Source organism: Pipistrellus hanaki, assembly GCF_964339955.1.
Source record: "Pipistrellus hanaki genome assembly, chromosome: 18".
Classification (NCBI taxonomy): domain Eukaryota; kingdom Metazoa; phylum Chordata; class Mammalia; order Chiroptera; family Vespertilionidae; genus Pipistrellus; species Pipistrellus hanaki.
The window spans coordinates 33,563,855-33,614,977 of NC_140520.1; the positions used below are offsets into that span (position 1 = coordinate 33,563,855).

General features: G+C 54.6%; 1 protein-coding gene across 3 annotated transcripts; it reads right to left on the minus strand.

Annotated features, from left to right (window-relative positions):
• Positions 1-2,341: 2,341 nt before the first annotated feature.
• PRELP (proline and arginine rich end leucine rich repeat protein) lies at positions 2,342-16,613 on the minus strand. 3 transcript variants are annotated; one of them, XM_084865737.1, is made up of 3 exons: positions 16,452-16,613; positions 7,263-8,242; positions 2,342-4,823 (listed from the first exon to the last, which is right to left on the minus strand). In XM_084865737.1, exons 2-3 carry the CDS (start codon positions 8,224-8,226, stop codon positions 4,651-4,653), a joined length of 1,137 nt encoding a protein of 378 aa, XP_084721863.1. In that variant the 5' UTR covers positions 8,227-8,242; positions 16,452-16,613; the 3' UTR covers positions 2,342-4,650. The 3 variants fall into 3 exon arrangements, with proteins under 3 accessions (XP_084721863.1, XP_084721862.1, XP_084721861.1); XM_084865736.1 differs by having other exon boundaries at positions 16,442-16,613; XM_084865735.1 differs by lacking the exon at positions 16,452-16,613 and adding an exon at positions 12,121-12,229.
• Positions 16,614-51,123: the final 34,510 nt, after the last annotated feature.

Here is a 51,123-nt window from a genome sequence, read left to right on the forward strand (position 1 = left end):
TAACCACGGAAATCACCAGATGGGTCTGAGGGCCGGCGAGTCAAAGGAGAGAGTGGGGATGGGGATGGGGTAGGATTTGGAAGCCAACGTCAAGTTCTCTGGAGATGATGGCGAGAACCGTATGGGACGTTCTCTGGATCTGCTGAGGTTGGGCCCCAGGGGAGACTCCTGATCACAAACACCAGGCGGCATTGTGGGGGGTCCTCGGGGCACTGAGAAGAATTGCCCCAGGATGGAATTATGGGGAGGGACCCTCCTTAGCCTGGTGCCCAGGCTCTGCTGGGCAGTCCTCGGTGAAGGTGGGTGGGCGATGTGTCTCCCAGGACCCTGCCAGCCTTCGAGCTGCCCGGGCTCTTCGGTGATGCCCTCCCCTGAGCAGGCGCTGGGCCCCAGCTGCAGGCCCCGTAGGACCATCTAGTCTGAGCCCCTCATTGCACAGGTGGGGAAGCAAGACCCAGGGCGGGAGGTGACTTGCCCAAGGCTACACAGAGCCTGGGCAAGCGCTCCATTTCCTGACTCCAGCCACACACAGAGTTCCCCTTTGCTCCTATGACCCTCCCTCCTTCCCTCATCCCCGGGAGTCCCGAGACCAGGTGTGCTGGTGCCCTGGTCGCAGATGGCCTTGGCAGAGCTCCTCTCTGCCGGGCACACAGGGTGAAGGGGCAGAGCTGAGTGCCTGGCCCGAAGGGCAGTGCGCGGCCTGCAGGCTGCCGGCCGCCAGCTGTTGTGGAGACGCTGGCCCCTGTCCAAGGACCTGGTCACCAGGGCCAGGCAGATTCCTGTGCCCACCCAAAGGGGCTCGGCTGGGTGCAGGGAGAGGAAGCCCTGGAGCCAGGCCCGTGCCCAGAAGCAGATGACACACTTCGCTGCTGTCCTCTGCGTCCTCTCTGCAGCCAGGGCTACCTCCCCCCACCTGCACCATTTATTCCCTGTGAGGGTGCAGCTGTGCTCCTCAGTCACTCTGCCTGCCTCCTGCTCCCCCTCCCCATCCCCTCTCTCTCCGTGGCACACACTCCCTGCTCTGTGGCCACGCCCTCTGCCCTGCAGTTGGCCCTCCCCTGGGCACAGCCAGGCTCACCTGCGTGCTCAGGCTCCCCAACACCACCTCCCACACCAACCACAATCACGTCCTATTCTCTCCTTCACAAACGTGCCAGTCACACACGCTGGTTCCACAAATTTCAGGGCGGCCCTGGGATGTGGGGTGTGGCCTGTGGGGGGACCATTGGATGCTCAGCTCCCCAGAGCCCAGGAAGAGGTGTGGGGGATGCTGGGAGTCCTTCTAGTCTGAGCTCCTCACCAGGGGAAGCAAAGGCATGCTGATGCTGATGGGGTGGATGTGGCAGGCAGTGGGGATACAAGTCTGGCCAGCTGCTCCTTTCGTGGGCAGGGAGGGAGAGGGGGTGGAAATTTCAAAAGATCTCCTGCTTGTTGAACGGCCTCTCTCTCTCTAACACACACACACACACACCCCACAGGCTACACGCCAAGCCTTCCCACCTCCCCCCCCCCCCCCCCCCCCCCGTCCCACCTGCACAGTCCTGTTCAGCCCTTAAGATACAGCTCCCGCGAGAGGAGCCGTCCTGGGCTCTGTATCCGGCCTTATTCTAGCACGTAAGGCGTGCAGTAAGTAATGAACGGGTTTTCCCCTTTATCCAGCTGTGCATTGCTCGTGGGCACGGGATAGATTTTCCCTGCCCTTGGGTTCTGCGCTGGGAACCTGGCACCCAGCTGACTTGCTGGGTTGAACTGAGGCCGGTGTTAGAGGCAGGGTGGGAGCAGCATCCTAAAGAAGATGTAGGTTGGGAGGATCACAAGCCTAGTTCTAGAACCTTCCATGTGAAGGGAGGCTTAGGGGTGCCCTCTTCTCGCCCTTCCTTGGACATCTTGCACAGCCTGTCACCCCCCCCAGACGAGGTGGCCCTGGGTTCTGGCCTGAGGCGGCGCTGCCACTGCTGTGGGTTTTACACAGCATCCTGACCGGTCTGCAGCCTCACCTGGCCAGGAGCGGTGCATCCCCTGTATTTGGTTGGGAGCTGAGCCTTTGGGAGACTCAACCATTTGGCGTCTGTGGGTTGAAAGTCCTGGGCCTTTGGGCTTCGAATGCAGCTGTCAGATTTCTGGTCAGACTTTAGGAATGGTTTTTCACGGAGGATTTTAAGTTTTGGGGGAAGTCACCAAGGAACGGCTTTGGAATCGTTTACTTCGAGTTTCTTAAGACTAAGACCCTTTCTCACCCATCTTCTCAGAGCACGGGTAGGGGGCGGCAGGAGGAAGGGGGCGGCAGAGGGACCTCGGGGGACTGTTCCCCACCTGTTCACATGGCCCAGTCCAAGCAGGATGCTCTCATATTCCTTTATTTCCTCTGCTGTGAAGCGCGCTGGAGTGCGGGAGCTGGTTCACAGAGTTATCGGCCTCCCAGGAGGACAGCCTTAAGGACAGAGTACATCAGACACCCACCTGCACAGCTGGGAGTGCGGAGGCAGCAGCACGGGGCCCACCCTGTGTGTGCTGCGGGGGTGGGGTGGGGGAGAGGCTTCTGAAACCCACGGGAAACCAGCGCAGAGTGTGTGGGGGCAGTGGGAGGACAGAAGCGGGGAGGCAGTTGCTGTAAAGTCAGTTTAACTTGAATCCTCTCTGGCTTAGGGCCGCAGGGAGCGATGGAGGGAAGGGGTGGTGGTGATTGTGCTGCTGCTGGGTTTGCAGGAGAGGAGATGGCTCCCTCCCAGGGCTGTGCTCCCCAGGGCCTCCTCAGAGGGGCTGAGGTTAAAGGTGTGACTAAGGGGAGGAGGCGGCTTATCCAGGCCGAAGCACCAGCCTGCTTACAGCCCCGGGGCGGCCCTGACTCTAAGCAGGAGCCTTGGAGAAAGGAGCAGCTGCGGAAGAGAAGGCCGTCATGGGAGCAGGTGAAGGGGCTGGGATAAAGTGCGCTCCGTTTCTGTAAGTTGGCAAAGTGAACAATGAGAAAGAGTCTAATGGGAGCTTCTTGACGTTAGGGGTCTAGCTTAATTCAATTTCTTTAAAATCTCGGACCTTTTCTAAACCTGTCTTGAGGGGAGGCACTGGGTACCACTCATTTCTAGAACATCCATGCCACCCACCAGCGTACACACTGGGGGACTGTGAAGGGGCAGCACCCCCTAGAGGCAGGTCAGGGGAAGGCCTAGGTGAGTCAGCCGTGGGGCCCAGGCCCCCTTGAGGCCTGCCCAGCTGCACCTGGGCCAGGCGGGGAGGGTGGGAACTTTGGGGGAGGGACAGTCCGCACAGGGAATAAATAACTGCAAGGGCGGAGAGGACACGGAGGACTTGGCTTGCATTAGAGCGAGGTCCGAAGTGGAGCCACAGAACGGAACGTGAGTGCCAGAGGGGCCTTGGCGGGCTGTGTAGTCGGTGGGAGCTGAGAGCAGAAGGCATGGCAAGGTCAGACAGCACCGGGGAGCAGGCTGCATCCTTCCCTGGGCCCCCGAGATTCCCACCATTGCTCCCCCATGAAGGAACAACCCCTCCACCCCGATCTTCTTCCCAACGCAGAGCCACTGTTGCTCTGTGCCCTTTAGACCCAGAGGAGAGAGAGACCATGCACATGGCCCCTGGCTCTTCAAGTTGGGAGCCCTTGACCTTGGAAAATCAGCCCAGGGCGGTAAAGAGGAGGGGCCCTCTGTGTCCTGCATCAGCCACCAGGTGTCACTGATGAGTCTGCCTTAGGGGGAGGCCAATGTGCACACATGGAAGAAGCTTCTGGAAGATTTTGGGTGCCCCCCTTTCTCTCGGGTTTCTCAGGAATCTCTCTGGCGTTGGAAAGGACATCTTTTCCACTGACAGAGAAAAGATGGCAAGGCAGTGGTGATCCCCAGGCATTAGGCCTCCTGTTCAGAGTGGCCCTTGCACTCCACAGGCCCATCCCAGGGCTCTGACTCCCACCCCTCTCCCCCTGGCTGACTCCTGCTTCCCAAGCCCCTCTTCTCCTGGACTGGTCCTCCCCGCTCTTCCTCTTGGAATGAGCTGCTGCACCCGGGAGAAACAGGGCCCAGCTCCTCCTCCCCAGGAAGGACCCTGCAGGAACCCCACCCTCTATCCACCCATGGCCATGCCCTGCACTTCCTTTCTGGAAAACACGGGGTGGGATGTCTGGTGCCAGCGCCATGTCTGGTGCCAGCGGGCAGGCAGTGGAGCAGCACTTTGCAAGATGGAGCCTTGGCCAAAGGGACCTGGTGCTCTGGTCCGTGGGGGCCAGAGCTGCCCATGCAGGAGGAGTTCCTGCAGGGCTGCCTGAGCCTCCCTTGGGGCCACTCCTGACCATTTTCTTGCTTCCCCAGGGCCGAGATCCTGATGTCAGTCCAGGCCCAGACTTACCCAGGAGTGGCGGGGAGGCAAGGAGAGCGGGACTATGAGATCTGGAAACAGACACCTGTGCTCTGGGCCAGAGGGTAAGCATGCAGGGGGTGTCTCTGGGCTGGGTGGATCCCCTCCCCCCCACCAAGGCCTGGGAGGTCTCAGTCCTGAGACTGTGGCTGGTCCCGTCTCAGGAAGGCAGGCTGAGGAAGGCAAAGCTGGAGAAAGCCAGGGAGACAGAGAACACGAGCGGCGGGCCCAGCGCCCGGGCCACCAGCCTTCAGGGGCAATCGGAGGGGACGCAGGGCGGAGCCAGACCTAGATGACCACGGACTGCAGCAGGCGGAAGCACATCATGAGGTCCAGCGGGATGGGTGGCTTCAGGTAGTTGCCGTCCAGCCTCAGGTAGCGGAGGTGAGGCACATTCTCCAGATCCGAGAAGTCCTGAAAGGTGACCAGGTTGTGAGGGCAAATCTGGGTCCCGTTGATCTCTGTGGAGAGAGAAGGGGGAGGTGAGCAGGCGAGGAGGGCGGGGCTGGGACCAAGGGAACTGAGAGGAGGAAGGAGAGGGAGGACGACGGAGTGTAAGGACACAACTTCTCCCAGGAATTGCCCCACTGCAGGCATGTGTGACGCTGGATAGTCAACAGATCTGGTTTACTCATTGTAAAATTAATTAATGAAGTTGGAATCGATCCACAGTGGCTACTGGAGATTTACTCTGAGGTGTCACGGAGGAAGAAAGCTGTGAGTTGAACCTTCAGAGTTGGGTAGGATTAGAGCAGGGGGAGGCCTGGGGTTGGGGTTTGATAGAGGGACCTGTTTGAATAGAGTTGTAGAGGCCAAAAGGATCATGGGAGAATCTGGGCGTGGTAGACAGCACAGAGTGATGAAATAGGGGGAGTGAGCTGGAGAGGTTAAGCTGTGGCCCCAAATGATGGCCGGCCTTCCCAGACTGCACTAAGGATGGCCAGGCTGAGGAGTGGTATGGAGCAGGGCTGCTACTGGGGGTAAAATTTGGAAGGGCCCGTCAGGCTTATACTGTAGAAAGGCGGAGAGAGTGGGGAGAGGCGAGTCCTGAGCCGTCAGGTGGGAGTGGGATTCTCCTGTGGCCTAGGCCTGAGGCACTCGGACGGGCAGAAGGTGGTCCCAGGAACAGACACAGGGCTGCCAGGAGGGGAAGGGGGTTTGGGGAGGGCCCAGGGCCCACAGGGCAGGCTGAGCCTGTTGATTCTGACGTGGTGACTGATTCTGGGCTTTCCAGTGGAAAATGAGATTTCATTTTCTCCCTCACCTTTTGCTAGATGACATCAGATGTAGCATCTAAATGAATGTTTATGCCCCGAAGCCTGGCCTCATTGATCATCTGAGGAGCAGTTGTTTTTCTCTCTTTACCATGGAGCAGCAGGAAGAGCCGGACACAGGGATTTTCTTGCAGCCTCTGTCATGTAGGCCCGTCATGGGACCACCCTGATGCTCAGCTCCCGGACCAGGGTCACCGGGAGAGGGGGGTGATTTTTCTGACTTCACCCTCAGGGTGCTGGCTGTCCCCATCAGCCTGCTCTTCCACCCGGGACTGACCTGCCAGTTGTGTGTGAGGTGTGCCTTCTGGCTATACGTTTGGCCTATACAGCATCTTGGGGAGCAATGACTTGCCTCCGTTTACTCCCTGAATCTGTTTCTTGTCAGGTGTTAAATGCCGCTCCCACTCTGCAATTATCCCAGACAAGTGAGCAAGCCTGTTCTCCCCACCACTCGCTTCAAGGTTGTAGAAACTCAACACTCTCCCTCACCCCCTTCGGCGTGGCAACTGGGGGTTCCTATGGTTCTTTTAGGGGAGCTCCTCTTTCCCTCTGTCCCCCGCATCCCTGCAGCGGCTGCACCCCTGATGTTCCTCAGTGCCCAGGTCATACTCGCGCTTTTGATTTTAAGCTTTTCTGCTGATGCTCAGCTCAGAGCTGACATTTTTTGATGGAAGCAAAATTGCAACCTCTAGTCTGTTCTTTTGGGCTGTGATGGATATCTCACGGCCCAGGACCCTGTATATGCAGCTTCGGGGAGTCCTGCCTTAAGCATATTGTCTTACACAACTAACTATTCCAGCTCCCCAGATAGACCCCCCCCCCCAATGTGTTCTCCTGGCTGCTGCATTTTCGCCAGGATGTGAGGGCAAATCTGGGTCCCGTTGATCTCTATGGAGAGAGAAGGGGGGAGGTGAGCAGGCGAGGTACACACAGGTAGGCGGCATATACAGGGGTGGGCAAAGTAGGTTTACAATTGAAACAGAGTTTATTCTATAATATTATTTATTAATTATTGTAATGTTGATCATTATTATTCACCTATGTTTGCCCACCCTGTCCAGCTGCCTGTCCGTGTGTACCTTTTCCAAACTTCAGAACCTAGGTGCAGACTTGGGGGGTGTCATCTCACAGCTTGCCGGTGTCCTCGATGGACAGGCCCGGGCATTTCAGAGTGGGCATTTATTTTTTTTTTATTTTATTTTTTCAGAGTGGGCATGTCAATGTCACCGTTCTGCTTTTAGGAGGATGTCCGGGACTGTATTCCGTGTCCACCCTACTGACAGGTCTGGAGTTGGGGCGGCTGAGAAGAGATGGAGGAAGAGAAGCAAGCGCCCTCCAGCCGTGGCCTTCGGGGCATGGGATCCATCCATGTTAAATGGTTATATCCTCATATCGAGTTGGTGAGAGGTATGACTACCATTCTCCCTTTGACAGCTGAGGGACCTTCCCAGGGAGGTCAGCTATCTGTCCAAGGCCATACAGACAGCGAGCGGGATGGCCATGGTTTGAAGTCCAGTGTCAAGCAGGGTGTCTCTTGCACGCCCCCACCCCGAGGCTCCTGGGAGAAGGCTGACGTGGTGAGCCCCCAGCCTCCCGCCCCGGGCCTGGCCCCGCCCCCCCACTCACTCTCAATGTTGTTGTTGTTGAGGTACAGGTGCTCCAGCTTGTTGTTGATGGCGGGCACGTTGCTGATCTTGTTGTGGGACAGGTGCAGCACCAGCAGGTTGGAGATGTTGAAGGAGTTCTTGGGGAGCCCCCGGTCGGACAGCTTGTTGTAGTTCAGGCGGATGAAGGCGAGGTTGGGGAAGGCCTTGAAATAGCCGTTGGGGATGGTGGTGATCTGGTTGCTGTCCAGGTAGAGCTGGTGGAGGGCTTTGGGCACCTTCGGGGGCATCTTCCTCAGGATGTTGTGGGCCAGGTTGAGCTGCATGAGGCTCTTGAGGCCCTGGAAGGTGTCGGGCTTGAGGACGTGGTCGTTGAGCTTGTTGTGCTGGAGGTCCAGGAGCACCAGGTTCTCCAGCTTGCTGAAGGCGCCCGGCGGGATCCTGGAGATCTGGTTCTGGCTCAGCCGCAGCTGCTCCAGGTTCCGGGGCAGGGCGGAGGGCACCTCCTCCAGCTGGTTCTTCTCCATGTAGAGGTACGCCAGGCTGGGGAGCTTCTCCAGCACCTTCTGGTCCACCTTGCGGATGCGGTTGTTGTCCAGGTTGACCCACCGCAGGTCCGAGGCGTTCTTGAAGGACTCCACCGGCAGCTCGGTTATGAAGTTGTTCTGGAGATAGAGGTAATGGATGCGGGGCGGGATGACGGGCACCTTCCTGAGGTTGCGGCTGTCGCAGTAGAGGGCCGACGGGAAGTCGTGGGGGCAGTAGCACTCCCGGGGGCAGTCATGAAAGGCAGACGGAGGGCCCGGCGGGAGGGGAGGAGGCAGGTCTGTAGGCTCCGATGGCTCATGGGGCTGAGGAAAGCTGGGTGTGGGCCGGGCCCTGGGCCTGCCCCTGGGCCTGGGTTTTGGTTTTCTTGTGGGCTGACCTTTGGTCACTGAGGCCAAGATGAGGAGAAGTGGGAGGAGCAAGGAGAGAGATGGCCTCATGATCCGCGTGATGTGCCTGCAGGGAGGAGATGGGGGAGGTCATTAGCCAGTTGGGCCTCAGCAATTAGAGGCCAGGCTCTTCTTTGCAGGTCAGGCGGCCGGGGTGGGCTCCCGGGGGCTGTGGAGGGGCCTGTGGAAGCATTTCCCTGTTCGCCTGTATCTAGCAGGTGAGAAGGTAACAAGGGCTGAGGGTCTGGGTTCCCTGCCAGAGGCCTCGCCACTCAATGGGTTCAGCCTGCTCTGGAGAGCCAGCCCTCCTGCAGAAAGCACACTGGGCTGTGCATCAGGAGTCCCACGGTTGCCCTCCAGCCCTCAGTCTCCCCCTCTGCAGCACGAGAAAATCAGTCCTGTCCTCGTAATGGGTTATGGTATATGAGCCATGGAGTCCTGGGGAGTTATAATCCAGACGTGTCCTTAGACATCACACAGCTCAATGGCTTCCAAATGGTGCCCCCATTTCTATGGAGGGAAGGAGGGAGGGAGACCGAGGAGCTGGCCCTGGGGCACCCCAACTCACTCCTGTGCCAACCTGAGCAGCTCTGTGTTATTTTAATCTGATATCTATATCTATATCATCTATATCTATATCTTTATCTGTCTATGTCTATGTCTACATCTATCTATCTATGTCTATATCTGTCTATGTCTATGTCTGTATCATCTATATCTATATCTATATCTATATCTATATCTATATCTATATCTATATCTATATCTATATCTATATCTATATCTATATCTATATCTATATATCATCTATATTTATATATCATCTATATCTATATTCATATCCATATCCATATCTATATCTATATCATCTATATCTATATCTATATCTATATATCTATATCCATATCATCTATATTATCTATATCATCTATATCTATGCCTATATCATCTATATCTATATCCATATCCATATCCATATCATCTATATCGTCTATGTCTATATCTATGTTTAACCACAGCACTCATTTGAAAAACGAAGTTGCATTTCTAAAAACTGGTTTGAAATCCACCAATGACGTGCAGACTGTACTGTTTATAAACATCAAGTACTGGAGGGAGGAAGTGGCTGCCCAGGCCAGGAAGTTATTTAATAGCAGGGCCAGGTCTCCTGCCTCCCAGAGTGGGGCCTGTGGAGATCTTGGGAGGGAAGGAAAGTGCTTCAGACACGTGTGTGTCCCCCCTGCTTGTCCCTCAACCACTGCACTGACTCAGCGAACACTGGCCCTGCCAGCAGGATACACACCAAGAATTCCTCTCAGATGTGGGGAATTTTCTGGAAAGAAAACAAGGAAAAGATCGAAAGCTGTGAGGAAACGACTTTCATTTCTTGTGGCCAGTTATTGCTGCTCTTTTTTTTTTTTTTTTTTTTTTTTTTTTTAAATACTATGTTTTCATTGATTTCAGAGAGAGGGAGAGGAAGAGAGATAAAAACATCAATGAGAGAGAACCATGAGAGAGAAACATCAATCGGCTGCCTCCTGCACAGCCCCCACTGAGGACCACGGCCACCACCCTGGCATGTGCTCTGACCAGAATCAAACCCACAACCTCCTGTGCACGGGATGGTGCTCAGCCCACGGAGCCACACCCTGGGAGGCACTGCTATTCCTCTGTCCGCTGGAGCTGGTCACGGGAGGGATCAAGAAGAGCTTCCTGCCAGCCCAGTGACAGCGGACCAGGTTGCTGGGGGATACTTTGGGGTTGCCCTTCCCATTGTCCCCAGTAGGGCCCTGTGGTTCTAGATGAATTAAGCTGGGAAAATAGACCCAGGTGACAGCTCCCACAGGCCTCTCCCCTGGCCTGGCTGGGAAGGGGCAGGGAAGGGGGTTCATGTATCATCCCCTCCCCAGAGCCCTCATCCTTAGGACACCCCTCTGGTCTCCAGGTTGTCATCCCCACATTGCTTCTCCCGGCCCCTCTGGCTGCTTCTTCACAATTGTGGTGTCTGCCCCGCCCCCTTCAGGGGCCTGGGACACCTGGGGATGCAGGCTTCCTGGGTTTCTCTGAGACACATTGGGCTGGAGTGTGCCCCCCTGTGCCCAGACCCTGTGATCCCGGCCTCTGTTCAGGCCACTGGCTCTCTTTCCTTTGAGCATGGATCCGCTTAGACTCCTCCCTGCGGGTGACTGCCTCCGCTGGCCTTGCTCAGAGGAAGACAATGGGAGCCCCTCACCAGCGGCTGAGTCCCGCCAGGTGCTCAGAAGGAGCTGAATGTAAAAAGAAACAGCAGAGAAGGCGGAGTTCAAGCCTGGAGGGCCGGAGGGAGTCTCCCACACTTTTCACATACACATCCTGACTTCCAGCTGCATGCATGTGCACACACATATACACACACTTCTCTGCACACACACATACACACTTCTCTGCACATGCACACACACACACACACCTCTGTACACACACACACACACACACTTCTCTGCACATGCACACACACTTCTCTGCACACGTACACTTCTCTGCACACACACACTTCTCTGCATACACATACATATTATCTGCACACACATACACACTTCTCTGCACACACATACATATTTCTCTGCACACACATACACATGTAGTTCTCTGCACACACACATACATTCTTCTCTGCACACACATACACATACAGTTCTGTGCATACACACACTTTGCACACACACATACACACATCTCTGCGCGCGCGCACACACACACACACACACACACACTTCTCTGCACACATACACACTTCTATACCATACATAGAAGCAAACTCATGTTTGTACGTGCTCTGTGTGCCTGTAAGCCCTTATACATAGTACACTGAACACAGGAAGAAAGGAGGGAAGAAGGGAGGAAGGGAAGGAAGGAGGGAAGGCAGACAGACACACTGGGAGGAAGCTGGGAAGAGACTGCCTGCAGCCTCAGTTGCCTCTCCACCTCCCTCTAAAGTGGTCCCTGCCAGGCCAGCTCCCCCACAGGGACCAAGGGGGCCGCCTTTCCTGGGCCTCGGTCACAGCGGAGCTGCTGTAGATTCTCGCTTTATCTACAGCCAGGCCTACAACAGTCCCCGGACACACCGAGAGGATGGAAGAGGACGGTCATCGTCTAACTATACTTGGAGTCCTGTGGCCGGACCAACACCGCTTGGTGAACCATGAATTAATATTTTATAAGTCCTGTAATTTTCCTGACAAGAACACCATCATTTTGCATATCAGTTTTAAGGAGGCAGCTAAAGCATTAGCATACTAAAAGCAAACCTTTTTAAAAGCCCCACTTTTTGTGACCTTGAAATTTTTTGTTTGGGCATTTATTTTCTTATCACCCAGAAGCCTGAAATAAACAAGCAATCTCTCATGATGTGAGGAGCCCTGCCCCAAAGAGGCCCCCCAGGCCCGCCTGGGGGCCCTGTTTCCCGGCCTCGCGTCTCTCAGCACAGCCCCTGCCGGGCCCTGGGCCCCGAGCCCCAGAGCTTCCAGCGGAGGGTGGCCAGGCCTTGCGAGGGGCATTTCTCAGTGGCTCCAGGCCTCACGGTCAGGAGCGACAGGGCCACGGGGAGTCACAGCTCTCCCTGCCCACCAGCTCCTCACTCCTTCCCTCGGGGACGGGCACAGGCCTTCCTCCTGCCCACACCTTCCCACCCCCTTCAGGAAGCTAGGCTCTGCCCCCAGCCCTGATCCTTTACATTCAGACCTGGTGGGGGCGGGGGGGGGGGGGGGGCCTGGCCCGGCCCCTCCCACAGCAGAGGGGGTTCCCTGGGAAAAGCTTGGCGGGTCTGGTCCCTGGAGTCACTGGGCCTGTTAACCCCTGTCCCTTAGCGGGTGCAGACCCACCCTGTGTGCTCGTCCCACGCGGGCATGTGAGCCGCCCACACCTCTTTCTGAGGGAAATAGCGTTCATATCTAAGGCTTTTCTCACCGACAACGCCTCTTCCCACCGGGCCTGGCCCTGACGGGCAGCTCCGTGCACTGTGATGTCCTAAATCCGGAACGCCTCGGGGCCTCCCGGTTCCCCTGCCAAAGCCAAAGGTCACGCTTTCTTACGCTGCTGCCTTCCAGAAGCTTCTGCCCAATCATAACTCTCTTAGGGTGGGTCCCAAGTGTGCATGGTTTTTAAATGTCTCCTGCTTTGCAAGCACAGCTCCTACCTCCCAGCCTTCTGCTGAGCTCGCTGCTCAGTTGCTGAGCGCCGGGGGCCCAGACACCACTGCCCAGGGGGCCCTGCTCTTGGGCACTGGCTCTCAGAACGCTGCTACCCCTGGGGGATGGGGGTGGGGCACTGCCATCGCTCTGCCCAGCCCGAAATCCAGGCTCTCCCTTTAAGAACATTTCCTAAGAGGGCTTGGAGTGTGGCTGTCAGTTCCAGGACTGGAGATCTGGGCTTGCCTCCCGCCCTGCCCTCCGCCCCAGGCCTCAGGCTCCCTCCGTGTGAGGACCGGATGAGGTCATGCACGGAAGGCCTGTCACAGCGCCTGAGCTCTCTGCGAATGGCAGGGCCTTCGCTCGGCCGCCGGAGTGTGTGTGAGACAGCAGGTGCTCCAGAGGCTGAGTGTACAGCGAGCTCGCCTCGTCTCTGTCTCGCTCAGGAACCCGTTCATGTAGCGTCTGGGCCTGTACTCAGCCGGGCAGGGCTGAGGTCCACACGGGATTTCCAAGTCACTGGGAGAAAGTTGAAGGGTAATTGGTTCTGTATGGCGAGTCGGGAATTGGGGTTGGCTGGGAGCGAGCTGGGTGTGTCTCCTCGGTTAAAGGAATACTCCACACGGCTTACTGGCATCCTTCTTCCTTTCCCGTCAGATTCCCTGTCTAGTGGGTCACCCCTAAACCTCCAAGCCACCACCCTGCCGTGGGAAATGGGGCTGTCCCCTGTTCTGGAGCCACACCCATGGACCCTCATTCTCTCTTCCCGCCTTTCTGATCCACACGCCAGCTTCTGTGAGCCACCCAGAGGGAGGGGGCCGCGAGGAGGGTCAGGGGGTCTCTGCCCAGGTGAGCAGGAGCCAGGCAGGCCGCCTAGGTTGCCCGAGAGCCTGCCAAGGCCTGGAGGAGGGCTCTGAGGCCCTGAGGGGATGGGCGGGCCGATATGGGGACCCGGTGCATTCCATGGGGATCCTGTGGATTCCATGGGGACGCTGCACAGGTTTTCCTGGGCGCAGTCCGTGTAGGTCTGGGGCTGCCTGGGGCCGTGGTGGGGAGCTTCGAGGTGCAGACTCTCCCTGGGAGCAGGCCCTGCTCTCCGCCTGCCCACCTCTACCTGGTCCCCCAAACCTGCTCTCAGCCTCAGTGTTGTTTGTTTTTTTACTTGTGAAAGGGGGTTAGCAAAATTGTCCCCATGCCTACATTCCTCACCCAGTTGTTGTAGGAGCAAGAACCATAAGTCACTTTAAAATGTGGCGCAGATCAGAAAGTGCGAAGAATCAATATAGCACCAGGGTGCAGAGACCATCTGCCGCCCCAGCGTCTGCCACCAGGCAAAGTGTAAACAGAGAGAAGATTATCTGGCTCCAGGCCACCCTGCCGAGGAGCAAGTTTCCACTGGAGGGGTGAGGAGGGTGGGGAGTGGTGGGGAGGGGTAGGGAGAGTGGGGAAGGCATGAGGAGGGGTGAGGAGGGTGGGGAGTAGTGGGGAGTGATGGGAAGGGTGAGGAGGGGTGGGGAGGATGGGGAGGGTTAGGGAGGGGTGGGGAGAGTAGGGAAGGCATGAAGAGGGGTGAGGAGGGGTGGGGGTGAAGATGGATGGGGAGGGGAGGGAAAGTGAGGAGGGGTGGGGTGAGGAGGGTGGGGAGGGTGGGGAAGGTGAGGAGGGGTGGGGTGAGGAGGGATGGGGAGGGTGGGGAAGGTGAGGAGGAATGGGGGGTGAGGAGGGTGGGGAGGGTGGGGAAGGTGAGGAGGGGTGGGGGTGGAGGGTGGAGAAGGTGAGGAGGGGTGGGGGGTGAGGAGGGTGGGGAGCGTTGGGGAGTTGGTGGGAAGGGTGAGGAGGGGTGGGGTTGAGGAGGGGTAGGGAGAGTGTGGAAGGCATGAGGAGGGGTTTGGAGGGTAGGGAGGGTGAGGAGGGGTGGGAGAGGTAGAGATGGTGGGGAGGCATGAAGAGGGGTGGGGATGAGGAGGAGTGGGGGGTGAGGAGGGTGGGGGAGGGATAGAGGGAGTGGGGAAGGCACAGCACTGAGCTGGCTCTGCTCCTGACCTTACCATCTCCTGCTTCCTGACTCCATCCCGGGAAGAACCTGTCTGTGGCCCTGGAGCTTGCGGATCTGGCGCCTAACCCTGATACCCTTCAGCTTCGTCAGCGGGTGCTCTTGGGCAAATCTCTTACCTTGGCTCAGCTCAGCTCACTCATCTGTAAAATGGGCACATCAAGACCTTTGTGCGGTGATTTGAGGGTTAAATGAGTGTGTGTAAACCAGTGCTCGGTGAGTGAACGTTAAGAGTGCTCTGTGAACATTTAGCAGTTGTTGAAAGCAATGGGCTCACTTGGCAAGTTAATAACTGAGGCTGCTTCCAGTGCCTTATATTTTGTAAGTCCTGTAACTTATAAATGGAGGCACAAAGGGGGCTTCCCACTGTGATGCACGGTTCCCATCCCAACCTCCCACGCCTGGCTTTCTTTGCCCCTTCCAGCCTTGAATCGCCCCTCACATGCCCAGCCAATGGGGCTGCCCACCGGGCAGAGCTTGTCCAGCCCGTCTTCCCGAGAGGCCATCGGAACAGACAGCGACTGGGCTGGAGGAGAGGGGTCTGGCCGGGATGGGAAGGAGCCCAGCGCAGGGCCTCAGGCTCGGGGCAGGCAGAGGAGCAGGTGGGAGGGATCTTCCTCTCCAGGCTGCTCCTCATGATGTGGCAGCCGGTGCTGGCAAGGAGGACGGAGGGGAGAGCTCACAGGAGATCTTTCCTAGCCCCTCAGCACCAACTCCCACTCCCCGAGGAGGTGGCCCACGTGGGACGCTCTGGTCCTCCTCCATCAGACAGTCCTTCTCCAGGAGACCACGAAGCCCTCTGCCCAGCTAGCAAGACCAGGGGCTGCTCGGTCCCAGCACACGTCTCCCTCAGGCCCCTGATCCAGGGTCTCCAGCCCTGGCCGACCGTCTGTACTAAAGCAATGACAGATTCAGCAGGTCTGAAGCAAGGGGTGCAGACTTCTGTGTTTCCAGTAAGTCCCCTCTCAATCCCCCCTCCCCTGCCCCAGATGACTGTGAAGATCTGAGGCCACATCTGGAGGCTCTGATCTAGCCCTCTTTCCTTCCTCCCCTACCCCCGTCCCCCGCCCCCCGCCTGGGACAACACTCTCCTGTTGAGTGGACAGGGGTCACCTATCTGGAAACAAGCCCCATTCAGTTACCCTCCAGTCTTCCCCTCCCTGACTCACTAAGAAACTACAGGGCTATCTTTTTTCCTCTGCTGCCAAGACTCCTGGGATCATTATGAAATGGCTTTAAAGAGAGCGTTTTTTCGGGCTGCCTGCCACAAAATGAACTGCCTCCTGCGCTTGGGATCGGGACCTCCAACGCTTGGAAGTTGGATCCTTCCTTCTCTTTCTTTCCAAAAGCCGGTGGTTTGGACCAGCGGGACAGACATGCAGAGCTGCTGGGAAGACCCAGCGCGGGTTGGAAAGCCTCGGTTTTCCCCCTCCCAACCAATTAGGAGGTCTACAGGATGGAGAAACCCGCCCAGCGCCCGCTCTGTCCATGTCCTCCCTGCTCTGCCTTCGGCAGCACATGATTTTCTCTGGTTCTGCCACCTCAGGGGAAAGACACGCTGTCCCTTTGCTCTTATGGCCCGAGAGGCGCATGAGAGGGTGAGACAAGATGCAGTGTGTGTGTGTGTGTGTGTGTGTCTAGCTCTGCATGTCACATGCAGTCAGAAAGTGTGTGTGTGTGTGTGTGTGTGTGTGTGTATGTAATGAAAGTACTGACCCTGTGCAACTTGTGTGCGTGCCTGTGACAGTGTGTGACAGTAAGTGAAAGGTGCAGAGACATGTGTTCTTGATTCTGGTTTCTATGGAAGTACGTGATGTGTAAAAATACTAAGTATGACATAACTCACATCAAACATCTGCACCGAGAAAGTTCAACGTCTGCAGCCAGCAAATACACAGGAGAGGATGGTGAAGAGAGGAAGAAGCAACGAGGAAGGCTGACTTGGGCTCATTTGAAAGGAAGCTGAGATCAGTGACCAGGCTGCGCAGGGCAGGGGGACACTTGCAGGAGGAAGGGGGCTTCCTCCCCGCCTCCCCACGGGCCTTACCTGCGCACACCTGCCTCCGCTCCCAGCTCCGGCCAGTCCCGGCTCAGCTCAGGCTCCCTCCGCTTCCTCCCGGCCTGGTGGAGCTGTGGCAGCAGAGAGCCCCGGGAGGTCCTGATCTCCCCGTGTGAGCGTGCTTGTGTTTGCCTGACTTTTCTTCTACCAGATCCTACTGGGGTGGGGAGGCTAGGTTAGGGGGAGGGACGGGCCGATTGGAGGGAGGAAGGGAGGGAGGGAGGAGGGCAGAGAGGGAGGGAGGGAGCTTGGGAAAGGAGGAGTGACAACAATAAAGTCTTTATTTGGCAGCCAGAGCTCCCGAAGACTTCATCCGCACACCATGCCCACTAACAAACGCATTTCTAATAACATTTCCTTCTGCCGCCGCGGCTTCTCGGGGGAGATCGCTTGACACTTGTTTGGAAAACAAGCCAAAACAACAGGGAAAAGGCACAGAAAGTGAGCTCTGCCTGGGCCAGGGCTGGGTGGCTGGGCCTACACCGGCCTGTTTCACCCCACCTCCTCACAATTTCATTCTACACACACACACAAACACACACACAGTCTCACACACACACACACACACACACAATCACACACTCTCTCACACACAATCATACACAAAATCTCACACAATCACACACACACACATAATCACACACAATCACACACACAGAGAGACACACAGTCACACACACAATCACACACACTCTCACACACACACACAAAATCTCACACAATCACACACACACATAATCACACACAATCACACACACAGAGAGACACACAGTCACACACACAATCACACACACTCTCTCTCACACACAATCATACACAAAATCTCACACAATCACACACACACACATAATCACACACAATCACACACACAGAGAGACACACAGTCACACACACAATCACACACACTCTCTCTCACACACACTCACACACAAAATCTCACACAATCACACACACACACACAATCACACACAATCACACACACAGAGAGACACACAGTCACACACACACACACACAATCACACACACACACAAAATCTCACACAATCACACACACACACAATCACACACACAGAGAGACACACAGTCACACACACACACAATCACACACACACACAAAATCTCACACAATCACACACACACACAATCACACACAATCACACACACAGAGAGACACACAAATCACACACACACACACACACACACACACGGGCTTCTCCCCGGGGTAAAATTTCCAAACCGGTGAGGGGAATGGGGCAGTTTCTCTTAAAAGCCTTTCCTCCTCATCTTCTGCAGGAGGTTGCTGAGGGGCTGGAGCCCGCCTGTGCTGTGAGCGGGCGCAGGAGGCAGCCTCGGTTTTGTGGCCAGAGGACCAGAGAGGGAGAAGTCTGGCCTGGCGTCACACAGCAAACTGCGACAGAATTCAGCGTTGACATCAGACCTGGAGTCACTGCCCCTTGCCCAGGGCGGCCGTGTCCATGTCTTCTTGCAGCTCCCCGTCGGGGTCCACTCAGGAGACACAGGGGCTGTGTGGCCCTCACAGGGCGACAGGGAAGAATCCAAAGGCCCCCGGTCCCTGTCATCCCAGAAGACCCCTTCCCGTCAGACTGTTCCCTCGGACAGTTTTCCTCGAGGAAACCGTGGTGATACACACAGAGCAGCCCATCGAACCCTCCTGTACTCCAGCCGGCTCCGTAGGAACTTCAATGGTACCTTTTCTTTTCTTTCTTTCTTTTTAATATATTTTATTGAGTTTTTACAGAGAGGAAGGGAGAGGGATAGAGAGCTAGAAACGTCAATGAGACAGAAACACCGATCAGCTGCCTCCTGCACAACCCCCACTGGGGATGTGCCCACAACCAAGGTACATGCCCTTGACCGGAATCGAACCTGGGACCCTTCAGTCCGCAGACCGACGCTCTATCCACTGAGCCAAACCAGTTTCAGCCAATGGTACCTTTTCTTTCTTTCTCTTTTCTTTTCTTTTCTTTTCTTTTCTTTTCTTTTCTTTTCTTTTCTTTTCTTTTCTTTTCTTTTCTTTTCTTTTCTTCTTTTCTTTTCTTTCTTTCTTTCTTTTTTTTTTTTTAAATATATTTTATTGATTTTCCACAGAGGGGAAGGGAGAGAGATAGAGAGCTAGAAACGTCGATGAGAGAGAAACATCGACCAGCTGCCTCTTGCACACCCCCAACTGGGGATGTGCCTGCAACCAAGGCACATGCCCCTGACCAGAATCGAACCTGGGACCTTTCAGTCTGCAGGCCAACGCTCTATCCACTGAGCCAAACCGGTTTCGGCGCCAACGGTACGTTTTCTACCCGCAGACCCAGGGAGGGCCGAAGAGCCCGGTGCCCGGGAGTGTAAGCCACCTCTCCCAATCTGGGGTACAGACCTTGCACCCCAGGTCAGCAGCCCCGGATGCCGCCATTGACAGGCGAGCTGATCGTGGGCAAGTGGCTTACTCTGTGGAGCCTCAGTTTCCTCACCTATGAAATGGGGATAATACCTACTGCACAGGTTGTAAGTGTGAGAGGGCTTTATAAACTGGGACAGTATTAGGGTTAGGAGGTGCGTGTGGCGAATGGTAGGCAGCCTAAGGAACAGAGAAGGGAAAATAAAATGCAAACCTCCTCTCCCCACCTTGTCTGTGCACCCAAAGTGTGAGCTTTCCTCACCCGCTGGGGGGTCTGCGCCACCCTCTTGGAGTCACACGTGCCCTGAATGTGCCAACCCCACTCGTGCATTTTATTTTTCGTCCTAAAGAAATGGACTCCCGCCTGCAGCCTGAGGACATCAAGCTCTGTTTGCTCGTTTCCCTTTAGTGCGGTGGGTGGTGAGAAAGGTGAGCAGGAGACAGCGATGTGCAGGGGGAGGGGTAAGGAGGGGGGGGAGGGGTTAGACAGGGGTGGGCGGGGGGTGACTGGGTCCATTTCCATGGGCCCCTCCTAGTGCCCAGAGTCCACACTCATCAGCGTGGCCGATGGCCGGCTCCAAGCCCTTCCCCGGCCTCGGTGCCTCTGCCCCTCCCCGGTCCTGCCCCGGCCCAGCCTCGCAGAGAGCAGGCGGGAAGGGGAGCACCGGGGCTGGGAGGGATGGCAGGACGGTGCTAATGGGCCGCCTGTGGGGCTCCTGTGGCTTGAGGACTCGATATGTTCCTTGATAGCATATTGATAATAAACCCTTTTTATTATAGAGAATTTAAAACATACACAGGTGCTCAGAATAGTGTTAATAACCGTGTTCCCCATGCCCCACTGTAACTACAACCAGCTCATGGTCCATCCTGTTCCATCTGTGCCCACACCCCCTTCCACAAAGCACTTGAAGCATCTCCTTTTTTTTAATCCTCACCTGAGGATATCTTTTCAGAGAGAGTGGGAGGAAGGGAGAGAGAGAGAGAGAGAGAGAGAGAGAGAGAGAGAGAGAGAGAGAGAGAGAGAGAGAGATTTATGTGAGAGACACATCCACCGGTTGCCTCCTGCAGGTGCCCCAACTGGCGGATGGGGATCAAATGAAAACCCAGGTACATGCCCTTGACCAGGAATTGAACCCACCACCCTTCGTGCACCAGCGGATGCTCTGACCATTGAGCACACCGGTCGGAGCAAAGCATTGCTACTTTAAAAAACTGGATTTGAGGCTATTTAGGAAGGAAAAACACTGCCTACTAGGGGTGTCGAACTCAATCAGAGAAGGGGCCAAAATCTAAAATCCAGCCTAAATCGCGGGCCGAATGGTTTACTGAACAGTCATAAACTGACAATGTCATAAACTGACAGCGGAGTGCAGTGATGACAGCGCGGTGCGGGCCACATTGCAAGGCCTGGCGGGCTGGATTTGGCCCGAGGGCCTTGTGTTTGACACATGTGGACGGGCGCCCTTCCTCCATGCTGTCTGTCCCGGAGTTGGGGGCCTAGATGACCTCACTCAGCCACTGACCCGCCGGTCCTGGAAGATGCCTGAGGTCACAACCAGGGGCCAAAGGCCCACCACTGAGAAACGGAGTGAGCTGGGACGAATCAGGTCGCCCTGAGGGGTAAGGTGTCCGGTGTTTGCCACCAGCCTGCCTCTCTCATCGTCTTGACGGGGAACAAAATGGCATCCAGGGTGGGAGACCAGGCCTGGGTTTCTGAGACCTGGTTGTGCCTCGTACCTGCTGTCCGAACCCAAAGCCCAGGGAGGTGCCCTCGACTGGGACTCAGGCCCACCCCCCCTTTGTGCACGGGCCAATGCCCTGCCACTGAGCACGGAGGGTGTCAGTGCTTCGCCTGGGAGGTGTCCCTCCTGGCCTCAGTCTGAGCTCTCTTCCTGTGAAGGAGGCCTGAGACGGGGCTCGAGACCCAGGGTTGGGATTCCCAGTCTGCTGCCCTCCAGCCCCCCAGCGAGCACCCCTGCCTCCAGGTCACCCTGCCCACCCGCCCCAGGCCCACCCAGGCAGCACCGGCGCTGGGAGTGTGGTCTGGGCGGTGCCCGGTGGCTCCCCAGCTCCCTACAGCGCTCCCCGACTCCCCTCTAGAAAGAGCCTCCCCTCTGGAGGAGTCTGGGGGGGCCACCAGGGTGGCTGCACCCGAGGGGGGCCTTCTCTCTTCCTGGGGTGGCGAGGACATGAGGGGGGCTCTGGGGGAGGCGGTGGGGAGTCAGGCTGTCCAGATGCTGCGGGGACCCACTCATAGGAGGGAGCTGGAGGGTGGGGGGCAGGGCTCTGCCACGTGGTGGTGGAAGCCTTGATCCCAGAGAGCCTGGCGCCACCCCCTCGGGCCCTCTGCTTGCTGGACCCTCAGCGACTGCTGCTGGTTACAGGCGAGCGCTTGAAGCGGGAGGAGAAAGGGACGATTGTGTGTGGTCCTTCCCACAGGAGGTCTCTAGCAACGCAGGTTCCTCCCACATCCCCGCTGCCCTGTCCCCGAGGTGCTGCCGGAGGGAGCGGTGTGGCCGAGGAATTTCGGCTGAGACAGCCCTGCGGTCAGCAGGCCACGGGGGCTGGTCCGGGACCCTCACCCCTCACCCCTCACCAGTTGAGGCTCACAGCTGGGCGGCGGGGCGGCAGGGAGAAACTCTGGCCGTCCTGTGGTCTCTCTCCCGCCGCCCAGCCTGGGGCCCGGGTTGCCTGTGGCCAGGGGCTCCTGGTGGGGAGAGACGGCACCCTGTCATCATGGTGCAACCCACAGCCCCCGCCAGGGCCTGGCACCCCCCGGAGACTCAGTGGGAGTCTGTTCCATCACATTCAAGAGGGTCAAACAAGGAGGCCCTCTGTCACTCTCTTTTTAAATGATCTTATTATTTTATTTTTTAAATACGTTTTTATTGGTTTCAGAGAGGAAGGGAGAGGGAGGAGAGAGAGAGAGAGAGAAACACCAATGATGAGAGAGAATCACTGATTGGCTGCCTCCTGCACGCCCCCTATTGAGGATTGAGCCCACAACCCAGGTATGTGCCTTTGACTGGAATCGAACCAGGAACCCTTCAGTCTGCAGGCTGACGCTCTGTCCACTGAGCCACACCAGCCAGGGCTCGATCTTATTATTTTAACATGAATAAGTAATACACTCTCTTGATTCAAATTTCAAAAGGTTGCACCGGAAAAAGTCTTCTCCCCGCCTGTGTCCCCATCACCGTTCCTCCCGGAGACACAGCGACCGGCTTGCCGTACCTGCAGGGTCATCTGTACAACGATGCGGGAGCAGCTGTGCAGGAGAGGCCTGTCCTGATGGCCACGCCACTCGGTGTACCGGCTCTCTCTCTGCCCCTGATCTGTCTGACCAGACCCCCATGTGGACCTGCGGGCGTGATGCCTCCCCCCGCCCCCCACACCAGGGGCAGGGAGCCTCAGACGTGGGCCGGTGCTGCTCTGCCTCCAGCTGTGCTCTCTGCGGTCTCAGCTCCTCCGCTTTCGGCCCTGGGCTGCAGGTCTCGCCCGGCCTGGGGCAGGTGTCGGCTGCTGTCCCTCGACTTGATTTCTGAATCCAGGCACTCGTGTCACGGGCACAGTGGAAAACATCTCAGACCTTCTTGGGGCTCCCCCTCGGCTAAGTTTGATAGCAGTAGCCCCGGGGCCTGGGTCAGGGAAAGTGCCTGTGGGAGGTGCAGGTGGCCCCCAATCAGGTGTCTCCCCCTCGCCCCCCTCCCCCAGAATGTTAGGCCACGCCCTCCATCTGGGTGTCATTCTGAATTCTCTAATCCACTTCCCCAGGCGGTGTGCAGAGGGCAGGCCGGCAGCGCTGTCACTGGGGGGCCTGCGGTGGGCTGGCACTCTGCCAGGGGCTCGGCCCCCAGAACCTCACATTCTCCCTGACCTGGCCCCGAGCAGGGCCGTTTCTTCCCTGCAGGAGGAGTCTCCCCAAGCCTTTCTCCGGGCCAGAGCTCGGATTCTTACCCAGAAACCCCCCAGGGCTCAGCTGGTGGAAAAAGAAGCCATAGGACGCGCAGGCTCCTTCCATTCACCACCCGCCTCGCCTGCGCCGGGAGCGAGCGGCTGGGCCACGTGTGCAGCCAGAGGAAGGCAGGGGCCATGACAGGGAGGGAGGGAGGAGACATGTCACCAGCCACGCTGGGAACCCTGGGAGCTGGAGGACCCTGAATCCCTTCACTCGTTGTCCACAGTTTTTTTGTTTGTTTTTAAATATATTTTTATTGATTTCAGAGAGGAAGGGAGAGGGAGGGAGAGATAGAAACATCAATGATGAGAATCATTGATCGGCTGTCTCCTGCATGCCCCCTGCTGGGGATGGAACCTGCAACCCGGGCATGTGCCCTTGACTAGAATCGAACCCAGGACCCTTCAATCTGCAGGCCTGCGCTCTATCCACTGACCGACACCAGCCAGAGCTCATTGTCCACAGTTTTGTCTGGGGCTTTCACCAGTGGGGTGCTGTGCAGCCCTGCACCGTCATGGGTGTGGCCGACAGCGCTAGCCTGGCCTGCTTGGTCACCACTCCCTTTTGCCTACCCAGCCACATGATCCTGGGACTCCCCTTGTTTCTTTGCCTGTAAAATCGCCTTTTGGAAGTCACAGCACCTGGATCTGATATCAAGGCGGCAGGCGTGGTGCTGCTAAGTTACTGATGCCACCCCACTCCTTACAGCAGATTCCCGGGAACAGCCCTGCCTCACGCGGGCCCACGCACGCTGCAGCCACAGGATGCTAACGTGTGGCCGTGTGTGGCCACGTGTGGTCACTGATGCCCCGGGTGGCAAGGTTCTGAGGGCAGGAGCAAGGCGACTCTGCCAGGCAGCGGCTGCTCCGTCATCCTTCAAAGGTGCTGTTGGGTGTCTGTCTCTGTGCTGCGGTGAGGAACAGAATGCAGATTCTTTGCGGTCCTCCCCAAAGCCATTAGCTTGGTGTCATTCTGAATTCTCTAATCAGGCAAGTTTAACTATTATCACCTATTTATTTTTTGATGTTGAACTCCTCGTCCTTGAAACTATTGCGTACCGCTGATCTGGGCCTCAGGTTCTCATTCCTCTGCCTCTCTCTTTTACCCGCTATATGGACTCCCCATGTTCCTTCCGTCCTCCTTCCCTGGTGGCTTTGCAATGTCCCTCCTCTTTCCTACCATGGCACTGTCCACTGCTGGGGTTCCTGACCGGGTCTCCCTGCCTTTCTCCTCCTCCCAACCCCCACCCTCCACCCTCCACCCTCCACCTGACTCTGGCTAAGGCAGGGATCTGACCAGATCACTTCCAGTGGCTCCCTGTTCTTGCGATCATGGGTCTTAATCCCAGTGTCTGTCAGATTCGCCCGAGAGCTCGTAACAGGCCTGCGGCCACCCTGACCGATGCCGATGAAGGCGCTCTGTGTTGTTAAAGACTGTCCCGGTGAGGGATTAGGACACACCCCCTTGGTGAGAGTCACAGAATGTGGCCCAAGCTTGATGCTCTGACCCTACTTATGATCTCTAGTCCCATGCTTGAGCTCCAAGCCCCAGGCCCTCAGAGCAACCAGAGTACTCCAGGCTCTGTCACATGTCCCTGTCTGCGCCTTCTGTCTAGATGGCCCTCCGTCCCCTGGTGTTACTCTGCTCGGATGCCCTTGTGACAGGACTTTCCTCTTCAGCCCCTGGGGACTGATGGCCACGCTGACCGCTCTGTCCCTGTGCTCCAGTCCCTCCTCCCCCACAAAGAGTAGCAAACCCAGGACCGCTGCCACTTCCCCGTTTTCCTCTGTTCTCCAGTCTACCAGCTCCTCAAGGGCTTGTGCCCAATCTGATTCCTACCTGGAGCCGGGGACCAGCACAGTTCTAACACACAGTAGGTGTTCATGTCCTAGACCAGGCGTCTTCAAACTACGGCCCGCGGGCCACATGCAGCCCCCAGGGGAGTCTGATCCTGCCCGCCAGGTTTTTTGGGCAGTGAGCGCAGCCGAGGTGTTACAGTAGGGATTAGTAGTTCATATAGTCCGGCCCTCCAGCTCTCTGAGGGACTGTGATCTGGCCCCCACTTTAAAAAGTTTGAGGACCCCTGTCTAGACCCTGGCCCCAGGGTAACTTGGCAATGAGCCTCAGACCACTGGAATTGTTTATCCTATTTTGTGTTGGCCTGAGCCATTGCAGAATCCTCCCGTGTGTGTGTGTGTGTGTGTGTGTGTGTGTGTGTGTGTGTGTTCCTGCAGCCTTCTCACTTTCTAATCTATTTTCCATGACCCAACAAGTGCATTATTTTTCCCAAACACAAACCTGACGAGGCAACCCCCTTGCTTAAAACTGCAGTTTCTCGTTACTTACAGAACCAAGTTCAAAGGCCTTACCATGCCCCTGGAGGGCCTGCAGCCTGACCCAGTGCCTGCCATTTGCATTTTTTTCCATAGTTCCCACAGACCTGGGAACCAGGTTTGTGAGGTCATGTTTTCCTGTTTTGGGGTCTTTGTCCAATTTGGGTTCAGAGGCCCTTCTTTTCTTATTCTCCATTTGGGGAACTCCTAGCCAACCTGCAAGGCCCAAATCAAATGGCACCTCCTACAGGAAGCTCTCCTTGATTCCCACAGGCAGAGTGCATGTCCCTATTCAGTGCTGTTACCGCACTCGCTAAGGCAGGCGCCTCCCCGGGGGAGGCGTGTGAACACAGTCTACAGGCCTGGACGGTGAGTGTTGGTGCACTTACTGCTGGTGTCCAGGGCTGCCTCTGCCACGTGATCACAGCAGCTCTAACACAGGACCTGGCCCATGAGTAACAACAGTCAGAACAGCTTACACCTGGCAGAGCTCCCTATGTGCTGAGGGTGAGTGTATAGTTCAGTGGTCAGCACGGCTGTCGATGCCGCTCGTGAGCCGCCACTTGCCGCTCTGTTGACTAATGAGTTTGCCGACCACTGCCTCAGGGAAAAACACCTTTAAAAACCCCTATTTTATAATATCCTAATGTCTTTAACCTGAAGTCAGAACTTCTGGGTAAGGGTAATGCCTTATCAGTTGTCGGCAAACTCATTAGTCAACAGAGCACAAACCGCGGCTCGTGAGCCGCAGTTTGCGGACTACTGGTACAGTGCATTCGCTCACCCATCCTCATAACAACCCAGGAGCAGGCACCACATCACCATATCTTACAGCGTATTAGACAGTTGCTAAGTGTTTTCGTCAGGATTCGAACCCAGGCAACCTGGCCCCAGGGATCTATGCTGTCTACACTATACTGATAATGCTTGCAGAATGAATGGTAATCCACAGTGTGTGTGTGTGTGTGTGTGTGTGTGTGTATGTGTGTTTGTGTGTGTGATTGTATGTGTGTTGTGATGTGTATGTGAGTGTGTGTGATTGTGTGTGATGTGTGTGACTGTATGTGATGTGTGTGTGATTGTATGTGTGTGTGATGTGTGTGTGTGTGATATGTGTATGTGAGTGTGTGTGATTGTGTGTGTGGTGTGTGTGTGTGTGTGTGTGTGTGAGTGTGTGGTGGTGGGAGTAATTAATAAAGCAGGATATGCCTCGGTTCCTGCCCACACCACCCCGGGTGTCAGGCCGGGTTGGAGTCCTGGTCTCCTGAGACCTGGCCCGTGGCTTCTGCTGAAATAGCCGAGCTGTCATCTCCCTACCAGCAGGTGACACAGATGCTCCCTGCTCCTCTCATCCCCCCCCCCCCAGCCTCGGCCTCTTTTCTCGCCGTTTCTCCTTTATTCGAGCTGCTTGCCCAGTCGGGGAAAATAGCTGGTTGGCCTGCAGCTGGTGCACCAGGCCCCTCCTTCCTTCCCTGCTCGGCCCTGGCCTTTCTCAGCGCCAGAGCACCCTGCTTAGGGCCGTGCCACGTGGGTCCCCTCCTCTGAGGCTGTCAGCCTCCCTGTCAAAGGAAAGGACACGGCCAGAGGCTGAGACTGAAGCCCAGAATGTTCTCAGCCCCCAGTTTTGTTTTGTTTTTTTTTCTTTTCTCAGCCTGCTGGGCTCAGAAGAGCTACTGTGGGATGTCACAAGCAATCTGTGCATGAAGTCCCGCCCACTGCCTGGGGCTTCTCCCTCCAGAGCTTCTCCCTCTGGGGCTTCTTCCTCCAGAGCTTCTCCATCTGGGGCTTCTCCTTCTGGGGCTGGGGACACTGGGCAGTGGACAGAGAGGGTGAAAGAGCACGCCGTCCATAGCTGTCATGCCTGCCCCGTCCCAGGCTTTGTTTACAGAGAGGAGAGCGACCATCCAGGCCTGGAGATGGTGCTCACTGAGCGGATCCGGCAGCCCCTCTGCTCCTCCACTCACACTGCCTTCTGCTCACACTCACTGGCCTCCAGCTTGCTCTTGGCTCTCCTACTGTGGTCTTCAACTGGCCTGACCACCCGGATGGATGTCCCTCCAGACAAGGCTGTCTCCCCACCAGCCTGGCATTCCCAAGGGCATGCGGAAGGGACCCTCCCAGTGAATGGGGGGAAAGAGGAGCCGTGCTCGGTTCATCCTTGCTCCCCACCCCTGCAGGGCCCAGGGAGGGTGGAGGGGACCTTGGGGCCTATTGGCCATGCTCTCTGGAGCAAGCAGGCCTGCTCTCTGCTGCTCTGCGAGCTAACAGCCTCAGACGGGCAAGGCGCACTCAGGACAATCGGGCTCCACGACCCGTGACTGACCCCAAAGATGCGCAGGGAAGGATAAATACTTTTAATGGCTGCAGCTCATGAAACAGAAGGATCCAGAGCATTGTTATGAAGTGTCCTGGCCAAGAGACGCTGCGTTTCCTTCGCGGTGTTTACGCTGGCCTTGGCGTCCCTCAGCGGAGGATGGAGCCAAGGATGCTCCAGAAGGAGGGTGGCGAGCGAGCGGGGAGCTGATGCCCCGGGCACAAACGCTGCCCCTTCGATCCATCCCCGCTTGGCAGTGAGCCTCTGTGGCCACCCCGCCAGGCCCAGAAGACCACCCCATAGCCCGTTCTTGGGTGGATCTCTGGGGCTGTGACGGTGTGTGTGTGTGTGTGTGTGTGTGTGTGTGTGTGTGTGCAGCAAGCACCCCTCTCCCCCCCAGCTTCACACCAGGCCTCCAGACGCCCCTCCCCCACGGGGCCCTGGGAGCTGCTCATCTCGGGGCCTCGGGCACTCCGTCCCACCCCGTACGGCCGGTCTGAGGACAGAGCGGGGCTTTCAGACTGGAAACAGTGATGAGTGGGAAGGAGCAGCCCATCTTGGCCCGCCCAGGTGTGGGGAATTTTCTGGCCCCGCTGAGCCAAGCCACAGAAGGAAGGCGAAAAGGCAAAACATGTTTTGGAAGGTGGTTGGCAGCCCGGACTGTCTGCTCCCTGGGCCAGGGCTATGCCGTTAGTTACCCAAGTGGCATGGGGCTTGGGGGAAGGCGGCTGGGAGAGGATGACCCTGCTTCCTCTAGAGACCCCCGGACACGGAGGCTCTTGCCCTGCCCTGGCTTCCCTCCCCCCCTCTTCATTCGCCCGACCCTTGCAGCTCACATGACCTCCTCGGGAAGTTCTCCCATCAGTCTAACTGGCCTCTTGCATGCTGGGATTCAGGCTTCTTTCTTGTATGTGGATCCTTACTCGGGACTGAGGAGCCTGCTCCCGCCCACAGCGGAACTGGGATTGAACTGGGATTGGAGCGGTCTGGCTCCTTGGAGACAGGTGCCGGGGCAGGCCGTGCTGTCATTAGCGCTGCTGTGTCATTAGCATTACCCACCGGCCGCTCCTTCCCAAGGCGGTAGCTCTGGGGAGGCAGCCACCGTCCATCCCTCCTGCTAGCTCTGGAGAGAGAAAGAACGGGAGGCGCGGGGAGGGGAGGAGAGGAGGCCGGGAGCACACACAGGGAGGCTGGGAGCACACACAGGGAGGAGCTCCCTCCAGGACCTGATGGCTGGTGGGCCTCCTTCCCAGGCCTGCACTCGGGGCAGCTGGGATTTGGTGATTAGTCTGTGAGGCTGTCACAGCTGATTCTTGTCGACAGGAGGCCCTTTTCCTCCCTTCCATGCTCCCTCCTCCCCCTGCTGCTCGCCTGCTCTCCCTCCTGCTCTCTGCGCTTCCCTCCCTATCACTCTCCCCTCCGTTTCCTCTGCTCTGCTGCCCCCCAGGCCCCTCGCTTCCTTCTCCTCCTTCCTCACAGCTCCTCTCTCCTCCAGCCTCCGGCTCCTCTCATGGCGGAGCCCAGGGAGGGGCCGTGAAGTGCATCAGTCGCCACGTTGCCACTGGATTAAGTCATGCCGGTGGCTTCTCTCCAGGGGCTCTCTCCTCCATCCACAGGCGCCCCGCACCTCGCAGGTCTGTGAGGCCTGGACCCTTTGGTTCAGCTGCTGGGACATCCCCACTCCTCCTGTCCCATGACTCAGAGCCTGTCCCTTCCTCCTGCTCAAGCCTGAGGGTGCCTCGTCCCCCCTCCGGGAGCTTCTCCCCTTCCCTCTTGGCCTCACTCCCAGCTCCAAGCCCCTCTTTGGGCCCTGCGCTCCCTGCCAAGGGGACAAGCCCCTTCCTCTTGTTTTCTCCCCTCGCCTTACCCCATCTTCCCATGCGCCTGCTGCCTTGTCAGGGATCCTGTGCCAGCCCTGTCACCATCTCTCCCCCCCCCCCCCCCAGGGCCTTGGCTCTCTCTCCTCACTCAGGCCCCTGCTGATGCCCTCTGCTCCCACAGAGATCTGGAAACGGCCCTCGGAGGAATGGGTTAAGTCACTCTGCTTCCCCTTTAGGCTGAGAGCCCCACAGCCCAGCACCCTGCACAGGCCTGGTGTTCACTCAGCACATTCGCCGAGTGCCCCCGATGTGGCTGGCTGGCAGCCCGCTAGGTGCTGAGGACACAGATGCGAACAGAGCAGACATGGCCCCTGCCTGCCAGAGAGCTGTGACTGGGAGATTCAGAAAAGACTCAGAGGACCTTCAGTGACCCCATGGTACAACCCCCATACAGGGCGTACCCAAAATATATGCACCTGTCAGCAGCTCAATTCCATTACATTTTGAAAATAAAATGTATTTGAACAAACACTGCCTTTGTAATTATTTCAAGTGGGTAAACAGTTTTGGAGGGATACTCTATATATACAATTTTTGTTCTCAATTGTACCTCAATAGAGCTGGGGGGGCGGGTATAAAAGAAGCAAACACATAAACGAATATAAGTAAATGACAAATGAAGGGGAGGAAGGAATGTGTAGTAGATCCTAATACACATCCATGCGTGCGTGACTGATGAATTAACTCTGTCTCCCAACCTGAAGGCTGCTGAGCTCTGCGCTACCTAACATGTTCTTAATTACATCCCATCTTTCGCTTATCCTCCTTGTATTAGTCTTATAACAACAACAATCTCCATGCATTAAATTGCTGCTATGTGCCAGGAAATACATTAAAAAACCTTAATGTGTTGTCTCACCTAAGTTTTGATTCCCATTTCAGAAAGAATGAAACTGAGACTCAGATGCAATAATTTGTCAAAAGCCACACCGCTAGCCCTGATAGAACATCCATGTCTTACCCTTCTCTGTCCCCCAATGGCAGGGGCCACCAAGGTCCCACAAAAAAGCTGGAGGAGCTGCTGGTTAGGTAGGGGAGACCTGGAAGCACAGCCCTGCCCCAGGCCCCAGGCGGGCCCAGCAGGAGGGGGGCTGGCCCTTCCTGCATGTGGAGGGTCCCTGCCTGGTGCCTGAGGCAGCCCCGGGAGACCTCTGCTCTCCAGGCCACCCCCATGTTCCAGAACCCCCCCCCCCCCACTCTCTTCACCTCTGTCCTCTACCTGCATTCTGTCCCACTGGGGGCTGCCATAAGGGCACCAGGGCGAGGCGTTCTGGGTCCCTCTCTTGTTGTAAGACAAGACTGCCAACTTGAAGATGCATCTCTGGAGTTACCCCACTTCCTCTGGCTCCTCCATCCCTCCAGACCCATGTCCACTGAGCTCTGGATTTGTTCTGATAAAGAAGCACACTGCTCAGATGCTTACCCATCTTAACAAGTATATAAGCTCACTGTATGCAGGTATGAACAGGGGTTTTGCCTGCCCCTGCTCCGTACCCGCTTCCCTCACTCCAGCATCAGACTCCAGACTCCCGCCCGGATGGTGGTGTGGACCATGAATAGTGCTCAGTCTTCACTCTCTTTCGAGGGTTTGTGCAGGGCCTCCTGCCACTCTACGATGCTTTTTTTCACTAGGAGCAAAGAGGTTTTCTTTTTTCTTACTTTGTAATTTAACTTTTTGGGTCATAATTTGCATATAGTAAAATGTACCCATTTTAAGTGTATAGTTTGATAAACATTGACCAATGTATATGCTCATGTAACCACCACCCCCATCTGATGTAAAATATTTTCATCAGCCTTAAAAATTCCACGTCACATCCTGAGAGTAAAGGTACACTGCAATGAAACCAGCTTGGTAAGAAATTGATGGAGTTCTCCTCACTGTCTGACTCAGGGAACCTCAGTCGCTGGAACTTGACTTAAAGTGGTTCCAGATCAGTGCTTCCCACAAGTGCATGGCAAAAGGAAAAACACAACAAAGCCTCGCAGATGGAAGAAGGCACTCGCATCCCCAGGCTTAAATTATTTCACCAACAGATTTTTTTCAAGTATGACAGGAAGTAACCCCAAACAACCCAATGCAGCAGGTCCTTGGATGCAATGTTGTTTTGCTCAGCGCAGTCTCATTATAGCATCGCTGAGGAAAAAATCCATTCCAAAAATCTGTGTGGACTTTGCATGCTCTCCCCATGTCTGTGTGGATTTTCTCTGGAAAATCTGGTTTTTGCCCACATTCCAAAGATATGCATGTGAGCTGAATTGGGGTACCGACATTGTCCCAGTCTGAGTGAGTGTGGGTGTGGGTATGAATTGCCCTGCGATGGAAAGACATCTTGTCCAGGGTGGGGTCCCATCTTGCACCCTGAGCTGCTGGAAGAGGCTACCGTCACCCATAATCCTGAACTGGAAAAATCAAGTTGGAAAATAATCATCTCACTTGTTTTTATTCTTAAATATTTCTTAAATGTATGGACATCTCACATTCAATGTATAATACTAGAAGTGTTTTGGGTCTTTATGTCAAAACGTGGTGATGTGTTTGTAACCAGAAATAGGCCCTAGGAACTTAACTCTTGTTTATGTCAGTTAGCCTGTGGTGACATTGGTTTCACCATATGTTGTTTCACTTAAAGTTGCAGTTTCTAAAAATCTAGCTATCACGTTAAGTGAGGACTTAGGGGTACCTGGGAACAGGCACAAAAAGTAAGAAACTATAGGAGAATCCAAGATGGCTGCTCGGGTAGGCAACTAGCCGCAGCCGCATGCAACAATTTCAATAAAATACAACTAAAATATAAAATGGACATTACCCAGAACTACAGGAAAGTCGACTGACTGGAAATCCTACAACAAGAAGCAAGGAGAAAACCAGAAGGAGGCGCGGAGGAGCTGTAAAAGCCCAAGGTACGGAGACACACGGCGCGCGCGCGCTGAGAGGACAGAGCCGGAGAGGAGGGCGGCTGAGTGCCTGGCTGGCGTTCCCTAGCTGGAAGGAGATAAACACTCTGACTGTGCTGGGCCCCCGACTGCTCTGAACCCCCGTTCTAGGCCAGACCCCGGGGACCCAGGCTCATCCAGAGGGAGCTGGGCTGTAAGGTGGAACCCGGGGAAGCGGCGAAAGGAGGTCCCAGAGGCGCGCACACTGCGCGCAGAGAAGGGACGGCCGGCTGTGCCGTAGGACTGCCCTGGTGGGAAGGAGACAGGGCTCTGAACGCCATCTCCAACTCCACTTCCAACTGAACTGAACCCCAGTTTCGGGCCCATTGCGGGAGAGCCTACACTGTTTGGTAGCAGGCGAAAATCGAGGGCACCTTTCTCTCAGAGGTACTTGCAACAAGTACTGAAGGACCCTGAGTCTCAGGAGTCGCATAGGGCCGGGCTGACGGAAGCCAAGGCTGTAGGCTCCACCCTGAAACCCCGCCCCATCAGGGAAGCTGCCTGCGAAAATGCCTAAACCAAATAGATCACAAACGGAAGAAATGGAGGACAAAAAGCGACTGGATATAGAGTTCAAAACCACACTTATAAGGTTTTTCAAGAGTCTCCTAGAAAAGGCCGATAAAATAAATGAGACCTATGAGGATATGAAAAGGGATCAACAAGAAATGATAAGGGATCAACAAGAAATAAAGAATACATTGTCTGAAATAAAAAATATTTTACAGAGTCCTAAAAACAGAATAGAAGATCGTAAGAATCAAGTCAAAGATTTGGAACATAAAGAGCCAGAAGACACTCCTCTGCAGAAGCTAGAAGGCAAGAGAATCCAGAAAATTGAAGATGATGTAAGAAACCTCTGGGACAACTTCAAACGATCCAACATCAGAATTATGGGGGTCCCAGAAGATGAAAGAGAGCAAGATATCGAAAACATACTGAAAGAAATAGTGACAGAAAACTTCCCCCACCTGGTGAAAGAATTGGACTTACAAGTCCAGGAAGCACACAGAACTCCAAATAAAAGGAATCCAAAGAGGACCACACCAAGACAAATCATAATTAAGATTCCAAGAGCAAAAGACAAAGAGAGAATATTAAAAGCAGCAAGAGCTAAGCAGGTAGTTACCTATAAAGGAACACCTATATGATTGTCAGCTGATTTCTCAACAGAAACCATGCATGCCAGACGGGAATGGCAAGAAATATTCAAGGTAATGAATAGTAAGAACCTACAGCCAAAGATAATCTATCCAGCAAAGCTATCACTCAGATTCGAAGGTCAGATAAAGAGCTTCACTAATAAAAAAAAGCTAAAGGAGTTCATCACCACCAAACCAGAATTATATGAATTGCTGAAGGGGGTTCTTTCAGAAGAGAAAGTAAATAAAGATAAAAATTATGAACAACAAATACGTAACTATCAACAAGTGAATCTAAAAACCAAGGAAACTAAAAAAAAAAAAAAATCTGATGAACAATATTAACTGTTGAATATAATAGAATCAGAGGTATGGAAGGGGAGTGAACTGATGATTCTTGGGGAAAAGGGGAGAGGGAGATGTGGGAAGAGACTGAACATAAATTGTGCACCTATGGATGAGGACAATGGGGGGTGGGGAAAGGACAGAGGGTGGGGTGAGAAGGGGGGGGAAAGGAACATTTGTAATAATATGAACAATAAAAATTTATTAAAAAAAAAAAGAAAGGAAAAAAAAAAAATAAATAAATAAAAATTACAAAAAAAAAAAAGTAAGAAACTATAGATACAACAGACAAGAGGAACTTATGCACAATAACTTCAGGTTTTGTATTTATAAAACAATCTTTATCACTCTATTTAGAGAAATAAAAGATATACTAGTACTTGAAAATACTTTCAGTTAATAAGAAACTATAACAATTGATTTATATTTGGAAAAAGACCAAATCAAACTTCTACATAACGATTAATAACAATAAAAGCTCAAAGATATATCTGGAGAGAATTAGTAAACTAGAAGAAGGAAGAAATTATTCAAAACTTAGCATAGAGGAACAAAAAAAGATGGAAAATGTTACAGAAAAGTTAAGAGCCACAGGCAACAAGAAGAACCAACATATGTTTAATTGGAGTCCAAACAAAGGAGAAATCAATTGTGTCAGAGGCAATATGTAAACAGATAACAGCTGATAATGTCTCTGAACTGAGGGAAAACAACACATCACAAATACAAGAAGACAAATTGATCTCAAGCAGGATAAAAAGATATTCACAGCAAGATACATCACTGAGAAATTTTAGTAAGTCCCAAACACAAAGAAAAATATTAAGGACAGATTATCTTTACATTTTTTAGTATACTTAAATAAAATAATTGCCCACCGAAAATTCATTTCTCAGTGGAAATGCATTTCAAGAATAAGGGCAAAATACAGATGCTTTAAGATTATAAAAATAAAGTTAAACACACACACACACACACACACACACACACACACAAATCAACTGGAGTTGCTACCAGCTGATTCTCTCTAAAGGACGCTCTGCTCTTTAGGCAGAAGTAAAATGACTCCAGATGGAAGGTCTGAAAGGTGAGAAAGAATGAAAAGTAAATAAAAAGGCAAAGAGATGGATAAATAAAAACAAACATTGACTCTATGAAACAGTAGTGATGATGCCTTGTGAGATTAAAAAGAAAAGATTTAATAGATTTCTCCAAATTTCTGATATTTTCCCCAAGTCTAATCCCATCACATTCATCCCCATTTAAGTCAATGTTGCCCAAATCTCAGAGTTCTCTTTGCTTTCCTTTTCTGACCTCTCACATCCAAGCTACTAGCAAGTCCTGTGAGCTCTGCCCACTGCTGTGCTGAGGCTGGCCTGGGTTGGCTTGCCAGACCCAACTGTAAACGTTTCAGGAACTTTGAGAGCCAGCTTATATCCTGGTGGGAGCTGCAAATGACCATTAGCAACACTTACACCATGGAAATCAGCCACCCCGCCCCAAGAACTGGTTGTTAAACCTTCCCACACGTCATTAGGCTTACTCACAAAGTATGTCCAGAATCCATCACCTCTCACAACCTCCATGGCCACGCCCTCCTCCCAGCCACCATCATTTCCTCACCCGGATGATGGCGATGCCTCTTAAAGGGTCTCTCTGCTTCCTTCCCTGCTTCTCTTCAGTGGATTCTCAGCAGGAATGATCCTGTCACTCCGATGGCTTCCCATCTCCTCCCGAGTAAACCAGAGGCCCTAGGTGCTTGGCTTCCCCCTCCCGACTCCTCCTACCTCTGTGACCATGGATACTGCAGGAACCCCTCTTGCAGCCTCTTTCTCTCCCTTCCTCTCCCCGAGTCCTCTCCTTGCCTCAGGGCCTGTGTGCTTACTGCCCCCTCCTTCTGGACACTCACCCTGCCTCTCTCAGCAGGATTCCCTCCCTTCATTCCCCCAGGTCTTGGCCACATGTCACCTGCCCAGTGAGGCTCTCTGGTCCCTCTATCTGAAATGGAACTTCCTGCTTTCTTTTCCTCATTAGGGCGTGTTATTAACACTCTAGCATCTTTACAGACTTATCTTTATGGCGAGTCTCTTCAATTAGAATATGAGCTTCAAGAGGGGGTTGGGGGGGGGGTCTATTTTTATCAAGTTATATCCCATACCCCCAAAACTAAGCCTGACACAAAGCACTTAATCAGTCACTGCTTTCTCACCCCTTTGTGTGGCTTCTTCCTGTGGGACCGAGCCCAAGGCATTGGAATGTTTTTATTCAACTGAGGAGGGTGAGGGCTTATCCCCCTGGCATCTTGGGGGCAAGGGCAAGGCTGCAGCTGGCGGCCTGGAGTGGAGACCAGCCCAAGGAAGTTTGTGTAGCCCGCTAGACATTTTACATGAAATTAAATTAGTTGACAACATTTAAAAAATGGGAAACCTCACATTTTAAGAAATCCAGATTTCTAGTTTCTCTGGAAAAATCCAAAGATCTCGCAATCCTGAGGCTGCCTCGCCACCTGGCACCAATCCCCAGCCAGAGCCTCGCCCGCAGCCAGGCCCCACCCGCTCCCGCAGCCTCACTCCCTGGGGCCAGCGGACCTGCTGGGCTCCTGGCTCAGCTGTCTGTCAGAGTTGAGTTAGTATTAAGGCCTCTGAACTGGCGGCAGAAGCTTGAGCTTCAGGTCCTCACCTGTAAAAGGAGAGAAAGCTACAGTGGAGGGCATTTCAGTGACCTAGGGAGACAGCCTCAGAGAAGGGATTGTGTAAGAGTCAAAGCCCAGAATGCCTTGAAGGGACCAGCATTCACATTGCAGCCGTTCCCAGGAACACCTCCTATGGGGCTGCAGAGCATCCTGTGGCCCTGCATGGACCAGCATCCCACCCCGATTCTCTGCAGCCTCCTTCTGCCTCTCAGATGACATCTGGCTCCCCTACAAAGAGAGCTCTCAGCCCATCTAGGGACCCCTGCCCAGCCCCTTCCTGGCACATCTGGTCTGCCGGGCTGTCTCAGTGGCAAAGTCTAGGGTCCGTGGTTTCCCCTTCTGGCAGGGCTCCCCTCTTCTGGTCCCTGGCCTGGGTGGCTCGGAGGGTGTTGCCAGGGACAAGTCTGAGGGATTCTGTGCAGGCTGGGCCCTGGGGGAGCCAGATGGGGCGCATAGCTCACAGCGCCCACGGACTGCCACCAGAGTCTGGTTTGGTTCCTGCAGGGCACCCTGCCCGGGACCAGAAAGGCAGGAGTGTGGCCCAGGGTGGTTTTGGGGTGGGAACACCAACTGTTATTGGAGGCTTTGGGAATGTGTAGGGAAGCCGCAGGAATGCCAGAGGAGGGGGCCGGGAGGGCCGGGAGGGGTGTCACGGTTTGGGGATTCCATATTCCACGTCTGTGGGGCTCAGAGTACTGGCTTGGAGAAACCCTGCTCTCACTTATTAGCTGTGCAGCCCAAGAGTTACAGACCTCAGAGGAGACAGGCATGCAGCTTCTGGAAAGGAGGTGGCCCCTGAGGAATCAGGCCTTGGAAGATGGCAGGAGAGTGAGGGTAGGAGTTACCAAGGGCCGTGGCTGTGGTGCCCTGTGGGGTCTTGCCCCTTGACCTTTCTGCATCATTCCTACTTGCCCCTTTAACGAACCTCTGGCTGGGAGTGTCCCACCACCGATTCTGGGTAAGGGGCAGGATTGTGGTCTCGAGGGCCTCGTTCAGATTAGGGGAAACTGCATGGACAGTGGCCTGCCTCCCATAAATGACACGATAGCTTACACCCTGCTGACCACTTTCCTCCTAGGAGAGCGATGGCCGCTGGAGGCTGGGATTTGGGACGAGTGGCCACGAGGAGGCCCAAGACAAGGAGGTCAGCCCTCCCGTGGGGGGCACTCTACGGTTATGCCCCACCCCACCCATGTCGAGAAGAGATTCGCTTAGGCTGGACTGGCTTGGGGCTCCTTGGGTGGGTGTGTCTGGCAGCCCTGGTCTCTTTTCCAGAAAAATCTGTCTGTCCCAGATTCTTTCTTTCCCCTCCTTGACACGATCACAGCAGAGAGAAGCATTTCTCGCCCCTATAAAAAGTCACGTTCATAAAATGAATCACATTCAGAATTATTGAAACCGTTGAGTTCTCTAGGAAGTATGATTCACTCATTCATTGATTCATCAAGCATTTCCTCATATGTAAACAGGACTAACGCCATGTCTCGGGGAATGTGAGGGCTGAGGGCGGGTGCGTGTGCAGCCCTGAGGGCAGGGGCTGGCCCTGAGCCCGCTTCGGGCTCTGCTCCAGGGGTTCTGTCTTGGCGCTGTTCCGAATGTGGGGGAGTTAGAGAACTTGTTACCGGAAAGGGGAGGAGGTGGAGTCGGTCTGCCCGGGGCCTGCCTGTAGTGTGTGGGTTCTTGACTTCGTGCAAGAAAGGTTTCACAGGACGAGTCCAGGTGCTTTGAGAGTAGGTTTAATGAAGCTGGGCCAGGGAAACAGGGAAGAAATTAGAGTAGAAGCAACAGGAGAGAGCCTCGGTGGGGCTGCTTTGTCTTTCTAGAAATGTTATGGGAACGAAGTGAGCCGAGGTGGGGCTGCTGTCAATTCACTGGAGAATCAGAGAAAAGGGGGCCTTGGAGACAGTTCAGGGTTAACCTGGGATGCGCTGCCGCTGCCCATTGCTCCCCTGGTTGCAAGTGTCACGGGATCCCTTAGAGCAGTGGTCAGCAAACTGTGGCTGGCGAGCCACATGCGGCTCTTCGGCCACTTGAGTGTGGCTCTTCCACAAGATACCACGTGTGGGCGTGCATGTACAGTGCAATTGAAACTTCGTGGTCCATGAGCAGAAGTCGGTTTTTGGCTCTCAAGAGAAATTTCAATAGTTGTACTGTTGATAGTTGGCTCTGTTGACTAATGAGTGTGCAGACCACTGCCTTAGAGTTTAAGAGATGCATGCCTGGGGGGCAGGAAGAGGAGGAAGCAGAGAGGGGAGGGAAAGACACAGGTGTGCTCCTGGGAGGGAGAGTGCACTCTGGGTTCCTGTCTTAAAGGTTTGAAAGCCAGGGATTTGGGGGGAGCTCTCAGGGGAGGATCTCAATGGCATAGTCACCAGCTTTCCAGCTGTGCCCTTTCAGCTCTCCACGGACTGGCTGACACCAGGGCAGGGGCTCAGTAGCCCTTGCAGCTGGGCCTGGCAAGCCCCACCTGGCTTTGCTGCTTTTCTGGGCCTGGAGCTAAAATATAACTGAGGCCTTGATGCTATCTCTAGGGAGGAAAGGTTGGGGAGAGGGGTCTAAATCACATGACCAGCCATATGCCAGGGGAGGAGAGGCCACTCTGAGGGTAAGGTCCGGTGTTAGTTTTGTTCATCGCTGGGCACCCTCTGTATCTGGCTGTAAATTCCTGACCAGTTTGTTCAGCTATCAGTTTCCCCATTTTACTGGCCAAGGAATCTTCCCAGCTTTTTACACTCCTGCCTCAGGTTGACTAAGGCAAGACCCCAGCCCTGGAGGTGTTCATCGTCCAGTACATCAGTCACGTGAACACAGAGGAAGGCCCTTTGATTAGGGTTCTCTGTGCCGGGTGTGCCTCGGAATTCCCTGGGGGCCCCTCCCTCACGGTTTTGATTCACTGGGGAGAAGGCAGGGCCGGAGCACCCTCATCTTAGCCCAGGAGCCCAGGGGATTCGGAGGCACAACCAATGGCACAAGAGGCTGCCCTGTAGGATGAGGGTGCCACGTGGAGATGGGGCCCTGGGAAAGGGCCTGTGGGCTCTGCTGGGTCAGGCAGGGGAGGCTTCCCAGAGGAGCTGCCACCTAAAGGTTGCAGGCAACACCCTTCAGAGGAAGGACCCGTGTCCATTGCTCCGATGGTGTTCTCCAGGATCCGGACGAGTCAGTCAGTGCCCGAGGCACAGAGCTTCAGGAGGTGTGGGGGACGGGCATCGGGAGGGACTGCCAGGAGATGAAGGCAGAGCAGGAGACAGGGACCTGGTTCTGGAGCTCAGCACTCATTCCGTTTTCATTCGGGGTTTGCAGAAGCCACCGTCCCTGGTGTGGGAAGAAAACACGTATGCACACCAATGTTGCATGACATTTCAGGAGGTGCTTACACATCCTTCCCCTCCCTGCACCCATCCACTGACTGGAAACCGCTGTGAATCTGACACACAGGATGCAAACAGGAAGGAGGGTCAGGATGGTGAGGAAAAGAAATGAGCTTGCTTTCAGACATGCTGATTTGAGGTGTTTCAGACTTGACCTTCCAGTGGAAACGTCTAGCAGGCAGGTGGCTGCATAGCCGTGGGGTTAGGTGGGAGGTGAGGGTGGAGACAGAGATTTGGGTTGTCTTTGGACTGGGGCCAGCTGAAGGCCTGGGGTCGCTGGGGGCATCACAGCTCTCTGGGTGGAGTGCTCACTGCCCTGGTGAGCTTGGAGCACACACCCCTCTCCCTCAAGAGCTGGAAGCACTCAGGGCCACTCCCCTTTCTAGGAAGGGTTTCTGAGAAATGCCTCCTTCCAGTCTCGCTCGCACAGAGGGACTTGCTGGGGCACCCACTAGCTTCCCACCCTCCAGGTTCTGCCCACCCTCTCCCCACTTGCCCTCTCTAGTGTGTCTCTGTGAAAGACCCTGCTCAAGGATGCCCTTTGAGGCAGATCCAGCTACAGATTGAACAAAGGGTTCTCTTCTAAAGAATAAAATTATTGGAACCGGGGACTGTCATAGGAAATACCCGGCATGTGGTCACCACATTAAAGGCTGCGGATCTTCAGGCTGCGTAAGAGGACTCTCAGAACGACTAACTTATGTCTCTGCCCCCCCTCTTTGCCCTTCCTCTGCAAAGACAGGCCTCTCTCTGTTACACCAGCAGAGCAAATATCGCTGCCCCGCTCCGTCCCCTTGGCTAGATAGTAGAGATTAAGTAAAAGATGTGGGAGCTCCCCTCCCCCTGTCCGGTGACATTTTCTAAAATTCAGATACACAGTGTTGGGGGATGGTACAAGACAGCGTAGACATCAACATGTCTGGGAGAAATGCGTTTCTTCACTCTGACCAGGATGAGGCCCGAGAGGGGGAAATACCACGGAGGTAAGGGGGATCAGAGAGCAGAGGGTCTGGGTCTGATATATTGGGACAGCTCATTGCAGCAAGGAGCCCTTCATGAAGACATACTACGTGGCAGCTCTAAGCAGGTAAAGGCCTGATAGGATGCAGCATGGGGTGGAGTTCCAGAGTCATCAGTGGGTGGCAGAGAAGTGACAGAGTGCTGTCACCCTGAAGGGACCACGGGCTGGGAACAAAGAGACCCACAATCTGAGAGGCCCACCAGCCAAGACCAGGTCGGGTACCAGAGTCTCAGAGGAGGCTTCTGCAAACAGGTGACATTGATCATCAGATCTGGGTCTACCCTGTCCATTATGTGCCAGGCCTTTGGGGTGGGGGTGGGGGTGGGGGGAGATGGTTCTTAAAGATTCAGCCAGCCCAACTAAATGAAAAGTCAAAATTAAAGAAAATAAAAGAGAGACACACTTCTTGCACACATATATTTGTGACCAAAGATTCATAAAATGAAAATTACATGTATGCATAGATTTAACAGGTTGCTTTAAAAAAAATAAAACAAAGAAAACGCCCTGACCAGTTTGGCTCAGTGGATAGAGCATCAGCCTGTGGACTGAGGGGTCCCAGGTTCAATTCCAGTCAAGGGCATATACATTGGTTGCGGGCACATCCCCAGTAGGAGGTGTGCAAGAGGCAGCTGATCAATGTTTCTCTCCCATCAATGTTTCTATCCCTCTCCCTTCCTCTCTATAAAAAAAATCAATAAAATATATTTTAAAACACACACACACACACACACACACACACACACACACAAACAAAAACACACCATAAAAACCCAAAACAAAACCTGGGGCTTTCTGGAAAAATATAAGACAGGTGGTTACTGTTCCATAAATCTGAGTCTTTAAGTGCCTTTTAAGAAAAGAAAAAAATTATTCCAACCCTCACTCTGCTTAAACACACACACACACACACACACACACACCATAAAGATAGAAGAAAGCGGTCATTGTGGTGCTGGCAGTCATTTTCCAAACATTTCACAGGGCAGAAATCAACTGAATCCAGTCATTCATTCATCTCAGTCAAATATGGAAAAACTGGAAGAATTAGCGAAGAAGAGGGAACAGAGGGGTTGGGGCTGGAAAATGTTTTGCAATTTCATAGCTGTCGCCGCCTCCGTTGGTGTAATGGGTCATGAACACAGTGTGTTTGGTGCCTGCTGCTAAGGGAGCCGAGGAGGCTGCAGACACTGGCTCTGTTGACCTTTATGTACTTAATGCCTGGATGTCTGGAACAGGCGCCTCACACTCCTCTGGCCTGTGTCCTGGCAAGTCCTGTGCCTGCCCCCCACCCCTTCCCACCTCCAACAATTTGTGAGGAGAAGCCACGGAGCCTCTGCCTTCAGTGGCTCCCCCCTGGGGATGGGCTGCAAACACTCGAAAGTGTTCTGCTGGGGGTGAGGGGGACCCTGTCTGGCTGCTCGCTGTCTGATATTTCAAAGAAGGGAGGGCCTCGGCTGGCTCCAGAGGGAAGGATTAGTGTTGTGTATCAGGGAGCATTTCCCGATCGTCTGGATGGAAAAATACCGACTCATGTCCCTAAGGGAAATTGGGGATTTTCTTAACTGTCAGGTCAGATTGCTGGAAGCAGGGATGACTCGCTCAGTTAATGTCACCATTCAGTTTTGTGTTTTTTTTCAGGTGCTTTTACTATCATATATACACTCGCAGACACAGACACACACATATATATATACAATATATATATATCTCCACATATTAAAACCAGTTTTTCTCTCTAATCCTTCCTTACAGTTTTCTCCTACCCTGTGAAATAGGAGACTAAGGCTGGAAGGCCTGTCACTAGAGCAGAGAAATAGACAGAACAGATTGTCTAACAACAGCCTTTCCCCAGTCTCAGGGCCTCTTGTCAAATTTAGAAATATATCTGAACTTGTAAACCCATTCTCTCTGACCTTGCCTGTGGTGGGTCAAGGCTGTTTACCCTTCTCTCCCCATCTCCCCAGCTTCTTGTCTTCTATACAAAGAAACAGAGAGGAAGTTAGCTGTGCTTTATTCAGAACTAACCAAGCAATGAGAATCTAAATAAAAAGGCTAACATTTTTATAGTGCTTGCTATGTGCCAGGCCTTTGATGTGGTCTGTGTTATTTAATTCCTCCAATAGCCCTATGAGGCAAGAACAATTATTGATTTCACTTGTTTAAAAAAGGATGCCAATGTTTACAGAGGTGATGTGACTAACCTGAGGCTGTTGTATACCTCTTAACAGAGGTATGTTGGGATTTCAATCCAGGTCCATTTGACTCCAGAGCCCACAATCTTTTTTTTTTTTTTTTTTTTTTATATATATCTTTATTCATTTCAGAGAGAAAAGGAGAGGAAGAAAGAGATAGAAACATCAATGATGAGAGAGAATCATTGATTGGCACACACCCTACTGGGAATCGAGCTTGCAACCTGGCATGTACCCTGACCAAGATTTGAACCGTGATCACCTGGTTCATAGGTTGGTGCTCAACTACTGAGCCACACCGGCTGAGTCAGAGCCCGCAAACTAAACCACTAGACTCTACCATTTCCTAGACAGGATGCAGAGATACATGACACATGGAAAGCTTGGCGATAACTAGACTAACTCATAAAAGAGGGTGTAACCAGAACCCTAGTTCTACTGCTTGTCACCACTAAAACCAAACTCATGGCACAGTTGTTGGTGAAAAAGGAAAGAGGTTTATTCAAGTGCCAGTAACCTGAGAAGATGAGGGACTCTTGTCCCAAAGCCCATCTCCCCATCTCAGTGCAGGCAGAGGTTTCCATAAGGAGGGAGAGGGAAGGTAGAACAAAGAAATCAAGGGGAAGGGGTTGAAAAGTTTCTATATGCAGGCCAGCACAGTCCATTCTGGAAAGGATCTCAAAACTGGTCAAGTGAGGATCTGGTGTGTGTCCTCCTGGTCTTTGACACTTTAGTTCTACATCCTCCTGGTAAAGGTCATCAAATTTCCCAGAACTGGGATGACTGAAGGTCAGGGTCTGTATCTTCTGAAGTTAGTTCCTAAGATTCTAACCAAGAGAGCACAGAAGTGACACCATGTGACGTCCGAATCTTAGGTCATAAAAGAGGATGCATCTTCTGCCTGGCTCGCTCCTGTCTCAGCATGTTCGCCTTTGGAACCCAACAGCCATGCTGTGAGGAAGCCCAGGCCACAGGAGAGGTCCCCGTGAAGAGGAACCAAGGCCTTCCCCCCAACAACCAGCACCACCTTGCCGCCCTGTGAATAGACGACCTTGGAAATGGAACCGCCAGTCCCTCAAGCCTTCAGACACGGCAGCCTTGGCAGACATTTCACCACCACATCAGGAGAGCCACGCCAGAGCTCCCCGACAAGCCACTCCCCGATTCCCGACCCGTAGAAACAAGGAGACATGACACATGACTGTTGTGTTTTCAGTCGCTAGTATTTGAGATGATTTGTTACGTAGCGTTGGCAAGCCACGATAGACCGAGTCCTGCGGCTGAGGACAGAATGAGAGTAAACACAGTCTGGGACCTTAAGGAACCGCCAGTCCCCAGGTGACTAAGCAGACACTAATGGAATTAACATCGATGTGTCTTATTCCATCGGGGCTGCTATAACAGAGCACCATAGTCCAGGTGGCTTATAAACAACTGAAATTTATTCCTCCTGGTTCAGGAAGCTGGGAAGTCCAAGAACAAGTCACTGGAAGATTTGGTATCTGGTAAAAGCCCACTTCCTGACCATAAAAGACATCTTCTCTCTGTGTCCTCACGTGGCAGAAGGGACAAGGACTTTTTCTCTGGGGTCTTTTTTATAGGGACTCCACCCTCCTGTCCCAATCACCTCCCAAAGGCCCATCCTCCCATTACCATCACATTGGGGTTAGGATTTTTATTTTTATTTTTTATTTTTTTCAGAGAGGAAGGGAGAGGGATAGAGAGCTAGAAACATCTACCAGCTGCCTCCTGCACACTCCTCACAGGGGATGTGCCCGCAACCAAGGTACATGCCCTTGACCAGAATCGAACCTGGGACCCTTTAGTCCACAGGCCGACGCTCTATCCACTGAGCCAAACCGGTTTCGGCATGGGTTTAGGGTTTTGACATAGGAATGAAGGGGACATAAGCAGCACTATAGAAAGGAACACAGTCGGGATATGCTAGGATTGCTAAGAGGAAGGGCGGGACAGAGTTAGTCATGTTTTTTTTTTCCAACGCCAAATTGAAGCGATTGACTGACGGCAGCCCATTGTAGTTTGGGATTGGAACAACATGTTTAGATGAGGTTTCACCAGAACAGTCAGGTTGGTTTGGTCACTTTGTCTGGAAATTTTCCTGCCTGGTGGGCTTGGTATGTTCTAGAAGGACTGTGTACAGTGACAGCTGCTGTGATGGGGGAAATGGTCACTGCAGAGATCTGTCCAGCCCCTGCCCTCTCCCCTGCCTACAAAAGGGGCTTTCCCCAGTCACTGTCTTCCCTGCAGGGCGGGTGTGGCCGTGCATGACTGAGTATTTGGGGCTTTGGTGTTGCAGAAACAGGAGGAAGGGAAGAGAAGTGGAAGGAGGAGGGGTATGTGGCTGGAGCTGGAAGACGAGTTTACGAGCAGGAATTTTGGAAAGAAGAGGTGCGGGCTCAGGTTTGGTATGCAGAGAAGTAAGGGGTGGGGGGAGGAGAGACAGGATTCTGAGACCTATTGTTCCGATCTGTGCATCCTCTTCCTAGGACTTGAGAGCAGATACAAATAACTTGCATTGGGTTGCCAGACTGGGTTTATCTGCCGCCGTACTCTGAGCGGGCCTGGCAGAGGGCGATGGCTCTCTGGGTCCCCCGCTGTGGCCTCAGAGCAGCGAGGAAGTGGGTGTGGGGTGCGGTTCTGAGCCCAGGAGACGTCTGGTCAGGGGCTGTGAGGGGAAAAGCCTCTTCCTTTGTTCCAGACTGGGAAGGCAGCATGACTTACGACCTGGAGAATTTGGGCTGCCCCAGGCCCAGCTGTGTCCAGATGTGTGCGAGGAGTTCAAAGGCTCGGGGCTTGTAGAGGCCTGTTCATTTGTGGCGTCACTGACCCCTCCGGCTGTGGCCCCTGGAGCAGCTCCCACTGGCTGGGTCTTAGGGGGATGGGGGAGCTTGTCTCAAAACAGAGGGAATTGGGGCTGCAGGGAGGAGCAGGAGGTTTGCTGGGCTCTGAGGCAGACTCCTCACTAAAGACAGGCAGGAGCCGAAACCGGTTTGGCTCTGTGAATAGAGTGTCGGCCTGCAGACTGAAGGGTCCGGGGTTCGATTCCAGTAGAGGGCATGTACCTTGGTTACGAGCACATCCCCAGTGGGGGGTGTGCAAGAGGCAGCTGGTTGATTTTTCTCTCATCGATGTTTCTAACTCTCTATCCCTCCCTCTTCCTCTCTGTAAAAAAAATCAATAAAATATATTTTAAAAAAAGAAAGAAAGAAAAAAGACGAGGAAGGACTGGCATGACTGTGTGTGTGTGTGTGTGTGTGTGTGTGTGTGTGTGTGTGTGTGAAGAGCTGCATTTTGCCCCAAGCCTGACAGATTGTAATGGCTCCATAAACGTTAGTGAGGGGGAGGGAGTGTGGGAGGTCGGTTGGTTCTGTTACCCCGTTTGAAACTCCTTGGCTCCCTGGTGAAGACACCCATTGTTGTGACTGAAATCCACTTTCTCCTGGAGGCGGAGCTGGTGGAGGGCATCCTGATTTCAGGGCTAAGAGTCCAGAAACCTGGAGTTCAAGTCCTCTCATCTCCTCGCATCTGGCCTGGCCTCCTCTTTCCCCTGCTGAAGAGCGATAAGAACCCACTTGTAAGATAGGCCTGGGTGCATCCCTTTAGCCAAGGACCACCGCAAGTTCCTTACATTCCTGACTAAGTCTCTGCCCGTTTCCTGTGAGAGTTCAGGGCCTTGCTGCAAGGAGGGTTCATGAGAAGAGTAGCCGACAGGCCGGGCTTTCCCCTCCCCTGTCCCTTTCCCGCTGATGGGAGCGCTCCTTACCCTTTGCTCTCTCCAGCTGCCCTGCTCGTCCCCCTCCGGCCTGGCCCTGCTTCCTGGGTGCCTTCCAGGCTTGGTTACAGCTCCCCGGCCCCGCCCGCCTTCCTGCAGCATCTCCACCAGCTCACGCAGCCCCTCGGCAGGACTGGCCATGTCCTCCAGAGGCTCTGCGCTGGGAGGTGAGGGCCAGCACGGAGCCCAGAGAGAAGCTACCTGGCAGGACTATCTCCTTCCAGCAGCCACACACAGGCTGCTATTGGGAACAAATTAAAATCACGAACGCGCCTACATTCCATGGCCTTTCCGGGCTCTGTCTGAGCCCCAAGAACCCCATCCTCCCCCAGCCTTCTGCCTCATCCCCTCCCCCTCCCTCTCAGGCTTCTCAGCCACTGCCCTCTCCGATCTGCCCTCTCCCTCTGCCCGGAGCAGAGGACCATCGGGAGACTGTGAGCTGAGGCGGACAGAGCCTTGGTGTCTGTGGCACCAGCACTGCCATCTCCCCAGCCCTGAGGTAGGGGATTGACTATACAGTGTGCCCAGCCCCAGAGTAGCCCGTATCCGTCCTAAGACTGGGCTGGGATGCACCCACCACAAGGGGTCGACCAGTGCCCATCTGGAGGGACAGCGAGGGGTGGGGATCAGGCTACTCTGACAATGAGTGTGCAGCCCTGTCAGGGGGAACCCTAGAGGGCCCAGGCGAGCGGCCTGAGAGAGGGCAGAGAAAGGGCTCTAGCCCAGGAATGCCCAAGTCCCACCCCACGCAGGGCGGGGCAGCACGAAGCGGGTGCAGAGGCTTCGGAGCCTCTCTCCTGGGTGACACAAACCCTCTGTCCACCGCGGGGCACCAGAGCACCGTATGGAGGCCCCGGAGGAGCCGCAGGGAGGCTCTGTCCAGGGTGAGGAGCCAGTAGCTTGGGAGGAGCCGCTCCGAGGTGCCCTGGCACGCCCCCGCCACATTCCAGAGCGCAGACCGGAGAGCCCCCGCTTGGCCCCAGGACCAGGCTGGCATCCGGCCCAGGCGTTTCCTCCCCTCCTCCACCTCCTTCCTCCGCGCTGTCTCTGCATCCCGGGGCCAGGGGTTCAGCGGGGTGCCAACCCTCTTCTCTCCAGAGGCGCTGTGCTGGAATCAGGGAGAAGAGGGAAAGGGGCGGGTGTCAGCTAGAACTTTCCAAGTAGGGAGCGGAAAGCCAGCCATTTTTAAGATGCATGCCGAGCACCCACAAGTGCCCAGCACTGTGCCAACCACCCCCAGGATACACAGATGGGGAGACCTGGTCTCTGTCTCTGGGAACTACTTGTCTAGAAGGGAGGAGACTGGCCGCCTACCTCGGGCAGATAAAAGAGGAGACATCACCGAGGCTTCCAACCCACTGTGCCCGCAGGCTGCATGAGGCGGGAGCCATAGCTGTGTGCTCATGGCCAGAGCCTGGCCCGCTGGAGGCGTTTAATGCATATTCGTTGGATGAGCGAATGGATGGATGAGGAAATGGATGAAAAAAAGGAGGCAATCCAAGCAGGCTGCCTGGAGGAAAGGGAATCCCAATAGGGCTTTAGAGCGGTGGTTCGCAAACTCATTAGTCAACAGAGCCAAATATCAACAGTACAACACTTGAAATGTCTTTTGAGAGCCAAATTTTTTAAACTTTAACTTCTTCTAACGCCACTTCTTCAAAATAGACTCACCCAGACCGTGGTATTTTGTGGAAGAGCCATACTTAAGAGGTCAAAGAGCCGCAGTTTGCCCTCCACGGTGTTAGAGCAGCGTTTTTCAACCGCTGTTGCCTGGTGTGCCGTAGGTGCAGACAAGACAAGAATTTTATAATTTTTCACTATTTTGTTTACTTAATATTTCATAATAAAGTAATTATAAAATACTTTCTTTGTGTTTATTTGATTCCTATTCAAGAGAATTACTTTATATATAGTCAATATAGGCACAGAGTTAAATTTTTTAACATTTTCTAATGGTGGTGTGCCTCGTGATTTTTTTCATGAAACAAGTGTGCCTTTGCCCAAAAAAGGTTGAAAAACACTGTGTTAGAGGATGGGCGGGCTTTGACCAGCCGAGACAGAGGAGCACTATCCGAGGCAGAGGGAGCACTATCCGAGGCCGCCGGGAGCCTGGTGGAGAAAGGCAGGAAAGGGGGCTGCTCACCGTGGGGCTGTTCCGGGCCAGGGCAGGCATCCCTCCCTGACGGCTCCCCGGGGAAAGGCCAGGCCCCCCGAAGTTGGCTTTGCCCACCACTTTGCTGCTGTCTCCTTCCACAGCTCCCAGGGCTTTGACCCTCGAGCCCAGTCAAGTTGTTTACAATCCTGGGGATGAGCCTCTTGCTTTGTCTCCTCCAGGCCTGCGACACTCTCACCAGGAAGGCCCTCCCCTCGCCTCTGCGCGGTCGACCCTTTCCTCAAGGGGCTTCCCCTCCACATCCGGGGTGGCCGCCCCTCCTCAGTGGCCACACTGCTCTCTGTCTGCCTCACGCTCACACTCATCCTGTTGTCTGGCCACGTTCCAGCCAAGCCAGACTCCCCCGGCCACGGACAGAGACAACTGCCCACCGCTTCCGCAGCGTGGGCTCTGGTCAGGGGCAGCCGGCCCTCACAGGGCCAGAGCACAGCATCAGACCCCAGCCAGGCGGTCCCCACACCGCCATTGCCGCTCCTGCAGACGCTGGTGGGCCTCCAAGCTTTTCTCCGAGGCGTCAGCGATCTCTGGCCCCAGGCAAGCATGCTCCGAGGGTGTGACACCTTCCCCGTCAGCCTGGGAGGGCCTAGGAGCCTCATTGTCCTTCCCCTCGCCAGGGAAGCACCCGTCCGGGTGCTCTCCATCTGCAGCCAGGGTCCCCCCATCTGGAGTGTGTGCCCCAAGCAGGGGTAGGTGATTGAGAATGAGGCACCACAGGTGGGAAGCAGGTTCCCGGCTGCACATCACATGCTCTGAGCTCAAGGGGACTTGAGCGAGCACGTTGCACAGGCTCCTGCCTTGGAGGGGAACTAACTGGGTTTGGACACTACGTGGCCCAGGTCACAGACACGTGTCCCTGTCAGATCCAGAAGCCTGAGCTTGGTTGCTGTGGGTGGTTCAGCGGACTCTTCCTGGACCACCTCTAAGCCTCCTACTGCCTTTGCCCAGGAGAGACCCCGGACTTCCAATCCCCAGTGTACTTACTTGCGTTCTGTGGTGCGCAGTTCTGAGCTATTCTCCCCCACTCCATCCCCTCCGGGAAAGACAGGCCCAGCCCTGCACAGGGCAGGGTGTGAATTCAAGGGTGGCTGTGGGCAGGCGGCGACACTGAGCCTCACCCAGCAACTGAGCCTCACCCAGCAGCCCCTGGACAGGGTGGGTCTGTCCCCCTCCTCCTTCCCGGGGAACTGTTCCTGCCTCTCGGTCCTTTCCCGGGCTCTTAGAAACCCATAGATTCAACACAGAAGGGCCTCTGGGGTCCCCAGGCCCACGCCCTGCGTTTATTCGGTGCCCACGCCTCCTCATCTCCCAAACACCATCCTCCCTGAGCTTCTGAGGACAGCATCACCTGTACCCGGGGCCGGTGGGTTCAGGGATAAGGGCGTCCCTCTGCCCTGCCTCTCACCGCCACCTCTGGATGACATGGGACGCAGCCATTGTCCCCATTTTGCCCTTTGGGAGGCTATGAAAGCTCCCCTCCCCTTCCTCTTTCCTTTCCTGCCCTTTGTGTGTGTTTCTTCTTCATGCTCTAGCTTCTCCTCCCCTTCTCCTTTCCCGGTCGTGGGAACCACTGCCTCCCCCTCTCCATCATCTTTAGATGGCGGCTGCCTGCGGCGTCCTGCACACGGCCCTCTCCCAGTCCCCCCCCCCCGCCCCCGGACCCGCACAGCTCAGCGGGCTCCATGCCTGCCCCTGGCAGAGCGCTTATCTCTGCCCACCAGGCCCAGCTCCTGCGACAGGCAGCCCAGGCAGCAGGGGGTCACAGCTCCTGCGACAGGCAGGCACAGGTGGCCTGGGAGAGGGGAAGGTGTGTGTGTGGCGGGGTGTGTGTGTGTGTGTGTGTGTGTGTGTGTGTGTGTGTGCAGAGCAGCCCAAACCACTGAAGCATGTCAGGCTGGGTCCTGCCTGCTCTCTCACCAGCTGTCTGCTGGGGACACCCCCATCCCTCCTCTGCCACATGCTAGGGATGGGGTGGGGGGGCATTCCACAGGTTGGGAGCCACTAGCCCTCCTTGCACCAGACCCCTCTCTCGAAGCTGTACTGGCTGCTTAGCCAGAAAAATTCCAGGGCAGGCCGAGGCGACCTGCCTTCCAAGCAAAGCCTGTGCCA

Coding starts and splice junctions, on each gene's coding strand:
- PRELP (XM_084865737.1), bottom strand. CDS start 8,226: ATGAGGCCATCTCTCTCCTTGCTCCTCCCACTTCTCCTCATCTTGGCC. Junction 4,824..7,262: donor CAACAACAACAACATTGAGA/GTGAGTGGGGGG, acceptor CTCTCTCCACAG/AGATCAACGGGACCCAGATT.